This window comes from Lycorma delicatula, chromosome 12 (assembly GCF_047948215.1).
Source record: "Lycorma delicatula isolate Av1 chromosome 12, ASM4794821v1, whole genome shotgun sequence".
Classification (NCBI taxonomy): Eukaryota; Metazoa; Arthropoda; class Insecta; order Hemiptera; family Fulgoridae; genus Lycorma; species Lycorma delicatula.
The window spans coordinates 70286682-70347629 of NC_134466.1; the positions used below are offsets into that span (position 1 = coordinate 70286682).

General features: G+C 31.1%; 2 protein-coding genes across 2 annotated transcripts; one reads left to right on the forward strand and one right to left on the reverse strand.

The window, feature by feature from the left end:
• The first annotated feature begins 17276 nt into the window (after positions 1-17276).
• On the forward strand, positions 17277-43876 carry LOC142333157 (kappaPI-actitoxin-Avd3c-like). The gene is made up of 3 exons (XM_075380102.1): positions 17277-17457; positions 32171-32243; positions 43231-43876. Exons 2-3 carry the CDS (start codon positions 32171-32173, stop codon positions 43398-43400), a joined length of 243 nt encoding a protein of 80 aa, XP_075236217.1. The 5' UTR covers positions 17277-17457; the 3' UTR covers positions 43401-43876.
• A 2435-nt stretch (positions 43877-46311) lies between these two features.
• LOC142333156 (uncharacterized) lies at positions 46312-59268 on the reverse strand. Its single transcript, XM_075380100.1, has 4 exons — positions 59211-59268; positions 55405-56788; positions 48476-48547; positions 46312-46520 (listed from the first exon to the last, which is right to left on the reverse strand). Exons 1-4 carry the CDS (start codon positions 59258-59260, stop codon positions 46407-46409), a joined length of 1620 nt encoding a protein of 539 aa, XP_075236215.1. The 5' UTR covers positions 59261-59268; the 3' UTR covers positions 46312-46406.
• Between the last annotated feature and the right edge of the window lie 1680 nt (positions 59269-60948).

A 60948-nucleotide genomic window follows, 5' to 3' on the forward strand; every position in this document is an offset into this window, starting at 1 on the left:
ATTTGTGAACGATTCCTGTTCAAACGTGTTCAAGATCAACCGGATGTGTAGGTTCAAACGAGTAGGGTGCGCGTAAATAGATGTAATGAACTTTTGGTTTAATCCTATTGGCTGCTGTCTTGGTGCGCTTAAAAATGGCGGTTATGATGCAAAGTTAGATCATATTCTTAAGATATTCTTCAGTCACGCACAAAAACTCGTACTATTAATTTCCCAAAGCTCCGTTAACGCACATACGCGCGATCCCACGCGCGCAAGCATCGCCTCCTTATGCGTGGACTACGACGAGGTTCTCTTTCGCGTGAGCGACGCCTCCTAGTGCAGTGGTTACAACGACAAGGATCATCCTTGAGGTTCGTCTATATTTTATTCACACACACACACACACACACACATATATATATATATATATATATATATATATATGGTAATTTTACATTACGGTAAACAATCAGAAAATTAAAATAGTAAAACGATTTAAATATCTAGGGGAAATAATAACTTTTAATTTAAATCAAAAAGTGACATGGCAAAACAGGACAAATAAAATGATTAAATCCGAAAAATTAACTCGGTCAACATATAACAAAAAATGCCTTTCGGCTAACACAAAATTTAAACATTATAAAACTGTAGTTCAGCCAGAAGTCACCTACGGAAACGAGACCCTTTTCAAAATCACTCAGAAAAACCGAATCGATAAAATTCTGAAAATAGACAGGAGAATTGTCAGAACGTGTATCGATAAAAAACGCCAAAAAGAAGGCCGATGGTGGATTGTGCCGAATGAGGTGGTGTATCGAGAAATAGAGCCTGTTACTGATACTATCCGGAAAAAAAGAATCTCTTTCTTCGGTCATCTCATAAGGACACCGCAAACAAGACCGTCAAGAAATATCATTGAAAAGCTCTGGTTCCAAAAGCTAGAAGTAGGATGGATCAAAGAAATTAGAGAAGATATGAAAGAATTGGGAATTTCCCTGACCGACCTACAGAATAAAACTGAAAAAATTACAAAGTTAAAAGACAAAAACATTAGATTTAAACAAAAGACAGACAAACTACAAAATCAACGAAGATGGTGTTTACAGATGAAGAAAGGAAAGCAAGATCTGAACGGATGAAGAAATACTGGGCAGCTCGGAAAAGTAAAATAACACGCTTTTCTCAGAAAAGATCCAATTAAAATTGACTTAAGTGGTCCCATTTTTGCCGTAAAAGCATAATAATAATAATAATAATAATAATAATAATAATAATATATATATATATATACATACGCACACGCGCGCACACAAATTAAATTTTAAATTAGCTATATTGTTCACCTTCAGTATTTTTAGGTTTTCTATAGTTTTTATATATTATTTTCACTCACACACACATAAACAAATACTAAATAACTATTGTTCTGATCGCCTTCAGTAATTATAGTCCTTCTAAATTTATATTATTATTTTACTATTAATAATATATTTTATTTTCATAGAATATTCACATTTATTTAACTTTCCCGCTCACCTATGACGTCACATTTTACAGACCACTACAACAGCTGATCTTTGAAATACCAATCTTTGAAATAATAAATTATTTAAATAAAATAAATAATTAAAATTTAAACACTAAAAAAAAATCAGGGTAGCAATACCCTGAGGGAAAAGGAAATTTCCAAGATGGCGGACGTCACGTAAACATAATCCTGCAATATTGTTGGTTCATGGTGCCGTGCATTTCCGTACTACTAATAACCTTAACTTCCTCGTACGCGTATAACTATATTGTTTGTCATACAGTTTCTTTTGATTTTCACTTTTTTTATATTCATCATCTGACTGTGAAAATGCCATAGCAAATGCTGTTTTATTTATCCTGCTTATAAGTTCGTAGTATAAAGTTAAATTTATCTCTTACTACACAACCAAACCGTTATAAAAAAGAACGATACAAAAATCATTTGAGGAATGCTTAAACACCTTGGTTACATTCGCGCATATGAATACAATTAAAAACAACTAAGTATGCAGTTCGACGACGCACTTTCATGCTTCTCAAACGGGTCGTCTTTGTCCATCCACGCAATTTCAACTCCGCAATCAATGCATGCTGCAATATGCAACACACCAGTGAAATAAAATTCTGTTTCTACCAAGTTATCAATACTTGAAAGTTTCTCCGGCCATTCTCTGTACGTATCTCTTAATAATACATCGAATCACCACTTTTAAAAAATCTGTAACAATTATAAACCTCTTTGACTTCGAAGTTAATCAAACAGTTACGAAAGAAAATAGTCGCTAAGTCGAAAGCGAAACCGCATTTCCACTCACAAACCGGCAGCGTTTTTTTTTTTTATACTGTTGTACACGGCATTTCTGCAGATCAGATTTTGTAACGGGTGAGATTCTCCGACTTAGTACCGCAAACGGGACAAATATTTCCCAGCACAATTTCTTTGATGCCGTAATTAATTTTATAAATTCGCAATTCGTATTTCAATTATTCTAATTATTTTTTGAACGCTACCATTCACACGCAATATTTTTTAAGGTTGGTTTTTTCAGTTTCGTCAATGAAAAAGTTTACGTCAAAGCAAAATGTTATGTACTCAAGCTGTTGTAAAAACTTTCAAATCTGGAAAATACAAAATATCGAGTAAATACATATTTAATTCCTATAAAACATTTTAATGAAATAGCGTGTTACAATTTGTATTAAAAAAATACTTCTTAAACAAATATTAAACAAGTAGTCGAGTCAGCTGAAATATATATGTCAGCTGAACTATATATATATATATATATATATATATATACTATTTTAATATATAAACTAAACTATATATAAATAAATATATATATATAAAAAATATATATATATGTGTCAGTTCAACTTCGTTGTAGCTGACATATACGACTTTGGAAAAGAAAACAATATTAATTTTATTTTCTAATATATAATTAATAATTAAGCTGTAAACAGTTACATTTCAACTTATAACAACATTAATTATATTTTTCAATATATATAATTACTAATTAACTTGAGAATTAAACAAATTTAATTGTTATTATACTTTTTATTATTATCATGGAAATTCTAAAAGCGTATATTTAATTATTATGAATATTAATACTTAAAGTGCATAAATATTATTAAAAAAAAGTTATTTCACTCGCCTGAATAAAGTATTCTAAAGAAGTGATCGATAGAATCCTAAATAACATAAATATGTGCAGTAGCAATATAAGAAAATCAGAACATGGTATGAATGCGTGAAATTTAGCGGGTATTTAGACAAAACATTTAGGCTTCGACATTGACGCAAATGTATTATCATTCGATAACATAATATAACAAACAAGTAAACAACTTAGTCCAGCGTTTGTCAAACTTCCAGTATTTGCGACCCAATTTCCAATCAATCTTCAATCTTTTCATCGCGCTTCCCGACTCATACAAAATTAATATATTTTGAGTATTTTGACGCTAAAGCTATACTACGACCTTAATTACAATAAGTAAATTCATTGATAATTGGCAACACCGATCCGCTGCATTGACAAAACCAGAATCGATGCCTCTCTATTGCTCTCGTCTTACGTCCACCATACTTTCTTTTTCCTGTTTAGCCTCCGGTAACTACCGTTTAGATGATACTTCAGAGGATGATATGTATGAGTGTGAATGAAGTATAGTCTTGTACATTCTCAGTTCGACCGTACCTGAGATGTGTGGTTAATTGAAACCCGACCGCCAAAGAACACCGGTATCCACGATCTAGTATTCAAATCCGTGTAAAAATAACTGGTTTTACTAGGACTTGAACGCTGTAACTCTCGACTTCCAAATCAGCTGATTTGGGAAGTCGCATTCACCATTAGACCAACCCGGTGGGTTACGTCCACCATACTGGATCTTCTAGAGGCTTCGCGAGAAATTCCAATTTGTCTCGAACATTCTGGAACGTCTGTGCGACCGACTGCGCAAAAGAGTATAAATGCTGCACCTCATTCAATTCCAGCCAGTCTCAGTCGACTTTTTGAGAATCAGGGTTGACTCCAGACTAAGATTTAGTACTCACGTACTCCGGGCTTGTGAGAAGGCGAAGAAAACGAGGAGGCTTATTGCTAGCCTATTCCCGAATACAAGAGGGCTCTCCCAACATAGGAGGCGATTGCTTACTGGTGTGGTCTATTCAGCCCTGCTATATGGCGTTGAGTTGTGGGCGGGCGTTGTTAGATTTGCCAAGTACAGGGGGTAAATTAGAATCCATCCATAGGAGGTGTTGCATCAGAGTAGCGGTCGCCTATAGGACGGTGTCCAGTGAGGCGGTTGAGGTGATTGCTGGATTCCCGCCTGTTGTCTTGATGATAATGCGGCGTAGCAGAACTAGGGAACTGAAAACACTCCCATCACAGTAAAGGAAGCGTTCTCCTGAAAAACTAGAAGAAGAGATCGTACAAACATGGCAGGAGCGGTGGGATCGGGCCACGAAGGGTAGGTGGACCCATCACCTTATTGGGAACATCAGGGCGTGGTGCCGGAGGATCCATAGCACGCTGAGTTTTTAGTTAACGCAATTCCTGGCGGGTCATGGGGGATTCAGGTCTTATTTGTATAGATTCGGGCTCGATCAATCTGAAAATTGTCAGCAGTGCGAGATGGAAGAGACCCCCCCCACCGAACATATTTTCTTTTTGTGCCCGCGATTCGCCATAGAGCGTAGAGAGATGCTCGAAAACCTGAGACGTGAGCACATGTTCTGCCCTGAAGATACCCTACGAATCTTATTAGAAGGTGAGGCACAGTGAAAGACTGTGGTAAGATTCGTGAAGATGGTCATGAGGAAGCTCCAATTATATGAGGAGTCCCGCAGAGGAGAATAGCGCCGGAGGACGCGGGGGCGGAAAGGTCCTTGGCTCAGTGCCTAGGGGCCCTCCATACGTGTGGGGGTTGCGTGGGCGCGATGACGCCGGAGAAACTCTACTCGTGCGTCTGATGGTGGCTACTGGTAAGTGGTGTGATTATTTAAGATTTCTGTCTTGACGGCTGTGTGGGTGTGTAACGCGTGGGTGTTGTGTTTTGCGTGGGTTAGTAGAGTGTCCTGTTTTCTGCAGGTTCTTGTGTGTTGTTGTCGGCGTGTGTATTTGACGTGCTGTATGTGTTGCTTCCAGTAGAGTTGTTTGTGTGGTGTGTGACATTGTTGGATTGTTATGACTGTGTGTATGGGCGGTTCCCCCTTCTTCTGATGAAATGTTTTTACAAGCAGTTCCAGGAAGGGGAAACCCAGGGGTGTAGGTTTAGTCGGTAGTGCGCAGGTATACATACGCCCTGGTTATAACTGGCGGAACCTGTTAGCGAGCCCGACACTGCTTAGGCGCCCGTAAATGGGGTTCCTCCAGCTCTTTAAAAAAAAAAAATATAGTCTCAGTCGAGTCGATCCTTTTATCGCTAACCAATCTACCATGAATGTGTATGTTGTAACTTGGGTGTTAATTGTGATTCACGGTATTAAATATTCACGGCAGTAGATTTAAACAGAATCACGGTTAAATTTTTAACTGGGCATAAACGAGCATTAGACGACAGTGAAGCATCAACAACTGCACAGGCGAGCGTGGTTCCGAAAATAAAATCAAGAAAATATTCTCAACAATACATAAATTTTGGGTTAACAAGTACTGAAGTAAATGAAGAAGAAAGGCCCGTGTGTGTCATTTGCTCAAAAATGTTGGCAGCAGGCAGCATGAAACCTAATAGACGCCTCATAGTGAGTACGTTAACAAACCCCGAGAATTCTTCGAATTAAAATTAAAATCATATGAAAAGCAAACATCATTTAAAAAAAAAACTTTATTGTGAATGAATAAGCTTTACTTGCCTCACAAATTATCATATAAAATATTCAGATGTAAAAAGCCTCACACCATTGGTGAAGAGCTTATTTTTCCAGCTGCAATTGAGATTGTAGAAACTATATGCAAAGATAATTTTGCCAAATAACTGTAGTCCATACTCTACCTAATGATACTATTGCCCATCAAATTGGTGATATAGCTGAAGATGTACAGCATCAGCTTTTTGTGAAGTTACGTGACAAATTGTTTTTAATTCAGCTCGATGAGGCAACAAATAGCAATAAAGATGCTCAAAATTGAGCGGAATATGCACGGATAGTGCTCGTTCAATGTCTGGAAGATTCCAAAATATACAAGCACTTGTGAAACAAAAATCTCTACAGTGTGTCAGATGCATTGCATAATTCACAGAGAAGCTCCGGCTTCCAAAGAAATGAGTCCTGGTCTGAATATTCCGCTAATGACGGTTGTAACCGTAGTAAATTATATAAAAATGAGACCCCTAAAATCTAGAATCTTTTCTGTACTTTGTAAAGAGATGGGTGCAGTACATTCACTGTTACTATTTTATTGTGATACAAGATGGTTATCACATGGAAAATCTTTGCAACGTCTTTATGAATTAAGAAACCAAGGAAAACCGACCAGAAGCCGAGAAGTTTTGAGATTGTTTATTTGTGATGGAATACAGCTACTTGGTTGACATATTCAATTAAATACCTTGAATCCTCAACTCCAAGGAACAAATACACATATGTTGGATATGCGTGATAAAGTTAATGCTTTTTTTAGAAAATTGGAATTGTGGAGCAGAAATTTAAAGCAAAAAAACCTAGAAATGTTTGCAAATGTGGATGAATCTGTTAAAACTTATAAGGCTGAAGAACAATATGTGAAAGTTGTTTTTGTAACCGTTGAAAGTCATTTAGCCATGCCGGCAAAGAATTTTAAAAAGTATTTTCTTTCTGGCGAATCTTGATAGCAAGTTACGAGCAGGTTAGGGATCCATTTCAAAATACTTCCAAATGGCTGTCAACTGCCGAAGAAGAGATCTTCAGAGACTTCACAGCAAATGGCAAAATCGAAAGACAATTTAGTAATAAATCACTCTTTGGATTTTGGGCAGTGGTGGATGATGAGTTTTCTGCACTAAAAACGAGAGCATTTCGTATACTATTACCATTTTCAACATCCTACCTTTGCGAAACCGGATTTTCTGCGGTAGCTTTGAAGACAGAATATCAATCTCAGCTAAACATAAAAAAAAGAACTCAGAGTGTCTATTTCTAATGTTAAACCTACCTTCGAAAAACTTTGCTCTGCAAGACAGGCCCAAGGAAGTCAGTTATGTTGCTATCCTAAGACACCAGCATTCGCATCTTTGTTATGTAACTATACATTAATTTTATTACCACATATAATTTGGCATATGCATTAATCTTGATAAACTTACCAAGCTCATTATAATCTTATCAGTTTACATTGAACTTTCTATTAATTAGATTGAAGTGGTTATGATGGTGTTTGTTGGTAATTATTAAATGCAACACAGTAGACAACATGTTTAATAAAATTATGTGCATATATATTCCAATTTTGTTTTTTATTGTTCAGATCTATACATAAAAAGATAAAAACTACTGTTAATTTAAAATAAAACTTGTTGGTTAAAAAATATATATTATATTATAAACTGATAACAGAATGACTTATCATTCCACAACATGCTAACATGCGAATATATCACTCTTGAATACAAAACAAATAAATGCATGTTAACACTATCACCAAAATTACCAGTAAACGAGATAATCAAGTCGTTTCTGCAATACTTTTAAAACTACATAAGCCTATTCATTAAGTATGTAAATTGATATTATAAATCGATGGAACTGATGTGATGATTGGTGCGTAATAATTAGGCTCTTTAATCTTCCATAAACATCCAAGTATGATAAGAAAAACTGGTTTTAGTGTAAAGCACTGCCCATGTAGCATGGTCTTTTCATTTAGCTCATTGTAACATGATATTTATGTAGTATTTCTTACTAAACTCAGAATAGTCTTAATCGGAATGTGTTTCTTAAATAATATGTGCAGTTACGCCCTCTATGAAAAATTATATGAGTTGCTTTGATTAGAAATTTTAAAATATGTGTAATGTTTGGATATGGTATGATTAAATTACTTTACACCGGTATCATTTACTATCAAGTTATTATACTGATTTTGATCCAGAATTAGTGTGTCCTACTTAAGTTTTCCATTGAAGATTTTAAAATAAAAATCAGCCGTATTTAAATAATTATTGAAAAATTTTCTGTTTGTTTTTTTTTTCAGTTTTGTAGTTAATTTTTGTCATCGTGCCTCAGATTTTGTGTTTCATTAAATTAACTTTATTAATTGGAATAAGAATATTTTCTAGTAAGGCACTGCATCTCTAATAAGAATGTTATGATGACATTTAAAACAAGAGATAAATTACACTCCTTTTTGGGCAGTCTTGTAATAACCACATATTCACAAACTCCATGCATCAATACTCTCAGGTGCTTATTCTTAACACGGTATAAAATAAAAAAATAATCCAATTCTTTTAAGTTTTGAGTCTGTACCAAATTAAGGATTAAAAGTATCTAATTTTCTATTGATTTGATAGAACTTTAAAAAAAGATGTATTTTTTTTACTTATTTTTATTTTTTAATTCACTTTTTAAGTTGATTTTATTTTTCTATAAAATATATTTATTTTAACACTGTTCTTATTGGTTTAATTTCTTTACCATTTTTTGTTCAAAAAAAAAACAAAATTCTATATTTCTAGGCAGTAACATAATTAATTTGACAATAGTTATTGTATAAGTGTAAATTTATTTTTCTATTTTTAAAGGATATTTAAAAATAGACCAAATAAACCACATAATAGACCACATAAAATTACCACATGTTTATGTGGTAATGTTCTTTTAAATATATATTTTATAATTCAATATGATTTAGAATATTATACTTATAATTAAGTGTGCAGTTTTAAAATTTCTATTCATATAAATTCATATTGAAATCATACTTCCAGCTGTTTTGAATACTTACCTTTAATATTTTGTTATATTTATTATTAAAACACTTTTTACCATTTTTATTTCGTTAATCTTTGTTTTGTTTATATTCAATTTAGAACGATGCAGCCTACTTTTATAGAATATTTATGTGTTTTATTCTACATAGAAATGATAGAAAAAATAAAATTATAAATATATATGTGCAAGAATGATGTAGAAGGAAGATGTGCAGTGAATCTTGCAGAAGATGTACAACATAATTGCTGTCAAGTTTTTAAAATTGGTGTATTACATTCTGGAGTTATTTCACAGATTGAATCATTAATATTAATTTCAGTTTATTATTTGTTTAAACTATATTACTTTTATTTTTTTGAAAAAAGTCAAAATAAGTGTACATTTTTGTAGAAAATTTTAATTTATTTAAAAAAAAATTAAGTCAGATTTTGATATAAAATTTTAATGCCTGAGGTGTTTTTATCTTATACAAGTTATGGTTGAAATTTTAAAAAGGTTCTTATAGGTTTTATTTACTAATAAAAAATTTATAAGAATAATATTAAAACTTAATTACATGATTGCTCTTATCTGTTGTATTCCTTCACCGCAGTTTTCATGTTTCATAATCTTTTTAATTCCACATTTAAAAAGTCTATTAAATTCTTCCCAAACTAGTTCTTTTTATTCCTCTTTTAGTCTCCAGTAACTACCTTTCAGATAATACTTCAGAGGATGAATGAGGATGATATGTATGAGTGTAAATGAAGTATAGTCTTGTACATTCTCAGTTCGACCATTCCTGAGATGTGTGGGTAATTGAAACCCAACCACCAAAGAACACCGGTATCCACAGTTTAGTATTTAAATCCGTGTAAAAATAACTAACTTTACTAGGACTTGAACGCTGGAACTCTTGACTTCTAAATCAGCTGATTTGGGAAGATGCGTTCACCACTAGACCAACCCGGTCAGTTTCCCAAACCAGTTCAGTTCAATTTAGTTTCACTATCTCATTGTACTATCATTGAATCCCCCCTAAAAAAATTAAGGGCTATAAAAAGAATGAGACAGAACATACCATTTAAGTTGGTGGAATAAAGACATTATTAAAAACAGCAGTCTTGAGGAGTTTGATTTGAAGAAACAACCTGAATCTTAATGTAGACTTCATCCGCAGTAAATATTCAGCACTGAATATTTTCATAATCCTATCTAACAAATAGAAAAGTGAAACATCTTTGTTCTTTTTAATGTTTAATGAATCTTAAGATAAATAGTAAAGTATTTTTCACGGTATTAATTTCAATGTGGTACATAATTTTATTTTTTTACAAAATTAATGTATTTAATTATGTATTATGCCTAGAGTTCTTCTTTGCTATTTATAATAAATTTTTGATTCTTAAAAGATCGTCCTACTAGTTTACTAAAAATTAAATTTTAAGAATTTTACAAGTGCAATATATTTTTTTTTAACCTCTGGGACCACTGTTAGGTTAGGTTAGACTACTGTCAGGCATTGCTTCAGAGGATGAGAAGAATGACAATTCTTGAAGCGTGTGAAAATGCCATGTCTGACCGGGATTTGAACCCGGAACCTTTGGATGAAAGGCCAAGATGCTATCACTCACACCACTGAGGCCGGCACACAATATAACTTTACTAATGACTTTAAATAACACTGATAAAAAAGATAAATAAAAAACATATATATAATTTACATTTCCTTATTTACTTTCCTTTATCCTTTCTTCATACACTTATTAACTTTGTAGATTTAATATGGCACTAACAATTTTTTTTTAAATTCTTCATTTTGCATTCTACAGTGATCTGATCAACTTTACCTGTGGATTCTATTTTATCATGAATATGGGGATGTAACTAACTAGATGTCTAGAAATTGGTGCTGATGTTCTCAGAGTTTGTTTTTTGGAACTCCACTGCATCTAGCTTTTATCAGCGATTTAAAATTATACAAATAAATTTAGGACAGTTGACATAACATACTTTCTGAATTATGTTAGTTGATGATGCCAGCATCAACAAAAAATTCTTTAAAACTAGTGTTCAAATTTTTTTCTATAACAAAAGCAATAAATGAATGGTTTATTAAAATAAACTGATAGTTAATTATGAGAAAACTAATACAATTTAAGTTGTATGACATTTAACATTTATTCAAAAATAGTATGTATGTTCAAATCCTTTATTAAACAAGAGGTAGGTGCCCTATGGATCATTAACTAGCAGTTTTAACAGTATCATTTATTTGCTAAACAATTTATCAGTTTGGTGAAATTAATTGTTCTTAAAAATGATTGTTTTATTTTTATTCATAGTCATATCATATACTATTCATGTAGCCTTGTCTCCGAAAGATGAATATTTTTAATTCTCAGAAAAGGACATGTAGTGCAATGTAGAATTATTATGTATGATAATGATTGTAGAACTAAATTAATTATATTTATGATCTTACAATTAGTTTAACTAGTCAAGCATCAAAAATCTTAACTAGAATTCTATACAGAAGAATTGAGAGGAGAGTGGAGGAAGTGTTAGGAGAAGACCAGTTTGGTTTCAGGAAATGTATAAGGACAAAGGAAGCAATTTTAGGCCTCAGATTAATAGTAGAAGGAAGATTAAAGAAAAACAAACCAACATACTTGACATTTATAGACCTAGAAAAGGCATTCGATAACGTAGACTGGAATAAAATGTTCAGCATTTAAAAAAAATTAGGTTTCAAATACAAAGATAGAAGAACAATTGTAACATTTACAGGAACCAAACAGCAACAGTAATAACTGAAGAACATAAGAAAGAAGCCGTAATAAGAAAGGGAGTCCGACAAGGATGTTCCCTATCTCCGTTACTTTTTAATCTTTACATGGAACTAGCAGTTAATGATGTTAAAGAACAATTTAGATTCGGAGTAACAGTACAAGGTGAAAAGATAAAGATGCTACGATTTGCTGATGATATAGTAATTCTAGCCGAGAGTAAAAAGGATTTAGAAGAAACAATGAACGGCATAGATGAAGTCCTATGCAAGAACTATCGCATGAAAATAAACAAGAACAAAACAAAAGTAATAAAATATAGTAGAAATAACAAAGATGGACCACTGAATGTGAAAATAGGAGGAGAAAAGATTATGGAGGTAGAAGAATTTTGTTATTTGGGAAGTAGAATTACTAAAGATGGACGAAGCAGGAGTGATATAAAATGCCGAATAGCACAAGCTAAACGAGCCTTCAGTAAGAAATATAATTTGTTTACATCAAAAATTAATTTAAATGTCAGGAAAAGATTTTTGAAAGTGTATGTTTGGAGTGTCGCTTTATATGGAAGTGAAACTTGGACAATTGGAGTATCTGAGAAGAAAAGATAGAAGCTTTTGAAATGCGGTGCTATAGGAGAATGTTAAAAATCAGACGGGTGGATAAAGCGACAAATGAAGAGGTATTGCGACAAATAGATGAAGAAAGAAGCATTTGGAAAAATATAGTTAAAAGAGACAGACTTATAGGCCACATACTAAGGCATCCTGGAATAGTCGCTTTAATATTGGAAGGACAAGTAGAAGGGAAAAATTGTGTAGGCAGGCCACATTTGGAATATGTAAAACAAATTGTTGGGGATGTAGGATGTAGAGGGTATACTGAAATGAAACGACTAGCACTAGATAGGGAATCTTGGAGAGCTGCATCAAACCAGTCAAATGACTGAAGACAAAAAAAAAAATAATAAATGATCTTAACTCTATCATGTATTATTTTAAAATGTACACAAACATATACATTTCATATACTTTTGTTAAAAAAAAAAAAAAAAATTTAATTTATCCTTTCTCAAAATATCATTCTTGTGAAATATAACCACCTTGCTACTAAACAAACAGTACTTACTGATCAATAGGCAATAAAATGTTATAATATTTCCTCTGGCTTTGAATCCAACTACTAAATGAACTTATAGTAAAAATAAAATATATTGCTTGTAAATAATATTTATTCTTTTGAAAAATTTCACCGGTATACAAAATTTTATCTATTTTTTGTTCCAAAAAAGAAAATGGATGATCTAAGCATTTTTAGCGCGAATTCAAATATGGTTTCAGAATTAGTCTATCACTTAAACATTTTTAGATAACTATTTTAATTTTACAACATAAGTATTTAAAATGCATCTTTAGTATAATAAAATCTAACTTAAAAAGTCATAACGATTGATTTTCTACAATATTTTACATCATAAAAATCTCGCATTAGGATCCAACAATGGTCAACTTGCACACTTCGACCCCACTTGCCCTGGTACTGCTTTTCCATATCCGAAATATCCTAATGAAACCATTCACCATTTTCATTGCAGACTGCTCCTAGATTTGGCGGGAAGAAATCAAAGTGCAAGTCCAAGAAGTGAATCTTCAGTGACATGTTGCATCCCATGGTTTTATAGGATTTCCGTGTTGGAATCCTTACATTACCGGGAGTGTTTCGTATATATATGTTCAACTAAATTTAAAAAATTTGAAAAAAATTATACTATATATAAAATTGTCACCGTACCGTCTTTAATTATCCTATATTAAGGAGCAATGTTTGTCAGAAATGTGTGTTTTCGGCAGTCGTGTTTTTTTAATTTTCATTATTTATCTCTTGTTTTATAATTTATTCTAAATTATAACAAATTTGAGTTCATTTTTTAATTAGTGTTTTCGTATTATTACAATATTACCTAGTGCACAGTTCGTCTGTCACAAAATTTCCTTATAAATGTTCTAATTTCACGTCCATAAAACGCCGTTTATCCTTTTGTAAGTTTTCCTCGTAACAAAGCGAAAGACTTTTCAAACGAAAGATAACATTGTTCGTATAGACGATTTAAAAGTACCGTATTTATTCGAGTACCCCCCGCACTTTTTTTCTTGGAATTGTAGAGAAAAAATAAGGGTGCGGGGCTTACTTGAAACATAGCCTTTAGTCAGGATAATTTATGTAAAGTAAACGTTTTCTTAGAAGTACCTAAATTCAATCGCATAAATATAGTTACATTAGGCTTTCGTTTATCAATACCGGATGCCGCTTATACAGAATACATCCTTAGTTATTAACATCTTGTTCATACTATCGATAGGAACGAAGTTACGGTATTTTTATAAAACCGATTCATTCTGTATAGGCTGCAACCGGTTCTAATGACGCTACAGTTACAGTATCAGTCACCCATCGTCGTCTTGTCTATTCGCCATAGTCATTGTACTGTTTGTATATGTGGACGGTTACGTGCATTTTATCTGTTTAGTTTATCTTGTAAAGTTTAATACGGTGATTTATTTTAATTACGGCATTAAAATAAGTACAAAAGGACAGCGTCTACGATCTTTTACGGTAAATGAAAAACTGCGCGTTATAGAAAAGGCTGAAAAAATTGGAAATCTGGCGGCAGGAAGAAAATTGACGTAGATGAAAGCTGCATTCGAGACCGGCGTAAGAAGAAACAACTTCTGGTGAAAGGCACCGGTAATAAAAGGGCTTTTCGTGGCTTAAAACCAAAATACACAGACGTAGAAAAAAAAATTGCATGACTTTGTTATGGAAAAAATGAAATGCGGTTATGCTGTCACGACAGAAATGTGTCCATCATATGCTCGTGAAATCGCTAAATCATTGAACAAAGTTGATTTTAAAGCAAGCCGTGGATGGATAACACGATTTTTTGCACGAAATGATTTGTCAATAAGACGAAAGACGACCGTTTCTCAACGACTTCCAGACGCTTATGAACAAAAAATATTACATTTTCACAAATACATAATAAATCTTAGAAAAGATGGAGGTTATTTTCCTTCTCAAATAGGAAACGCTGATCAAACCCCCGTATATTTTGAAATGACATTTGACAAAACCGTAAACAAAAAATGTGAAAAAAGTGTTAAAATTCGCACCGGTGGTAATGAAAAACAAATGTGTAGTGTTATGCTTTGCGTTACTTCTGATGGATCAAAATTACCTCCGTACATTGTGTTTAAAAGAAAAACTCTTCCTACCGTACAAGTAAATGGAGTTATTATCAGAGCACAGGAATCAGGTTGGATGGACGAAACCCTAATTTTAGATTGGATATGGCAAAAGTGATCAGGAGATTTACTTAATAAAAAAAATATCGGTATGCTGGTAATGGATAGTTATCGGGGGCATACAACTGATGAAGTGAAAGACATTTTAAAAAAGGGTATGACAGACCATAATTCCATGCGGATTGACATCTCTATTGCAACCACTAGATGTCTGCATTAATAAACCGTTCAAATCTGCATTAAAACAAGTGTACAGTAAATGGATGGCTGATGAAAATTTCTTTCTCACGCCTACAGGAAGAATCAAACGCCCAGATTTTAACCAGATTTGTTTAGATAAAAGATGCTTGGGAAAGAATTTCCACGGAATTAGTAAGGAAAAGTTTTTAAAAAATGCGGATTATCTAATGAATTGATGGTAGTGAAGCGATCACCTTTGGCAGAGCGACGTGGAGACTACCGGTAACTCTTCTACAGACATTAACAGTGACAGTGATTAATTAAAAATAAAATCCCGTATTAAAAAGTGTATTGAAATGATCCTTTTCAGCATGATACTTTCTTTTCGTTTTACTGGCCTACTGATTCTAGTACTTACGGTAATTAATTATTAATGTAATATTAATATTGTAATTTAAATGAACGAATTAAATGCTGTACTTAGTGAATATTTTCCTATTTACGTATTTTTTTATCATATCTGTTGCACTTTAAAATACCGTTATATACTCGATTTTTTTTTTTAGATTTTCGGTCCGGAAAATCGTGGTGCGGCGCTTATTCGTCGGCGGGGGGTACTCGAATAAATACGGTAAGTTTTTCGTTTTCAAAGTACTGATAACTATAATAGCCTATATAACGTTACTCGTACATAATTTAATATCATTCAAAGCATTTTTACCGGAAAGTTCAAAAAAATTAGTTGTAAAACATAAACCCACCGGGTTGGTCTAGTGGTGAACGCGTCTTCCCAAATCAGCTGATTTGGAAGTCGAGAGTTCCTGCGTTCAAGTCCTAGTAAAGCCAGCTATTTTTACATGGACTTGAATACTAGATCGTGGATACCGGTGTTCTTTGGTGGTTGGGTTTCAATTAACCACACATCTCAGGTATGGTCGAACTGAGAATGTACAAGACCTACACTTCATTCATACTCATACATATCATCCTCATTCGTCCTCTGAAGTATTATCTAACGGTAGTTACCGGAGGCTAAACAGGAAAAAAAAAAAAAGTTGTAAAACATAGAGTTAAAAAGAAAATGCAGCGACGTATTTGATTACACGCGTATATAAATCTACACGTCATTAAACATAGAACGTAAAATAACACTATTCCAGAAAGTTTTCGCCTAATCTCAACAGTAGCCTCTTCGGATACTACGTTTTTTGTTTTAATGAAGTCCCAGGTTTCTCGTACTTTATTTTTTTACAAGCGATTTTTATCGTACGGGCTGCATTTTGTTTTATTAACATTAAAAACTTAAATAAAAATAAAGTTAATGAGATTAAAATAAACTCTATTTAAAAAATAAAGAAACTGATTTCAAAAAAAAAGTTCTAAATGTAAAAAAAAAATAACTTTCTCAATTCTTCTTTAAATTTCAACTTTTGAAGTTGATACAAAATTTATGCGATAGTAAATTCACGGTAGATGTTTTCAATTTGACGCTGTAATGCAAAAGTCGAAATTTACGTATAAAATGAGAAGACAATCATTCTTTTTATACTTTTGCGCGTTTTGAAGCTTGTTTATTTATGTATCTTTGTTATCTTCTTTGATTTAATAAGAACTTACAATATCGTTAACCTATTTATTAATATATTTAAAAACGAAAAGACTGAATAGTTTTTATTAGCAAATGTCACGTTTTACTTTTATTTTTAGCTATAGTAAGCTAATTAGTCTTCAAAAGACAGGAAAGTATAATGCATGTCAGCGATGCGTGTAAAATAAAGTTATAAAAAAAAACTCAGATGCACGTTTTTTTAAGTCTCTAAAATCACTCGATTGTTTCTTTTATTCTGTACGTATATTTTATGTATGTAAATAGAATATAAAAGAAGTTTAATATAAATAAAAAGCGGTACAAAATTGTTGTTGTACTGTAATGTATAATAAACCGTGAAGAAAACAGCAGAATTCCCTTAGACGATAAAACCACGTCCAAGGTTAGAATTGAAATCAAACGAAGGACTATAACGACGCGTGAATTACACGAAGCAGACGAAAATCGCGCGATTTAACGTCAACCGTAAAAAATCTTGTCAACTATCGACTCGAGTAGCGCGCTCTCTGTTAAGATTAGTACTCTAATGTACTATAAAAGATTCGTTGAATGAATTACAACACACTGTTTACTGCTGTAAAACCGAACGAATCTGACACCTCTTCGTTCATTGTTTTTAGTGTTTTCATATTCAATAACGACTATTTAAACTGAAAGGTAAGAAGTAGCATTTTTAAAATAACAAATTAATTTTATTTTAATGCATTTAATTTATTTTTAAATTAGATTATTTATTTTATTCTTGTTATAATAAAATTAAAAATATAACTAGATACTTTTATCCGGATGAAGTTTTATATTTTATAGTAATTTCTACTTATTTATTCATTTTCTTTTCTTTTTTTTGTTCTATTCAGACAAGTTTATATGAAATTAGCCTACCGATTGAAAAAAAAAACGAGATTCTCAATCTTATAAACCTTCTTTTAAATTTATACTCAAAAAGTAATAGTTTCTCTGTTATTTCAAGCATTACACTTTATCGATTCCTTTTGAATCCTATTATAAGTTATACAATTTAATAGAAAGATTCTTTTTAAGAGAAAATTATAAATTACTTTTTTTTATGTTTACCATTCGATCTTGAATGGTTATAGTGTAATATCATTTTCTAGACTGATATTCTAACATTCAAAAATATTTACGCGCGAAAATCCAAAACCCAAAAAAAATTTAACTAGAAAATTTATTTTTAAAATCATATTCCCGTGTCCCAAAGACCTTAGGTAAGTTCGATAGAATTCTCTTTATCAAGACTAGTTCTTGTTCGTATAAACGTCTTTTTTCAAACAGATTTTCGTATAAGGCCAAAAGATACTTTAATAAAATATAATACATTTAAAATTTTTTTTAAATTTTTTTTTTTTTGAATTAATTAAATATAAAATAATTAAAAAAATAAAAACCGATTTCAAAAAATGATACAAATATTACAAATAATTATATTTTTATTTTTATTAACTAAACTAAAATGTAAAAATATATAAATATAAAACTATTTACAAGTAACTATTTTTGAAGTCGGTGCTAACCAACACAAGTTAAATAAAAATTTATGATCTATAAAAAAACAAATCCTACTTCAAACAATGCAAAATTGGTAATACAAATTTTACTACAATCAACTAAAAATATAATATAAGAATAAAATGAGACTTACAAAAATATGATATGCAAATACTTAATACATGCTTAGTATATATGCCTAAGCGAACTCAAGATGAGGTACGATCGTGAGACGCTCTCTCTTATTCTCTTGAAATCCCGTATTACATGTGGGAATCCCCGTTTAGCTGCTCTGTTGAAATACTAGCTTTAGATAACTTTATGTGTAATTTGTGTTGGCTGGCACCGACTTCAAAAAGTGTTTAATTTGTTTTAAATACTTTTACATTAGTTAATAAATAAAAATATAATTATGTGTAACTTTTTAGTACTGTTATTTGTTGAAGTCGGTTTTTATTTTTATTTTTTATAAATTACTAGCCGCTAGCCCGGCTTCGCCGGACCTCCCAACCAGGGAGTTCGGACGTCTTCTAAACCCCATTTCCCGTTGCTCAGTTGTTTCAGTCGAGCGGGATTTATCTGTGCGTATTCGGTCGCTTTCTAAACGTATTTCCCGTCGCTCAGTTGTTTCAGTCGAACGGGATCGGGCTGTGTGTATTCGGTCGCTTTCCAATCTTGACTGTCTTTCATCTTCAGTCTCTGCCGCACGAACAGTTTTCATCATACGTGCTTTTTTTTGTATTCTCCCGATGGAAGAATGTCTTTTAGGCGCAGTATGATGTTTTGAAAAAAAATCACAGAATTTAAAAGATTGCAGTTAAATATTTTACACTCTTTAAATTAGTAACACACACACACACACACACACATGATAAACAAAAGCAGCTGTTTATTTATGTTTTTAAACAGCCGTAAAAAATTGTAAATGAATGAATCGTAAAAATTACGTATGCATGTGCGCTAAATCGATTGAAACTTAGGAATAACCGTACGTTAAAACCTCAGCCCTTTTCAAAATTAATCGATTCAAAAAAATGTTAGCTAAAAATAAAATATTTCTTGAAAATCAAAGTCATTTTGAAAATTAAATAAGCTTTAAGGAAGAAATAAAGTGTTTTAAATTTTGTTTTTAAAGTTACCGTTATGTCGGAGGTCCAAAAAAATTAGCCTATGTTCACCGCAGGGCTTCAAAGTGTAGGCGTACAAAATTTTAGAGAAATCTGTCCGGTAAATCTCGAGTTAAGCTGGAACAGACAGACAAACAAACATTGATTTTTATATATATAGATTTTATAAAACCTCCTCATTTTGTGTTGTACAAGCGGTCAGTGGCTGAGGCCGTTTGGTTTTTTTTTTGGTATTTTTCCTAAAATTATCATTGGATTTGGTTAAATTTATAAGGGAAAAATCTGAAAGTATACTCTTTCGATTAAAAAAAAAATATCAAAATCGTTTTGCTAACGTCGGAGATATTGCGTAACATACATTAAAACAAAAATTGCTGATCTGATAACTTCCGTTTTTTTAAGTCGGTTAAAAAAATTAGTGTTAAATTTTAAAAAAAAATTATATAAATAATACGAGTATTTTTAGAACTTTTAAATTTCGATTTTTGCGAATTAACTTTCAAATTAAAGGCTAATAGAATGTTGATAATTGTTTTTAATTTGATATCTACTTCAAAATGCAAAACATAAAAACAATTGGAAAAATATAATTATTTTTTTGATATTAATAGTATTCTTTTGAATCGGTTTTATTAAAAATATTTTGAAGACTTTTATTTTAAGTTAATATCGTGAAATATGAATAGATTTTTAATTTTACTGAATCTTGTTTCAAAAATGAGGTATTTCGGAGGAATTTAGTCGCCTAATAATTTAAAAAATTAATTTTCTTAACTTTATACTAAAAAAGGTTTAACTTAGGTTTAACCTTTCAATTTTTATTAAATTATTCTAAAGAACAATTTAGATTCGGAGTAACAGTACAAGGGGAAAAGATAAAGATGATACGATTTGCTGATGATATACTAATTCTAGTCGAGAGTAAAAAGGATTTAGAAGAAACAATGAACGGCATGGATGAAGTCCTACGCAAGAACTATCGCGTGAAAATTAACAAGAACAAAACAAAAGTAATGAAATGTAGTAGAAATAACAAAGATGGACCGCTGAATGTGAAAATAGGAGGAGAAAAGATTATGGAGGTAGAAGAATTTTGTTATTTGGGAAGTAGAATTACTAAAGATGGACGAAGCAGGGGCGATATAAAATGCCGAATAGCACAAGCTAAACGAGCCTTCAGTAAGAAATATAATTTGTTTACATCAAAAATTAATTTAAACGTCAGTAAAAGATTTTTGAAAGTGTATGTTTGGAGCGTAGCTTTACATGGAAGTGAAACTTGGACGATCGGAGTACCTGAGAAGAAAATATTAGAAGCTTTTGAAATGCGGTGCTATAGGAGAATGTTAAAAATCAGACGGGTGGATAAAGTGATAAATGAAAAGGTATTGGGACAAATAGATGAAGAAAGAAGCATTTGGAAAAATATAGTTAAAAGAAGAGACAGACTTATAGGCCACATACTAAGGCTTCCTGGAATAGTCGCTTTAATATTGGAAGGACAGGTAGAAGGGAAAAATTGTGTAGGCAGGCCACGTTTGGAATATGTAAACAAATTGTTAGGGATGTAGGCTGTAGATGGTATACTGAAATGAAACGACTAGCACTAGATAGGGAATCTTGGAGAGCTGCATCAAACCAGTCAAATGACTGAAGACAAAAAAAAAAATCTAATTTTGGTGTAAAATGGACTCGGATCAATCTCTCTTGAATTTTTTGTCTTTTTTCATTTTTATTTTTAATTTCACAAATTAATATTATGCAGGGCCCCAGTTAGTCCTGTATTCTGTCGTCTCCTCCCATAGGTACAACCGCGCTTCGAGGATATTGACGAACGCAATAGAACGTAACCGTTTCTGCCTTCCTGTTTTGATTTTATAATTAACAATCTTTTTCCTCGAAAAGTCTTTTCTTTCCTTTTTAAACATAATCATAATAAATATAACATGCGATAATACTTGTAAATAATGAAATTTTACAGTTGCGATAGAAAAACTTATATTGCTCTCTACAATGTTTTTTTTTTTTTACTTTTAACTTGTTTCGATATTGTATATAGGGGAAAATAGCAACGAGTAAAAAAGTTTTAAATGATGTTTCCTATCAAAAACTGGCAAGAAAAACAAAACCAGTTGGACGCCGTATTATAAAAAGGAAGCCAATGAAAAATTTACTTTAATGTTTTTTTTTCTTTTTCCTGTTTAGCTTCCGGTAATTACTTTTCTGATAATATTTCAGAGGATGAATGAGGTATGAGTGTAAATAAAGTGCAGTCTTGTACAGTCTCAGTTCGACCATTCCTGAGATGTGTGGTTAATTGAAACCCAACCACCAAAAAACACCGGTATCCACGATCTAGTATTCAAATCCGTAAAAATCATTCAATATACTTAAGATTGAAAACTTTTACGAAAGTTTTTAATTCATAAAAACTGTTAAATAATAGTTTTCACGAAGGAAAATAGTTTTAATAAAGCATCTTTCGGTGCTTTAAGGATATAGGTGTATCGATATCCATGTAAAAGTTTCTTTTTTAATGTTTAACTATGAGGTTTTTGTAAAAATACATTAAACTTGAATCGTATTCATCGAAATTTTCAGTCCGGTATTTATTTCCCTTTTTACTTTCGTTACGTAACTTAGGTCATGTATTTAAAATTTTTTATCGACAGAAAAGATCCTAACATAAACGAATAGCAATAATTTTTAAATGTAAAAACTGTACAAAGTATACTAACACATATACTATCCCGGATGTTTTTTTTTTGTCTTCAGTCATTTGACTGGTTTGCATCTCTCCAAGATTCCCTATCTAGTGCTAGTCGTTTCATTTCAGTATACTTCCTACATCCTACATCCTTAACAATTTCTATTACACATTCCAAACGTTGCACAATGTTTTCCTTCTACCTGTCCTCCAATATTAAAAGCCACTATTCCAGGATGCCTTAATATGTGGCCTATAAGTCTGTCTCTTCTGTTAACTATATTTTTCCAAATGCTTCTTTCTTCATCCATTTGCCGGAATTTATTTCATTTGTCACTTTATCTACCCAAATAACAAAATTCTTCTACCTCCGTAATCTTTTCTCCTCCTATTTTCACATTCAGCGGTTCATCTTTGTTATTTCTACTACATTTCATTACTTTTCTTTTGTTCTTGTTTATTTTCATGCGATAGTTCTTACGTAGGACTTTATCTATGCCGTTCATTGTTTCTTCTAAATCCTTTAGAATTACTATATCATCAGCAAATCGTAGCATCTTTATCTTTTCACCTTGTACTGTCACTCCGGATCTAAATTGTTCTTTAACATCATTAACTGCTAGTTCTATGTAAAGATTAAAAAGTAACGGAGATAGGGAACATCCTTGTCGGACTCCCTTTCTTATTACGGCTTCTTTCTTATGTTCTTCAGTTATTACTGTTGCTGTTTGGTTCCTGTAAATGTTACAATTGTTCTTCTATCTTTGTATTTGAAACCTAATTTTTTTTAAATGCTGAACATTTTATTCCAGTCTACGTTATCGAATGCCTTTTCTAGGTCTATAAACGCCAAGTATGTCGGTTTGTTTTTCTTTAATCTTCCTTCTATTATTAATCTGAGGCCTAAAATTGCTTCCCTTGTCCCTAAACTTTTCCTGAAACCAAATTGGTATTCTCCTAACACTTCTTCCACTCTCCTCTCAATTCTTCTGTATAGAATTCTAGTTAAGATTTTTGATGCATGACTAGTTAAACTAATTGTTCTGTATTGTTCACATTTATCTGCCCCTTTCTTCTTTGGTATCCCGGATGAGCGATAGAATATCAGAGGTGGGAGTAAAATATTTGTACTGTTACAAACACTAGGAATATCTACGGTAATAGTTATATAATTCGACATAAAAGAAAGCGGTTTAAATTTCTTTACATCTTGTAGTCGAGCGGCTTATTCTTACATGGTATATTACTGATCGTGTATAGGTGTAAAACTTCATTTAGCGGATGTATTTTACCCTTCTATTATATCCTAAAAAGTAATTATATATGAGTTTTGTTTTATTAGCCTTAATCGAAACAAAAACGTCGAAATTTTATATTCCGTTAATTTACGAAAATCTAATTAATTATTACCACACGTATTTTGCGGTAGACCTTATCATAGGAAAAAGTCTAGAAAGATATTTTATTAGATTGTTTTAAAGGAAAATTATGGTTTTCTTAAAGGAAACTGGAATTTTTAGGGAAATAGATTTCTGTATCGTTATTTATAGATTATTATCGATGAGTTTGATAGTTTCCGTTAAAAATTTTTGTGTGGTTTTTTAATGCTTTCTAATAGATGTTATATATTTTTATGTCGTGTTTGTTATACTTAATCTGATAAGGACACTACAAGACTTCCTTGTACGCCTATTAAATTAAATAATTTTTTGCTGCATTTCATTTAAACTTATTTGATTTGAAAGTGAGATACGATCCTCCAATTCTTTAATAAAGTGGACAGTTACACGATTGCTAAAATATTAGTTTTTATTAACATCAAATATTTATACAATTATTAATTCGAACATCTTACATGAAATATGAGGATAGAGTAAAAGTCCCTTTATTACTCTTTAAATAAATGTAAATCTTATATCTATTAAAATCCTTTGTTGTTTTTTAATGCTATCTAATTGAAGTTATATATTTGTATGCCGTGTTTGTTATACTTAAAAAATCTGATGAGAACACCACATGTCTTACTTGTACGTCTATTTAATTAAAAATACAATTTTTTTTAAAATGAAAAGTACATGAAATTTTATTTCGTTAATAACTTCTTAACAAAAGTAATGAAATGTAGTACAAAAGACAAAGATGGACCACTGAATGTGAAAATAGGAGGAGAAAAGATAATGGAGGTAAAAGAATTTTGTTATTTGGGAAGTAGAATTACTAAAGATGGACGAAGCAGGAGGGATATAAAATGCAGAATAGCACAAGCGAAACGAACCTTCGGTAAGAAATATAATTTTTTTACATCAAAAATTAATTTAAATGTCAGGAACAGATTTTTGAAAGTATATGTTTGGAGCGTAGCTTTATATGGAAGTGAAACTTGGACGATCGGAGTATCAGAGAAGAAAAGATTTGAAGCTTTTGAAATACGGTGCTATAAGAGAATGTTAAAAATCAGATGGGTGGATAAAGTGGCAAATGAAGAGGTATTGCGGCAAATAGATGAAGAAAGAAGCGTTTGGAAAAATATAGTTAAAAGAAGAGACAGACTTATAGGCCACATACTAAGACATACTGGAATAGTCGCTTTAATATTGGAAGGACAGGTAGAAGGGAAAAATTGTGTAGGCAGGCCACGTTTGGAATATGTAAAACAAATTGTTAGGGATGTAGGATGTAGAGGGTATACTGAAATGAAACGACTAGCACTAGATAGGGAATCTTGGAGAGCTGCATCAAATCAGTCAAATGACTGAACACAAAAAAAAAAAAATAACTTCTGATATTTTTTCATATTATTTTTTTTATTGTTATTATTGAATTATTATTTACAGTAAAAATGTTTTTACAATCAGAGGTTAATAATTATTAATAAATCAATGTATTTCAATTAAAAAACAAAAGTTTAAAAAAAAGGGACAAGATGTCTGATTCGAACCGATTTGCCGTCCCCTTGTAAGACCAAATATTTTATTAATTAAGATTTCATTTTGCTATAACTCTGGAACCCATGAAAATAATCACTTATGATACATCGTTGAAAAGATCTCAATGAGAGCTTATTACTGCAGTTAAGAAAAACTCCAAAATCCAAATTTCTTTTGGATTCTGGGTTTTTTGGACACTTTTGGTTCAGTCGATTGCAATCAAAATGCGAGGACACAACTAGATGTTATAACAGTCCTAAATCCAAAATTTCAATATCCTACACATAATTATTTTTGAGTTATGTGATATACATTCGTACATACAGTGACGTCACGCTGGAACTAGTCAAAATGGATTCAGGGATGGTCAAAATGGATTTTAAATTTGAAAAACCGTATTTTTTCGCGATCACAATACTTCCTTTACTTCGTACAAGGAAGTAAAAGCAATTACTTAAATAAAATAATTTTTAAAGTAAATAAACTGACTTTTAAAGGAAAAATCATTGAATAATATTAAGGTCGATTTATAAAATTCCGATCTTGTGCGGAATAAATTCTTTCTGTCAAATTTCTTATCCGCGAACTACAACAAACGACAGCTAAAAACTATTTGGCGGTCTTTCCTGATTTTAAAAAAGGTATACGATTTTGAAATGGACGATCCCTTTTTGAATTATTAAAAGATTTCGGCACGGATGATAAAACCAGAAATATACATACAAAAATACTAATGAATAAAACAAATCTAAAGTTTAATTTTCAGGCGAAATTTCTAATCCTTTCCATATAAAAACACGAGTAAGAAAGGGTTTACAGACTTTCATCGATGCGTTGCAATTGTGTCTTACAAAAAATTATCCCCGAGTTGAAAAATAGATGCGAAGAACAAACCAGTACTCCGTTAAAAGTCGTTACAAAAATATGATACACGGTTATCGGCAGTCTCTCTTTAGCAAAAGATTAGATTATTTTCTCGGACGATCTCAAAAAAGCAACAGTTAAAATAAGCATATTACAAAAATATCAGAAAGAACACGGCAACTAGTATCTTTTTAAAAAGCAAGATGTATGATAATTATCATAAATGCTTTGACTTTTTTTAAAACCAGGTATGGAAAATGATAAAAAATAAGACGGTTTAAATATCTCTGAGAAAGTATAGAATAAAAGGGCCAAGAATAAGTAGTCTTAAAAGTCGAGCGAACAAAGTAGAATTGGCCTTTCGTTTAACACAAAACAAATAAAAAATCAAAAAATCGATAAAAATAAATAAATGCAAATAAAGGGGTTTAAATACGGTGATGTCCACAAGAGTTGTGCGCTGCAGAGTGTATGACAGCGATCAACGATGCCTTTTATAAGAAATCCAAAAGATTAAAAAAAAATTTCTAAGGAAAATATTTGATCCTATAAAAAGCGAATATCCCAACCCCGTAGGGGTAAGATACCCCTACGGGGTTGCAACGCAACCCCGTAGGGGTATCTTACGCAACGTAGAAATTCAGACCTACACCCAATTAAGTCGATCAATTTAGGTCATCTAACAACCGGAACGCAACCTCATTCCGATCCGCGCAGGAGCCGGAGACAAACCTCGCACCCCTACCCGGTCCCATCATGGTGTCTCGCGTGGCATTACCAAGTCACGATCACGACCGTCACCGGCGGAGGGAAGCCACGCCCCCCCCCTTCGCGCGGGTTATCATACTCAGGCGGCGCGGCCACCGCCACCAACGGAAGCCCCAATCACAAACAACACCAATATAACCCAGGCACGATGCCGATGCGCCTACCTCCAACAAATCCAATGCCTAAACGGAACCGTAGCCATCCGGGATCCTACCACGATCGAGTACCTCGATTCAACTCCCCCTGCAGACCTACACACCGCAAAAACGCGAAGAAACCTAGCCACTTAATATATATATATGAAGCTAGGAATTCGGGAATTACTTAAGAAAAAACTAAAAAGATAAAAGAGTCGTTGCAATCGCTCATAACATAGCAAAAGTATCTCACATTAAGTCTTGTGATTTTTAGTCTCCAGTGAAATTTCTAGTTTTATACGTTCGAGAAATTGTTTGTTTGTGATTTTGGAATCCATGGGATTCTCAATAGTTTTCGCCAGCACAGCAACTCGAACGCATAGATTTTCCGCCGTTCTGATTTACTGAGAGTCCAGCTCTGACAACCGTATATAGTGATTGGAAAAATTATCGCCTGCACGAGTCTGCATTTTGTGTCCGATCCAGCATCTCTACTTTTCCAAATCTTCTGCATACTAGGTATCGCGATTTGTCCAAGTGCGATACGGCGTATAATTTCAGGTGCCGGATTATGCATCGCGGTTGATGTGGGAAATAAGGAAAATGAAATCTTGAACACATTCAATTTCGTTGCCATTGATTTTTATCTTGACATTGCCAAGATAAATATATAAATATAAACATATGTTTAAACATTGCCATTTAAACATATATATATATATATTTAAAATTTGAAAACAAAATTATACTACATAGAAATACTATATACAAAACCGTCAACTGCATGTTCTTTAATTATCCTATATAAAAGATCAATTTTTTTGGCAGTGTTTTTTAATTTTTAATATTTATCTCTCCGCCTTTCATCCGTAGGTCCCGGGTTCGAATCCCGGTCAGGCATGGCATTTTCACACACGCTACAAATCATTCATCTCATCATCTGACGCAATATCTAACGGTAGTCCCGGAGGTTAAACAAAAAAAAAAAAAATATTTATCTCTTGTTCATTTCTTCTTTAAATCGGGGTTGATTTTAAAAAATCGAAATATTTAAAAAAGGATTGTTATTATTTATTATCTATTTATTTTAAATACAAACCTACAGAAAAAAATTCAGGTGTACGCCAGAAATGAAAATGTAACAAACATACGTTGTGATAAAAATAAGAAAAGGTGTACCAAATGCAAGCATATCATATCTGAATTTGCTCCAAGTTATTTTTAAAAAAATTTCTAAAAGATTTTCTTGAGTTTTCACGTGAAAAATACTTTGAATACAAGAATCAGGTTAAATTATCAAATCCAGTATTAAAAAACCGATACGAAAAATGGTGACAACACAGTTGCACGATAATTCTGCAACTGTGGGTTTTTTCTGATGCACGGCTTAAACACACAAAAACACACAACTAAATTTAAAATATTTATCGTTTCATTTAAACATAATATTTTTTCGTTTATTAAATTCAGTGATTCTAACTAAAGAGCGCGAGCAAACAGTATTTAATTCGCGCGGGTGTGGCGATACTATCGGCGACGGTCGGCACTAACTAAACTAATGTTAGAACAAATTTCGCTTTAGAGTACATAGATCGGAGTAGCTAAACCCACCGGGTTGATCTAGTGGTGAACGTCTTCGCAAAATCAGCCGATTTGGAAGTCGAGAGTTCCAGCGTTCAAGTCCTAATAAAGTCAGTTATTTTTACACGTATTTCAATACTAGATCGTGGATCCCGGTGTTCTTTGGTGGTTGGGTTTCAATTAACCACACATCTCCGGAACGGTCGAACTGAGAGTGTACAAGACTACACTTCATTTACTCATAGATATCATCCTCTGATATTATCTAAACGGTAATTACCGGAGGCTAAACAGGAAAAAGAAAGACCGGTATAGTCACGAGGCTTAACGCACGAGGTACCGAGTCGACCGGGCGTTCGAGTTCAAGACCCCGCCGGACCGAGTTACTTTTTTTACAATTTAAATAGTATTCATTTATTTAATTCTATCGCTTACCTGTGACGTTACAACATAACACACGAGCATAACAATAGCATTTTTTGGAGTGGGGTGCAATTTTTCAAAACTCTTCTTGAAAATAACCGTTAACAAATGTGCCTAAAAAAAATATGACCTTAATTAGGCGAAATCTCGAAGTACTGAGAGTGACCTTGCTCTACAGCCTCACCCCCTTGACCTTTTAAGTTAAAAATTTAATGGCATTAAGGCTCCATATATAGAAGTAATCTGATCAAATATAAAAGCAAGTCTGGTCCAGTAATTCTCAAGATGCGTGATTTAGAGGCTAATACCGAAAACTCAGACGTACATAAGAACATGAAGATTCGGAAAATTTACATCCGGATTTTGGGTTCCTCAGCCGACATCGAAACGTAAAGGTCCTATGAATATCGCATATGCCCGAATTGTACCGATTGCAATACCTTCCTATATAGAGCTATAGCGCTATCTAGACGGGAAAGTAAAAATAAGAATTCAAATTGAATTGAGAATTCTTATTCTTTTTAGTCGACTGTTAAAAGTAGTAAATATTATTTAAGATCGTGAATTAAAAACAATGAGAAATCTCCTACTAATGGATACTTAATGTGCAACACGATACGTAACTTCCTGGTGTGACTCAATTTACAGATATTTAACTTGTAATTCCCCTAAGTAATATTATTGTATGTAACCTTGATAAATTCATTTGTTACTTTGAATAACCTACTGAAATCTGTTATTTATTTTTTATTCACCAGTAACCTTTTATTTACAAGCAACTACATAAATAATTAATTACTGTGATTAGTAATTCTATGAACAATTAATCCTCGCTCTTTTTTACAAAATATAACAAATTTATTTATTAAAAGGAAATTAAGATAAAAGTTCTAAATTAAAATTCAAACACCTACCAGAGATAACTGAAATCATCGTCTGAAAAAGAAACAGTTTGGTCAAGAATCAATAAAATATAACTAACCTATCGATTAATTATGAACACCTGCGCTAAGAAATCGATATCAACGAACTAAGCTAACCAAAGACTTAAACTATAGTCGTTCGTTCGGAGTAGCTGAATGTTTACAAGAAACGTTTAATCGATAAACTAAAACAAAAAATCGAAGAATACTGGATATCATGGAATAAAAGGTTAAACATTTATTTGACTTGACGACGCAATATTTAGTTAGTTGCATTTGTAAATTATTTGCTGCAAAAAACTAACTAGTTGATCACCGGTCCACAACACCTGTAACCTTCCTCGTATTATTTCAATTATACTTTACATTCGGATGTTTTAACTATTATTTTTTTAACTTTCACGGCGTTCGGTGCTTTATAATTTACTTCTACAACTTCTTTACGACATCGCTATTAATTAATTTTATCCATCGGCAGTGAACGCAGTAGATTTTGTTGCGGTTTGACTATCGTAAACTACGCGATATATCGGCCGACCGGTGTAACATTTGTCGACTCTATCGACAGCAGTCCTTTTTTTTTTTGTCTTCAGTCATTTGACTGGTTTGATGCAGCTCTCCAAGATTCCCTATCTAGTGCTAGTCGTTTCATTTCAGTATACCCTTTACATCCTACATCCCTAACAATTTGTTTTACATATTCCAAACGTGGCCTGCCTACACAATTTTTCCCTTCTACCTGTCCTTCCAATATTAAAGCGACTATTCCAGGATGCCTTAGTATGTGGCCTATAAGTCTGTCTCTTCTTTTAACTATATTTTTCCAAATGCTTCTTTCTTCATCTATTTGCCGCAATACCTCTTCATTTGTCACTTTATCCACCCATCTGCTTTTTAACATTCTCCTATAGCACCGCATTTCAAAAGCTTCTAATCTTTTCTTCTCAGATACTCCGATCGTCCAAGTTTCACTTCCATATAAAGCGACGCTCCAAACATATACTTTCAAAAAACTTTTCCTGACGTTTAAATTAATTTTTGATGTAAACAAATTATATTTCTGGCTGAAAGCTCGTTTTGCCTGTGCTATTCGGTATTTTATATCGCTCCTGCTTCGTCCATCTTTAATAATTCTACTTCCCAAATAACAAAATTCTTCACCTCCGTAATCTTTTCTCTTCCTCTTTTTATATTCAGTGGTCCATTACCGTTATTTCTACTACATTTCATTACTTTCGTTTTGTTCTTGTTTATTTTCATGCGGTAGTTCTTGCGTAGGACTTCATCCGTGCCGTTCATTGTTCCTTCTAAATCCTTTTTACTCTCGGCTAGAATTACTATATCAGCAAATCGTAGCATCTTTATCTTTTCACCTTGTACTGTCACTCCGGATCTAAATTGTTCTTTGACATCATTAACAGCTAGTTCTATGTAAAGATAAAAAAGTAACGGGGATAGGGAACATCCTTGTCGGACTCCCTTTCTTATTACGGCTTTTTTCTTATGTTCTCAATTATTACTGTTGCTGTTTGGTTCCTGTAAATGTTAGCAATCGTTCTACTATCTCTGTAATTGAACCCTAAGTTTTTAAAAAGCTGAACATTTTATTCCCGTCTACGTTATCGAATGCCTTTTCTAGGCCTATAAATGCCAAGTATGTTGGTTTGTATTTCTTTAATCTTCCTTCTATTATTAATCTGAGCCCTAAAATTGCTTCCCTTGTCCCTATACTTTTCCTGAAACCAGGTGCTTGATTAGCGACTATCAACTGTCTACTCAAATCGTCCCCTTCTCCTTACTGTCGAATGTTGTCCGACTTTTTGGGACGACAGTAGCAAACTTTCATAAATACAGCGTATAAATTCAGCAGCTTCTTATCTTTTAGAACGTGCGAATAATGCAATTTAAACTCGATTTGGCAGTGTATACTATATACGAGCACCGGTTAGATGGTATTTCAAGAACTCAGTTTAGAATTAAATTCTGCACGTTTAAGTAAGCTTGCGTTCTTCAGTTACTTTATTTATTACTACTTGGGATAGATTTTTATAGCCTACATATTCTGCCGCATCGTGAGATTTAAACCGAAATTCCTCCAAAACAGTGAAAAAAAAAAAACAAAACAGACGGAAAGTTAAAAAGTCAAGCTCCTTTCTTGCCGTTAGAGAAGGAGAAGGGAGTATTTATTGCTTTTAATGTCATTTCAACCTTTACTGTAATAAATATTTAAAATTTACAATATAACGCAATAAATTTGTCATTATTGTAACAGCCAGTTTATGACCGACATCTTTATAACGCGAGCCTATCTCCTGCAACCGCATATGAATCGCTCGTATATGAAAATATATCGTAAATTATTTGTCAGATTTTATTTCATTAAATAGTTTTGTTATTATTTTTACAGATGTTCAAAAAAGGAATTCCGTTCATATTCTGTGTTCTCATATTAATTACTGAATTTTATTCGAACGTTGAAAGTAAGTTAATTTTATATTTTTAAGTAAAATACATTTTTTTTACGATTGTTTATTTTTAAGATTTTAGATGTTGAAAATCAAGAAATAAATATTGTTTTGTATTTTAACTTAAGTCCTTAATTATAGTATAACGCATAAGGGTGATACGAGGTACAAGTCGTTTGTAAAACCGACAGTTAAGGTAAGATGTATGCCGTGCCAGTCTTAAGAAAACTGAGGAGCAAAGAGGTTTCTCAAATTCCTTTTACACTAATCCAAAGATATTGTCGCATATCGGCTTTGAAAATCCGTCGAAATTCAGGTAATATTTGGCCCTTAAAATGATGCCATCAGTTTAATCGTCGTAGGGAGTGGTTGTATAATGAACATTGTATTATTCTCAGAGTCATCGACTTTGACCGGTACCCCACGTGCTTTACATGTCACAACCGTAAGAAAGATAATCTCAAGTAATTTAAAATAAAAGATTAATATTATTGAAACAATGCGTTATCTAAAATTCCGCAAGAGAAATTTACCTATTTTATGATGTCACTTTTTACTAGGTATACTTTCTATAAATAAGCAGACTTAATTCTAGATTATGTAGGTATAGATTAAACTGGTTTATAGCTAATCTGAGAACAGTGAAAAAAAATATATATATATATATATATGAATATTAACTTAAATGTAATATATTTAAGTTTATTTTCCTCTTGATTGGAAATTAAATACAATAAAAAAACATTTTACTTAAAAATATTACCTTTATTAATTTCTTAGGTTATATAAAGAAATAATTATTTAAGATAAGAAAAGTCTGGTACGAGTAGGGAATCTATTACACCAGGAATGGGGATAAAATATTGTTTTCTAGGATGGGTAGACCGGTTAATTTCTTAGTATATAAGAGAATTTTGTATGAATATGTATTGTCACCTGAGGAAACTTAGAGAATTCTAAGTGAATCGTTGTGTATTTTATAGGTTTGTATAATTGATTGGCTAACCCGATAAATAAATTTATTAATCAATTTTTTACCCAAAATAATTAACAATTTAATCGCACAAACACGGTTAGGAGTTTTTAACAGCAAGATGTGTTTGCGTGATTATTTCAGAGAAAGACATAAAAAACTATTTAGTGAAAATAAAATTTATTTAAATTTCGTGTATTTTTTTTTTATTTAAACAGAAATTTTTACAATCGATACCTGAAAAAACAAATATATAAAATTCTAATATCAACATTCCATCGATTTTATTATAAACTTTTTTTAATGAAAAATAAGGAAAAGTAATCTTGCCTAAGAATTATTGGAATTAGTTTTATTTTTAATATTTTTACATAGAACTAATCATTCAGATTACTGAAGAAATTAAATTTAATAAAGAAACATATACAGAAACAAAAAAAAAAAATTAAGTATTACATTTAAAGAATATACAAATATTAACCGTAAAATCAGTAAATATACCTTTAATTATTGGCATAAAAAGCATTAGCCGTTTTAGTAAAACAATGAAGTTATAAGTTGAGTTTTCAAATAACTTTAATAAAAATAAAAAAAAATGTCCGTTTTAATACAATATAACGTAAGAAGACCGGCGTAATGGACCTGAGTAACGGAATGCTGCCAATTAAGAAAAAAATAGTAGAAAATATAATAATAGGAGGAATCCAGAAAGGGGCTAAAAGAAATCCTTTTAGTAAAAGTAACAAATCCGTTTAACAATCGTCCTTTGTAATACTGCTCGCTGGTATATAAAGATATACCATAAATACTAGCAGACCCGGCAATCTTCGCTATTGCTAGATTTGAGTATATATATATATATATATATATATATATATATATATATTAAATGAATACAATTGAAAGTTTGTTAAAACATTAAAAAAATGAACACTATAGAACATTACAAAATTTAACCTTTCACTTAATCTCTTTTTTCCAATTTCCCTTCTTCTCTTTCAACTCTTTTCTCCTTTTACCTTTTCCCTTCTCTTTTTTCCTATTTCCCTGTTATTTTTTTCTTTTCCCCATTTCCCCTCTTTCCTTTTAAATCGGACCAATAGCGTAAATCGGTCTAGTAGTTTTTTTAGTCTATAGCGGACACACATATGAACATTGCCTTTTATATCTATAGAAAAAGAAAGTCAGTTTATTTCTTTCTTTGTTTCGTAAAATATCTCGACACAGACGCTACCTAGCGGGTATAGTATTTGCAAAAATTTCTCTTTTCGCATAACTAATATGTATTCTGAATATGAGCCAGACGAAGATCGGTCCATAGATACAATTTTTCCAAATATTTCAACCCCAGTGCCACCTATATCTTTATAGATCCCGTTTATTATATCTTTATAGATGTTCCGTAAGAAGAGTTACCGGACCAGGGTAGGAATTTGATGGGAATATGTGAGGGTGGACGATCGTTCTCACGCTCAACTGGGGTCTGGTCCTCCAGGTAAACAAATAGGTAAATACTTCGGGGAAGATCAGTTGACGGTCGGTCTGCGAGGAGAGTTCTTTGAGATAATGCTATGATAGAGGAGTTATTATGCGAGTTTGAAGCGAGAGTATTCTCCAAGGAAGTCACTGAAGGAGCAAATTTCTAGTGAATTAAGTTCGACGCGATTAAGGTGACGTCACAAGTAATTCCAGTACACGAAAACAAGAAACGGTTCGACGAGTTACTGTAAGACTATAAGTGTAAGAGATAATGTACTAAATTTCATTCATAAATTGTTAGGGTAGTTTTATTTGTGAACAGCAAAGGTATTTGTAGGGAAAGAACTTTATACTTGTCTTATCTATTGTACTACTGTTGTTAATACAAGGCTAGCGGTTAAAAGTGTTAAGACTAGCGATCATGCTAATGTCTTTCGTCACTGGAACTGAATTCTGTTTTTCAGTATTTAACTACCTGTAAATAAATCCTGACGATTACTTTAAATTATGTTTTGTATGTAATCACTATTTGTTATTATTATTGTGGTTGTGATTACTATGATTATTATTTGTTCATTATTGTGAGTCGGTTATTACTGTCGTTTATTATTCTAATTGTCATTGTTATTATTGATTTTTCTTGTTTTACTTATGTTTTTATACCAATAAATTGTAATTATATAAACATTTTCAATGGTCAATCTCTCAATATCCTGATCGAGACGCGAACACGCGGCAATAGTAATGCCAAAGTATACGAGTATGAACTAAAATATATGATGTACTGAAGACCGCATTCAAACGTTGCAAGTACACCATTTTTTCACGAGTAATGAATATTTTATACCTAGAATGGAAGAAGTACAGCGTGAACAACATAAAACCGAGCCCATAATGAAACCGCTACCCAACACTATTTATGAAAGACTCTCGCACAACTAGTGGATGTATATGTTAATATCGATTGATGCTGCCGTTTGTCAGGTGGTTACTTGTCAGTGAAGTGTACATTTGTTGCAGTGTAGTATTGTGAGTGCAGTTGTGTTTGTGTAAAATGCCTTATTCAATCCAGGAGAAGGTAGCTATAGTTGAGGCCTATATTCGTTCTGGATCGTCTGAAGAATCGCGCCAAGTATTCGCAGAAAAATTTCTGAATGCCTGTTTCCCAGCGAAGAGTAGCATACACGATTTAATTAAAAAATGGTGTACGACAGGTTCGGTTTCAAATGCAAAATGAAATAGGCAACCTTTCTTTAGAGCTCCATAGACCATTGTCGATATCGAAAGGAGAATTACTGCCGGTCCAAAAAAAATCACTACGCAAGTTTTCACAACAATATAGTGTTAAATGCACATTTTGTCGTAAAATTCTTCATAAATTAAAATTAAAACCGTACCGCGTTACAACTGTACAACAACTGAAGGAGACAGACAAACCGAAACGACTTGATTATTGCAACCTGCTTCTCAAAAACATTGATGGTGGATAGGAAGACCCGACGTCTTATTTCATGCCAGACGAGGCACGGTTTCATTTTATCCGGCCATGTTAATTCGCATAACACCCCGTATTGTACGACGAGTATTTCACGAGATATTCGAGCATCCACTTCACGAAGAGAAATTTTATGTTTGGTGTACCATTTTCGGTAATCGTTTAGTGCGGGACCAATATGTTTTTGACCGGACTGTCAATACACAAGTTTCGAAAAATTCTATGCGCAATTAACCGATAATTGAAAAGAACACAGCTTCTTTCAACAAGACGGAGCAACGTGTCATACATAAAACGTTTCACTGAATCGCGTTCATGCAACTCTCACAAACGAACGAGCTGTCAGCAGAGGACGATGGCCTTCACGTTCTCCAGAGTTGCGATATTTTCCTTTGGGAATATTTAGAGAGAGTATGCATTTAATCCCCACAATATTGATGAACTGAAGGTGAACATTCAATGAGAAATCAACGCAATCGGCAACAATATTTTGCCTCAGATGACTCTCAATATGATCAGTCGAGCAGAAAGTACATCGATGCCCAGGATGGTCGTTTTGAACATCTTTTGTTAACAATAAGGTAAATACTAGTAAATGCAACATTTAAATTACGTTTTACGTTCTTCTTATTTAATTTATCCATATCAATCATAAAATAAAATTTCATTCCAACATAGCTTACCGATTCTGCAGCGGTTACCGTTATTGGTTCGGTTTTACGTTGCTAACGCTGTACAATAGAACTATAAACAAAATGTTATTTTAGATGAAATAAAAGTAAGAAAAATGACTCCAAAACTATTTACAAAAAATTAAAAAGTATATCTATATTTCGATTGTTATACGAGTATAATCATTACCGGTTAACAGTGGATAATTATCAAAGATAAATATGAATTAAAAAGAACTTAAATCTATATATATAAAAATGAATATTGTCTGTCCGTATGTCTTTTATACCTTCCTAAACCGTTCATCCGATTGCGATGAAACTTTGGTAAGTTATTGTGCGCACGCCCGCAAAGTTTTCTGAATTAGTTTGGACCCGCTAGGTGGCGTTGGGGGTCGAGATATTTTGAAAAATTGTATTATCATCCGATTTGGCTCATGTTCAGAATATGTGTTACTTACATGAAAAGAAATTTCATGTAAGTAACATGAAATTATTGGGAGAAACAATACTGAGATCTGAATTTAAGAGAGCATTAAAAGATTTAAATGGCAGAAATGCTCCTGGAATAGACGGAATACCTGTAGAATTATTGCGCAGTGCAGGTGAGGAAGCGATTGATAGATTATACAAACCGGTGTGTAATATTTATCAAAAAGGAGAATTTCCGTCAGACTTCAAAAAAAGTGTTATAGTTATGATACCAAAGAAAGCAGGGGCAGATAAATGTGAAGAACCAGACCCGCTAGGTGGCGCTGGAGTTCAGATATTTGAAAAATTGTATTTATGGACCGATGTACCTCATATTCAGAATACATATTAGTTATGCGAAAAGAGAAATTTTTGTAAAAACTATACCCGCTAAGTGGCGCCGGTGTCGAGATATTTACGAAACAAAGAAAGAAATAAACAGACTTTCTTTTTCTATAGATATAAAAGGCAATGTTCATATGTGTCCGCTATAGACTAAAAAACTACTAGACCGATTTACGCTACTGGTCCGATTTAAAAGGAAAGAGGGGAAATGGGGAAAAGAAAAAAGAACAGGGAAATAGGGGAAAAGAGATAAAGTGAAAGGTTAAATTTCATGAAGTTCCGTAATGTTAATCTTTTTAATGTTTTACCAAACGTTCAATTGTATTCATTTAATATATATATATATATGTATGTATATATATATACTCAAATCTAGCAATAGCCGGAAACATTGTCGGGTCTGCTAGTATTAAAATAAAAATAATAATTATAATACTTATGAACCGTTACAAAAACATTAAAATAAAACTAATGAACAAATAAACTATTAACCACAAAATGATAAATATATCTTTCTTTAGACAGCCCAAGTCAAAAATAAAAGTTAATTGAAATAATCTAAATCCACACCTCTTATAGAAGATAAGATAAAAGTTTATCTTAAGAAATATATGTAGCATTAACACTCAATTATCAAAGAAGTATCTCCTACGTTAAAATTTTGATGAAATAAATGTTTAATATTCTTATAATAGGTTGTACGATGTTGATTATCGTCATTCTTAAATATTCGATTTTGTCTGTCATTATTAATAAAGAAAGTTTCCCGACTATCTAATAGCTGTTTACTACAGACTTTGATTCTAATAAACGTATTTTAAACAAATATCTAACCATGTCAAACGTTGATTTCTGTGGCCTACTTCTTTATTTTAGTTTACCCAAAATTATTGTCGCGTGTTCGCGGCTCGACCAGGATACTGAGAGACTAACAAACAAATACAAATGTTTATATAAATATTATTCGATACTCTAAGAACATAGGAAATAAAATAAATAAATAATAATGACAATAATAATTAATTACATACAAAATACTATTTCAAGGACAGGATTTATTCAACGATAGTTAAACCAGAATAGAGTCCCGTCGATAAAAGACATTCCAATGACCGCTAATATCAATACGTAATTTACACAAATCTACATTTCATTCAATTCATTCTCTACGCGTACCTTTGGTGTTGACAAATAAAACTACCTTACAATTTACGAATGATTTTAATACTGTCACTTTTACTTATCATCTGCCGATAACTCACCGAACAAGTTCCTGCGTTCACCAACTGTCCACACTGGAATGCTTGTGACGTACCCCTTACTCGTTGTTACTATACGCTGACTGATAACGGCGTCTCACAATCGCGTCGAACACACCTCGCTTCGTACAGACTCTTTTCCCTGGCGCGAAACTATACCCTGACCTGCACAACTGCCTCATTTCTTAACTGTTGTAGCGTGAGAATTATCCCTTACATTTTCCCATAAATGTCTATTCCGGTCCAGGTTAACCCTTGGTGTACCATTGATAGTATTACAAAAGATGTTAAACGGACCTGTTAGCCTGAGAAAAGGATCTTTCTTAGTATCCTTCTGGATTCCTTACATTAATATTTTCTCATTCTTTCTTGTTAATCGGAAGGAATACGTTATCCAGGTCTGTTTTACTGACCCTCACGGTATGAGAGGGAGGGACGCGGCGGTTTGCCGGCTGCGCGCAAGGCGTAGCCGGAAACCTAGAGTAGAGACGGGAAGGGTAGCCTCTCAGCGGAGGGGTGCAGTGGTCGTCCAGAAGGGAGGGCTACTGCATCTTGATGAAACTGAGAGGACCCCGATGGGACGCCACGAAGAAGAAGGCAAGTCAGGGGAGGGGGGCAATCGACTGCCACGACACTCCGACATTCCTGCGCATAGCAGGGGTTGTACATACCATATGGCTTAGATCCGGCCCCTGCACGATAGGAGGGGAGGTTTTCTAGCAGGTGAGAGCCCCGCACTGCCGTCAGTGCAGGCTTGATGGCGACTGGCAGAGCTTTTTCCTCCCCCTACAGAAAAAAAAATATATATATACTTCATAAGTACGGTTTATTTGTCAATTACTATTGTTTATTCCTTTGTTTTTTTATTTATTTATTTTTTCATTTAGTTTTTATAGAAGCTTTTTTTAAATAAATTTAAAGAACTTGATCAACCTAAGTACAGAACAATAAATAAAAAAATAATTAGGATGACACTTACCTTATTTTATCATATATATAAAAACGTTTTCGCAAATTTCTTGCATCAGTTATAATACATTTTTTTTTTTAAAATTGTTCACATCAAATTACATATTACACATAAACATTATCAAGAATAATTTTTTTTTTCTTTTTTATAACATACAATAAAAACTGTCAATTTTTTTTTTTTAAATATAAACTGTAAAAATTAATAATCTAAAAAAAATTGAAATTAAAATTAAATAGATTTTAACATTTAAAATCAAAAATTACAGATATAGAAATACGACATCGATTGATAAAAATATTAAAATTAAATAATAAATAAATTGGTTAAAATAGAAGAAAAAATGTACATGTTGTCTGGTTAGCCATGTTACATTACTGTACAGATTTGAAATAGATTGACTTGTACATTAACAATGTCTTTTACTGCGGCTTTTATAACAGTGTCATCCTCATACTCTGTTAGTAGGTTCAAGATCAAGTTAAAGTAGATCAAGTAAGTTATAGTAGATCAAGTTAAATCTACTTTTATATTTATATATATAAAATCTCTCAAAAATGTATAAACCCCTATTACTTGCATTTATATTATATTTTTTGATTTATAATATTTCCAAAATTGTTTGAATATCGAATATTTATTATTAATGAGATAGTCAGAAACATTAGAGAAACCGTTTTACATATTTGTAATATCTAAAATGTTCAAAACTAGTTTTCAAAGATCAATAGTTTTTCCTGTACAAATATGGCACAGTCATTACATTTTATTTTATAAATTCCACCCAAATTGTATAAACCATGTGAATCAGTATGTTTACTGTTTTGTTAAATGTTTTATTATATAGTTATTTGTCAGGTACGCAGGCTTAAATTTATTTTTATCATAAACCTTTGTTATATTTTCAACAATATTATCAGTAAATATATATATATATATATATATATATATATATATTTTTTTTTTAAATATTCACTATCTATTTGTTGGGTGTCATTTATTGGTATTAAACATGTATTATTGTTAATTTTTTATATATGTTTTTGTGTATGTTATCAACTAAAAATTCACTACAACCATTATATATAGATATTTGTTTAAATAGATATATGTATGAATTTTGTGTGACCACGGATGATGAATATCTATCTATTGTGGTTTTATTGGTTGTGGGTTTCCTATATACTGAAATAATAAATGATTATTTTCATTATTAATTTCGATAATAACAATAATATCGATACTAAAATCTTAGATGTTATATTTTATTATGATATATTATTTTATTTTTATATTATTTATATCAATTTATAACCCGTTATTGTATGTGTTGAATTTGTTCAAAATTATTAGATGTTCATTATATATAATGGGATTATAGACCACAAAAATATCAAATTATCCGGTCCATAATAAGACATCATGGGTATGAGTAATGGCGTAAATAATTCTATTTTCAAACTTCTGTAGATAAATGTCAGACATGATGGCCGACAAAGGAAAACCCATCGGAAAGGTATTTTCCTGAATATAATACTTGTCATCAAATTTCAAACAATTTTGATGGCATACGTTTAACTATAATATTGTTGTAATAGAAACAATAATATTATCAATAAATAAAAGGTCTCCATGATTATCTCCAACTGTTAAGTCTTTTACGAGGGTAAGTCAATTATTATCTGCAATGTAGTTATAAATTTTATTGAAATAAAAATAGGAAACTTACATGAACATCATTTTTCAACATAGTCTCCTTGTATTTCAACACACTTGGTCCATCGTTGCACAAGCTTCCTCATGCCTTCATAAAAGCAGGTTTTCGGTTGAGCTGCGAGCCAGGAGTGCACCGCTTCTTTCACCGTTTTGTCCAAGGTAAATCGACGGCCCCTTAATGTCTCTTTGAGTGGATTAAACAAGTGGTAGTCAGCAAGATCAGGACTATACGGAGGATGAGCTAGTACTTCAAAGTTGAGTTTCTGAAGCGTTTCAGCAGTGTGGACAGCAGTATGTGGACGGGCATTGTCGTGTAACAACACAACACCTTTCGACAGCACTCCTCGGCGTTTGCTTCGAATTGCAGGCTTCAGCTTGGCAATAAGCATCTCACTGTAATGCGCACTGTTTATTGTTGTGCCCCTTTCCTCATAATGTTCCAGTACTGGGCCTTGTGAGTCCCAAAAAACCGTAAGCATCAGTTTTCCTGCGAACGGTTGGGTCTTGAACTTTTTTTTGCAAGGTGAATTTGGATGTTTCCATTCCATACTCTGCCGTTTACTCTCCGGCTCATAATGATGGATCCATGTTTCTTCACCGGTGATGATTCTGTCTAAGAAGATGTCCCGTTTGTTACCATAGCGATCCAAATATTTTTAGCAGACATCTAAGCGCGTTTATTTATGTAAACGGTGTTAGTTGTTTTGGGACCCACATTGCACAGACTTTATGAAACCCAAGTCTGTTGTGAATGATTTCGTAGGCAAAACCGTAACTAATTTGCAGTCGATGTGCCACTTCATCGATAGTTACTCGTCTGTCTAAGAAAACCATGTCACGTGCATGCTCAATGTTTTCTTCATTTGTGGCGGTAAACAGTTGTCCAGCTCCTTTGTTGTGCGTAACACTTGTGCGACCGTTTTTGAATTTTTCAATCCGTTCATAGACACTCCATTGCAGCAACACACTATTCCTGTATTCAACCGAAAGTCTTCAATGAATGTCGGCCCCTGATACACCTTCCGACCACAAAAAACAGATCACTGAAAATTGCTCTTCTTTGGTGCAAACAGAAAGCGGAGCAGCCATGGTTAACGGCAGGGCAGCGATAATGGAACTAACCTAGCAGCATCAAACCTGCACAGACATAACAACAGTTAAACCACGCATGCGTCATCTACGCAACACGACAGTACTACCAACATAAACAAAAATATAACTGAATTACAGATAATAATTGACTCACTCTCGTAATTTATTTACAAACGCGAATTGATTTTTTATATTATATTTTTAATCTAAATATACTTTTTAAATAGTAATTGATTTTTAACATTCAAATTTAGATTTTAAGTAATTTTGTGAAAAATTATGCTACAAAATGCAATACGCGCTTAGTTTCAACTTCACTGTTCACCTGATTATAGAGTAAAATAAATAAATTTACTCATAAAATAATTTCACAAAGGACAAGAAATGCACTATTAAAAGGATCATTAGGATCGATACAGAATTTTAAGTGATCATATAAAGAAACCTTGAACATTGTGATTAATGTAAATGAAAAAAGCCTTAATTAACACATTTTATTTACTTCAATTTTTTGACTTTCTTATTTTTTAGCTTTGCAGTATCGTTGCAAACTTCCAATGGATCAAGGTATTTGTAAAGCAGCAATACCTCGTTGGTATTTTAATGGTAGAAGATGTAGACAGTTTATTTATGGAGGATGTCGAGGGAATGAAAATCGATTTGTATCTAAAGCGGAATGTCTACAACAATGCATTTATTAATTAAAACATGTATTTCTATTTTTTAAAACAAAAAAGTATTAACATAAATATTTGTAATAATTAAAAAATAAACCATTTTTTTAGTATTAAAATAAATTGAAAAAAAAAATTGTGGATAAGGAATGCATGAAGAAATTCCCATATTAAGGATCCTATAATTTTATAATTAAAAACTAACAACACTTAATATAGAGAAAAAAATATGATGTAGGCAAGGCTCACATATTAAATATAACATTATTCAAAATAATACGACAGGTGTTCAGATTTATACTTCAAGATAAATCAACCTATTATTGGTAATATGTAGAATACTGAATGTTTTCTGTTATTGAAAAATTTACATAAAAGATCTGGCTGAAAAATATAAGGCACTGATACAAAAAAGATCACTCTGGTTCTCAGATTAATCTAAGAACGCAGGCCTATGTGTAATAAATCCCACTACATGATGTAGGTAGATATATATATATAAATAAAGCATTTGATTTGATAATGAAGAATTCAATAATGTTAAAAATTCTAAAAAAATTTGAAATTAAATGCATGGAAAGAAAAATTATTATAATCTGTACAATAATCAGATAGTAGTTATAACAAAGAAGATTATAAATAAAGGTTAAATAGTTAAAAAAAAATAAGAGACGCATTGTAGTCTGTCCTCATTCAAGATTCAAGAGATGGCTGAAATGTTATACACAATCTCTCATAACTCTAAACTAAACTAATATGGCATAAAAGTACATTTTATTTGGTTCAACAAGTTACATTTATTTTCTACTTAGTCACCGGACATTATAGCAAGACATTTATCCCATTCCTGCAATCAAGAATACTATTCACAACATTCCTTTCTTTGTTTATTCTTTTCTGTGAATTTGTGTGGCACTCACAGCAAATTTTACAGCAGCCCGATCACCCGATAATGTGTTCTACTTATTCTTTGATGTATGCAATGTGACAGTCGTTTTGAAATAATTTATCCGCATCCTTTTGATGCTTTTCATCAGGCACAGAAATCGGTCGATGACTGGTTCAAATTTCAATATTTGCTTTACCGGCTTCTGATGCAGAAAATATATCTCCCACCAACTTGACAACAGTTTCATCAACATAAATGGTTTTTAGATGACGACAATGATGAATGTTACTAGTGTTCACTCTTTTCGCTATTAAAAATTCAATCGTTGAATTTTGTTTTAGACCGCTGATACAGCAGGCATACTAGACTGTGTAACAAATGTGATTGATGGAAAATGAGAGGGCCTGGGTCAATGAGTTTTGGAATGAAACTACAAAGTGGCAGTACCTGTTGCTTTGTGCAACATTTTGTTTTCCCATTCGTTCCAGTGTGCATTACATTTCTGCCGCCCCTTGTAACTTATTTATAGAAGAAGCAGTACAGAAATTAGAAGAAAAATTTGAGAGCACAGTAACCATCCAAGGAAAAATAATGATATAAGATTCAGGGTGGACACTCTTTTGACAGAATGGAACATGTTAAATATACTGAATGCTATGGAATTATTGATTAAAGAAAACTTAATTTGAGAACAAATAATTGTAAAAAAAATGATATAAAATGTAATAGAAAGTTGGCTAATAAGGAATAGATATTAAGATAGGCGATTATAATGTAACAGAATTTGTGGAATTTTTTTATATAGGTAATAAAACTACATACACATTTTTTTTACTTGTAGCATTTTTAAAAAAATGCTAGAATCAAATATGATCAAAGAGTTAGGAGGATATCCTTAAAAATATTTATGCAGAATATATCATTTAATGGTAGTGAAAATAGACAACAAAAAAGAAATGATTAGAAGCCTTTGAAATGTAGTACAGTATAAAAGAATGTTGTAAATTATGTGGATGAGTAAAGTTTAAATGACGGAACTTAAAACTGATAGTTGAGAACAGAAATTTAGATATCCAGGTTTAACTGAGTTGGTCATAACAGTTTGTACAGAGATAAAAGCTGTACAGGAATACATATAACAGGTAACCAAGAGTATAAGCAACCTAGTTGCTATACTTTTAAGAATTAACATAGAATAGAAATGAATGAAAATAGCATGAAACCAGTCAAAAGAGTAATGAAAAACTTAAACCAGGCAACAACAACATTTTGACATTTTTTTAACATGTTTTGAACCACATTATAATACAAAGGATCCACTTAGTAAAAAATAAAAATATATTCACACAAGTCCTTGTTTCAGTTTTTCATGTTCTATGTTTCTATTTTAATTTAGAAAAAATTATTTTGACAATTGTTTCTGAACAAAATTTCCTTAGAAAAGATCATTCAAGAAAACCTTGTTTATCTCGTACAGAAGAATAATCAGTTAAAACAAATAATAATAATAATTAGATTACAAAATAAATGGGAAATATGAAATCCATCCTAAATCTAACTTTACCCTTTTTAATAAATTTAAAGGGAAAATGTAACTACGTTTTCATCAAATATTGTAGTTATCTGCCCTAAATTTCACACACAAATTCAAAGATACGCAGAGATTAATATAACTTTAATCCTGTTTGATCCTCTTTGAAGTTCTTTAAAGGAAATTCGTGTAAAGTTAAAGTAAATATTACTTTGAGTTTTATTGGAATATATATTCCTGATAAATTAATTATTCATTTGAACTAGAATAAGATACACTATTTTTAATGGTTTACTTATATTGATTTTCACTCTCTTAGGATTGACTAAGGAAAATACCACTTCTCAACATTGAGTTACAGTGTAACAAGAATATTCTTGTAGTTTTCAAGTTTCCAGTTTTTCCAGCCAAGCCTACAGTGATTTCTAATCAAAACAATTTCAAAAAATCTTAGATTAGAATAGATGAACTGGGTTAATAAAAAAATTAAAAAAAGTAATTATAAATATGACAAATTTAAAAAAAGACTTTTACTTTAAAAAATATGTACATAAAAGAAACATTAACAAATCAAGCTGTTAAAAAACATAAATTTACTACAGTAAATAACATGTTATTTAAATGATGAACATTTAATTGATTGACCATCTTTGCAGCAATGCTCTTTACCAGATGAGAGATTTGTATTTATCCATACATCTCGACAATTTTTAACCCACAGATATGCCTACAAAAAATAAAATAAGATTATAATTCATAATATATATATATATATTTGTGTGTGTGTATGTGTGTGATAAAATAATGTCTTATTTTCAAAATAGTTGACTACTTCCTAAAGGCCTTTCAGACCTAATTATTAGCTCCTTCTTCAGTATAATAACTAGTTCGCTTGTTAATGGCATTTATCCTTTAAAGGTTATCAAACTCCCTTTGTAAATATTGAACAATACATTCTTCTTATGTTGTGTTTGTTGATTTTTTTTTGTGTATATAAATTTCATTTATTCAATGAAATTTTGTAAATCACATCATTAAAAATGAATATAATTTGTTCTAAAATATGTGTATTATATATATATTTTTTCTGAAAATTCAAATATTTCATACTGACCACTGTGCCAAATAACCTTAAACAACAAAAACAACCACCAAACACAGGAACAGAACTTAGAAAAAATATATATATATTAATTTAGTAAACTAATTATTTTTTTCTGTCCATACCTTCCTCTGTACTAGTTAAAACCAAAAGCATAAACAAAATTCAGCACAATCCACCAAAGTACAGAATCAATGAGCTATTATCTTATCTTAATATTTTTATTTTTATAAATCAAGAGCACTTTCAAGGAATTTCCTCATCATCAGTTGATTAAAATTGAAATTTGACTACACATTAAAAACATAAATACAATATTTAACATAATATTAATCACACATGACAGAATGTACATAGTCAAATAATTAATTAAGATAATTAAATATTTAATTTTAAATCATTAAAATTTTTTAAAATTTTAATGATTTAGTTAATGATAATAGTTTGTGGCCAGCCACTAAATACAGCAATGTATCTAATATGATATAACCTTTACCTAATATTAATAAAAGCGCTGCTACCTACAGCAGCTTTGATAAAAAGTATAATTATCAAATTCGTTTGCAGATTGATTAAGCTGAATTTTAGTCTATATATTTATATATATGATATTTTTCTAAATTGTCCAATTTTTTATTATTATCATATTCTTTTGTGACTTCAATTATTTACAAATTAGTTTTTAAATCAATAATAGAATGTTTATTCATTATTGGATGGTCGGCAACATTAGAAAACCCCAATTATATATAATTATATATATATAAACAAAATGAACAATGCATATTTAATAAACCTTTTGATAATATTCTTAAACTTTTTAAGAACACTCAGATACTGACAAAAACTGAGAAAGGAATGTAGCTCTAAAGTCTTTGAAATTTAAATATCTTGAAACAAACACATTTAATGAACTTTAAACTGTTACCACATTTCATCATGCTGTTAAATAAACCTCGAATATAAATAAGAAATTTACCGTTATAATGCTAACTACATCTTGGATTTCTTGTTGATATATTTTTGTAATGTACACTTATTAACAATACCAATAATGTAAGATTAAAACTATTACAGTAAAAACCATAAAAATTGAGAATTCGTTCAACTTGAATTTAAAAATGATTATTGATTATTATTTAATTGATCAGATTAGTTCATTTAATAGCAAGGAATCTTACACCAAAAATTTATAAAAATCCAAAAAATGCATTTGTCTGTAATCGCATTGCAAACAAACAAAATATAAAAGGTCACAATGAAACAGGACTACATTTTGCTTGTTCAGCTGAGGAATAAATAAGCAAAGCAAATGTATTTAAAATATTTCAATACTTTAAATATTTTAATTAATGAAGTGCTGCATGCCTGGCATATTGAATGTTTAAAAGAAAAATTATTCGTTACAGCGTTTTGTAAAAATTAAGAAGAGAAATTCACGCATGTTAAAAGTAAATATAACTTCTATTACATAATAAAATAATCTTAAAGTGAAGCGATAAATACACATAATAAATAATGTAGTCTTTAAATGAAATTTCAAAATATAAGAAAAATACTGTTTAATTAAAATAATTTACCTTTTCCCTTTTTATATCTCTGTCAATAGAACCACAAATGATAACTCCACTGTTAGGAAGATGTCTTACTAGCTGTAAAAAATATAAATATATTAAATAGAAAAAAGAATTATAAACAAAATTATGCTGTATTAATCTTAAATTTCTGCTACAAATGTATTATACTAAGAGACCTATTACAATCTATAGAAGGTTACTGACATTTAAGAAAATGGTACGAGATTACCTAGTCAAATGTCAGGAATAGGACAATAAGATCCACTGAGAAACTTCATTTTCCAACAGGTAAGTTATTAATTTTAAGGAGCAATGAGTAAATAGGCTTGGATAAATCATATTGTAAGAGCTATAGGAAGTTGCATGTTGCATCAAAATAATTTTCAGTGTGCATTCAGTTGCAAAAAGCCCACCCGGAAGGTTATTAAAAATGTTGATAGGCTATTGCCCAGTTCTTTCTTTTATATTGCTTTTTATAGGTTTTTCTGTAAATTATAAAGATGGTAACAACTGTAAACATTTATTAATTATACAAGTAGAAAATCAGTTGTTAACTACCTATAAATTACAAATGGAACAAAAAGGTTTACTACAGTTCAATTCTTTAAATAAATTAGGCTCAGCCGACTTGATACAAAGTTGGTGGAATCAAATAAAATAACTTACTATAAAACAGTAATCAAAATTAACTAACCTAAGAAATAGTCATTTTTTAACTGAAAATAAATCATGCAATTTGCTTAACAGCACATATCTATTTTTAAACAAATTGAGGGTCTGTTAATAAACATAACTATTAATTACAAACACAGAAATTTGCTTCTTCATGAATTCTTTTTTAAATTACCATTAATTTTTTTCAAAGAACTGGAGTTTATTAGTGTACGGTGTATACAGTAACACTACTTAAAGAATCTTCAGTTAGAATTTACGTACTGAGAACTAACTTGCACAATGTAACTAATTTTTTTAAACATAAATGAATCAAGCAATGTGAATTTTTGCTGTTTAAATTTTTAAATAAATTGAGCGTCTATTAATATGACATCTATTAGTAGTTGTAATACAATATATAACATTATTACAAGATATAATCCAATATTTGTTTTACAGTCACACAACTGACAGCGCAATGAACAAAAATTTATAATGCAGCAAAAGTTATACTAAATCATGGAGATTAATTCATATTACACCTAACTGTATTTAAATCATGCTGTTTATGTGAACATGCAGATTTATCACAGATGGCTGTCAAAGGAAGATTTTAATACATTAAAATAATGTTCTTTTTTCATGAATCAAGAAGTATGTTATATAAAAATGCACAAATTTTCATACTGTTCGTCTCTGTTAAAATTTTATGAAAAACATAATATGAGAACTCAAAATTGGAGAGGAAATATAATCAACTTGCATCTGTGTACAATATAAAATATTAATGCTATCATAGAGGTGTTCCGAAGTAGTCCCAGTAAATCAACAAGAAATGCTGCCCAAAACAAGTAATATCCAGATAGTCAGTGCAACACATTTTGAAAAGCAAATTGAAATTGTATTGATACAAAATAACAATGTTGCCTAAACTTAAAAGCTAAAAAAATAAATCAAAAAATGCAATTTGGTAAATGGACTGTAAATCAAAAGGTTATGTTTTTTTCTGATGTGGCACATTTTTACTTGACTAACATAGTCATAATTTATTATAGGGTATTATGGGCTGACATCTCAAATTTTGGATTTATAGAATCAATGTTTTTTGAGTACACTGCGTACAGTGAATGCTTGGTATTTAAGCTTGTTGCAAATTTGTTTTGCCTCAGGTTCTTGCAAGTTTGCCCACTGCAAGTTCAGTTATTCATACAAGATGAAGCACCCAACTGAACATTATATCTAATTTTATGCACAAAACCTTTTATCTCAAACTGATCTGATTGTGTTTTCATATGGACAAAACTAGCCCCTCTGATTACCTTCTTTCAAAATTTCTAAAGGAAAAAATTTTCCAAAAAGTCACAACCAGTAAGCTAGCAACAAGAAAATTGATGATACGTGCTGTGGTGTGATAAACATGATTTGAGTTAAAGTTGCTAGACTTAATGTTGGTTGTATTAAAAAATATGATTCAGTAAATCTAACTAAATCTCCAGTAATTTGTTATAGTTTTGAATATTTTTTTTTATTGTGATTGAAATAAATACTAAATAACAAAAACAAATATTTTATCATTTTGTGTGCCTCCCATTAGTTAGAATATCTTGAGCAGGTTTCACCAACTTTATATGTGTTTAACAAACCCTTAATTAATATTTTAGAAAATGAATAATGATACATTTTTTAATGCTAAATTTAATTAATAATTACCATCCAACATAGTTAACAAATTTTTAAGTGGTCCCACACATTTGATAGACATGTTTTTCTGAATTACGATACTTGGAATTTGATGAAACTATTACAGATAAATATCTTTTTTAACATCAGCCAACTAATGGATGCTGCAGCAGCAAATAGTTAAAATAAAAACTTTCATATCTATACAATAGTCATGCATGTCACTAATTTATATGTCCGTATATATAAAATTTAACTTAACTTTGTTTTTTAACCAATGAATTTAAACACATTGATATAGTTAGAAATGATAATAAACTTATCAACAGAGAGCTTTTATGGAATTTATCCACTTCTTAAACTATAAATTAAAGCATATGAGGTCTGTTCAGAAAATAACCAAACATTTTTAATTACGCACCAACAGAGATATTTAGTGACATGCGATTGGCACCATTGTGTTCTGCATAACCTCTGAAACCACATGTTCTTGGATTGTTGATATCTCATTTAGTTTTTGTGTTATTGTTATTTGAGTGCAATGTGTTTAAGCATTAGTAGCGATTTTTGTAATGTGGAATTTTTTGATGATTAAACTTTTGTCTCGATGTCATAGCCATAAACCCAACTTTTGTATCCCATTATGATCCTTTGCATGAATATTTCATCATCATCAGCTTATTCAAGAAGTTGCCAACAAACATCCACTCGATGTTGTTTCTTCTGTTCAGTCTTCAAACTAGAAACAAACTTTACTCCAACTTGATGCACGTTCAATTTTTCAGTCAAAATGTCATGGCATTATCAAACCGAGATGCTAACCTCATCTGCAAGATCTCTGACAGTCAATCGGCGATTTGTACGCACCAGATCGTTGATTTTCTGAATATGGATGTCATCAGTTGAAGTCGAAGGCCTTCCTGGTCGAGCGTCATCTTCAATTGACTGACGACCACTTTTAAATCATGAAAACCATTAGTAACATTGCGTACAACCCACAGCATCATCTCCATAAACTTGTTTCAAAAGTTGAAACGTTTCTGTGAAATGTTTCCTCAGTTTTACGCAAAATTTTACATTGTATAGTTGCTCTCGAAAATTGCTACGAACACTTGAACACATTGCACTCAAATAACAATAACATGAAAACTAAATGAGATATCAACAATCCAAGAACATATGATTACAGAGAAGATTAAACGGAACAATGCTGCCAATCACACACTACTAAATATTTTCATGTAATTAAAATTACACATGTAATTAAGGCGTGTAATTAAACATTTTCAGTTATTTTCTGAACAGACCTCATACACAAATTATTAAAATAAAATTCACACAAATAATTCATAACAATTAACAATAAATAATATTGTCAACATTTTAAAACTTCTTTCATCTACTTATTTTAACATATATTATTGCTAATATTAACATATTCATGTAGTTTTTTTTTGAGATGACAGTGATCGACTGCTTTCCTCATTTTGCCCTATGATGATGGAAATTTGTAGCAGATGAAAAATGTCAGTGCAGGTGAGGAAGCGATTGATAGATTATACAAACTGGTGTGTAATATTTATAAAAAAGGGAAAGTTCTGTCAGACTTCAAAAAGAGTGTTACAGTCATGATACCAAAGAAAGCAGGAGCAGATAAATGTGAAGAATACAGAACAATTAGTTTAATTAGCCGTGCATCAAAAATCTTAACTAGAATTCTGTACAGAAGAATAGAGAGGAGAGTGGAAGAAGTGTTAGAAGATCAATTTGGTTTCAGAAAAAGTGTAGGGACAAGGGAAGCAATTTTAGGCCTCAGATTACTAGTAGAAGGAAGATTAAAGAAAAACAAACCGACATACTTGGCATTTATAGATCTAGAAAAGGTAATCGATAACATAGACTGGAATAAAATGTTCAGCATTTAAAAAAAATTATCATTCAAATACAGAGGTAGAAGAACAATTGCTAACATTTACAGGAACCAACGAGCAACAGTAATAATTGAGAACATAAGAAAGAAGCCGTAATAAGAAGGGAGTCCGACAAGGATGTTGTTCCCTATCCCCATTTAAAAAAAATTAACGTTCAAATACAGAGGTAGAAGAACAATTGCTAACATTTACAGGAACCAAACAGCAACAGTAATAATTGAAGAACATAAGAAAGAAGCCGTAATAAGAAAGGGAGTCCGACAAGGATGTTCCCTATCCCCGTTACTTTTTAGTCTTTACACAGAACTAGCAGTTAATGATGTTAAAGAACAATTTAGATCCGGAGTAACAGTACAAGGTGAGAAGATAAAGATGCTACGATTTGCTGATGATATAGTTATTCTAGCCGAGAGTAAAAAAGATTTAGAAGAAACAATGAACGATATGGATGAAGTCCTATGCAAGAACTACTGTAAGAAAATAAACAAGAACAAAACAAAAGTAATGAAATGTAGTAGAAATAATGAAGATGGACCACTGAATGTGAAAATAGGAAAAGAAAAGATTACGGAGTGAATTAAATAAAACAGCTCTATAAGTAAGCTTTTGTCTTTTCTCACAGTATCTTGGTGATGAATATATATTTATTGTATAAAAATACATATATATATATATATATATATATATATATATAAATAATAGAGTTATGTAACATGTTTAAAATAATTATTTTTGTTATGTGAAAAATTTAGCGTGAAATTGGATTATAATAAACAATCACTATAAAATTGTGTTTTTAGGTCAACAAAAATAAAATAAATGGTACAGAAAAATAGTATTTTAGAATAATTCTATAAAAATGAAAATGTTTATACTCTAGCAGATACAGTTAAAAAATATCGTTATATAATACAGGAAATAAATATTTTATTTAGATCAGTAACTCATAATGAACACCCAGCAAAAACTACAAAACTGATGAAAATTTACATTCACTGAAAAAGGATTTTTTGAAATGAGTTTAAAGAATTACAATGGTATAACATTGAATTTTACTATTTTTGGAATTTCTCAATAACAAATGATGATATTAACTTGATTTTTGGTATGTAATCTTCATATGAATAACTAAAAACCACTTTTGAGATTTTCTGAAATTCTAACCTCGGAAGTGTTGAATAAAGGTAAAAATATTTTGTACAATGATTGTAAATTTTCCCCTTCTGACTATACTGATTGAGATATTCACTCGATATCTAAAATCCATTTTTGGATTTTTTGGAATTTCAATTTAACAGCTGCTGCCACTGTTACTGTGTACACCCTGGGACATGACTGACTACTTAGCTCCAGTTACTTGACTAAAAAACATAAAATAAAACAAATTTAAAAAAACGAGAAATGAAGTATGGTCACCTCCTAATGGTGTTTGTTGGGTAATGCTGAGAAAGGTAAAATAATTTTTACCTGTACAAGAGACAGGCCACTGTAAATTTTTGAGATGTAGACAGACTATTTTTAAATCCGCATTCATCAGATGACTCAAAGTTTTGGTCCTGTACTGACCACAATCTTGATCTGAAGAAATTACAATACACTGATAGTTTTTATAAATTAAACAGATTTTAAATTTTATTTATCTTATTCATTTCACATGCATAAGTTTAATGAAAACAGGGAACTGAGCAAAGTGAGTTAATATACAAAAATAATAAATAAATGAAATAAAATTTTATTAAATATGTGAGGTACTAGATAAACAGAAAGAGTACAAAAAAATAATAATAAAGAATTGAAAGGTATTAATAGCGGTTGTTTGAGCACTTAAAACAAAGATGCATTAAATGTAGTAATTTTCAGAAAATATTATTATTTAAAAGCAAGATTAAAATTGATTCTATTAAAGAAAATTTGTAAATCTCATTTTGATAAACAGGCAGGAACATAGTTTCAATAGAATGGTAATTTATTAAAAAAAAGCAACAAAAGTAAAATAAGACACTTTCCTCTTAACATCAAAGTAATGAATGTGCTGGTTTTACATGAAAATTATTGTATTGTCTGGTTTTATAGAGGGGTGGGTTGGGACTAAGTAGCAATTTACCTTTTTTTTAAACAAAGGTTGCACATTTGTTCATGTAAGATTTTTAATTTATTAAATATTGTTATAAATAACTGATATTTATGGATGCAAAACAATGATCGTAGCTCATTCATATATCTTAAAACTTGTTCTCACTTTTAGAAGGAGTCTCAAAAGATGATATTATATTTTGTATAATAAATATTTACATAATTAGATTGTATAATAATTATTTAATACTGATGACAAGCTCATCATTCTAATAACGTGCTTTACAGACAAGACAGTATGATTTTATAGCGGATAAAATCAATTTAATCGTCCCATAAGAATTTATCATCTAAAAAGTTTGCAAAAAATCTTATTCTATAGACAAAGAAAATACTACTTTTATCACCTACAGTAACACTGTGTGTCATTCAATTATTAGTGTTGCATACGCAATAAAAGAATAACATTTTTTATTTATATTTAAAGTTGGGGATTTACTAAACATCCAATGCAAAATTTGAAGCAAAAAAGACAACCGATTTAATTATACAGATAAAAAAATAATAATTAATTAAAAACCAAAGAATACTTACTGCATCAAGACATTTATTTGTGCAATGACTTTTTCCAGTCGGGGTGCAAGCAAATGTTTGTTCAAGTTGCTGAGTAACAACCGGCTCACCATTTGGTTGTGCAGAACTTCCTCTTGTAAACTGTCCACTAAGAAATACACCACAAGTGCACGGAACCGGCTCCTGAACAGCATTAGGAGCTGTATCCTGTGGTATTGCTAATGGCATTATTAATGAATCATTTGATGTTGCAACGGATTCCCTATTAACATCACCATTACGTACAGCTGAAGGTACAATCATAGCAGCCGATCCAAGAGATGACTGTGATATTATTTCTACAGATGGTGCTGCAGCAACCGATTGATTTTCAGATAACTGAGATGTAGCAGATTGTGATGCAACCGGAGAAGCTTGTGAAACCTTTTTCGAATATCTAAGAGAAGCAGGTAAAACTGCCTTATTATTTTCCTTTGTTTTTAAAATGGCTCTTTTACTATTATTTATAAACTGATTTTCAGAAGTATCGATTCCGGGAACAGCATACACAGGATTGTTTGGTAATTTAAGTAAAACAACAGATTCTGGAAATTTTGTTGAATTTATTGATTTCAACGGTAACTCTGAATTACCAGAAGACATATTAATATTATTTAGAGAAGAAACATTATCTTTATTGGGTACTTCCGGTGAAGATTCTTGTATGGCTGATGAGGCAGATTGCTTTTCTGTAGCAGAATTAGACATATTAATAAAATCTAATGGATTTTTTTTTAAAGGTGCCAAATTATCACCAGATCCTGCGACAGATAAACCTAGAATTTCCTTTTTATCATTATCAAACGTCATATGGTTCACATCCGGTTTTTGATTTACAGTTACTTTGAATTCAGAATTAAAAGATGGTATTGATGAGGCAGATGTTTCATGTGAATAATTGCTGTTAAATGATGATATTTCATGTTTTTCACGCGATTTTATTGAAATTAAATTGTCAGTCAACTTATGTTCTTTATCAAATGGTACAACAGATTCCAAAGAAATATCACGTGCAGTTTGAGAATTATTATGCAGTAAATTAACATCAACAGATTTTTTGAGCAGTATTTCTGATGAAGAGGTTGCAAAAGTTATCGTTTCTGGTATATCAACTAAGGGGACATATGAAATTTTAGATTTATTAATATCTGTTGCAGCAGAATTTTTTGGAAATTTAATATTCTGCCACACTGCTAATGGTTTAAACACAGTAGGCTGCATCAATGTTACATATAGATCAGCATCATGTGAAATATCAGATGTGTTTTTATCAGTTCCGGATTTTTTACCTACTTCAGATTCAAATACTGATTTAGATGGAATCCCTTCAAACACAGGAGAAGTAGATTTGGTTGTTTCAGCATGACTGAAAAAAATAAACAAAATCTATTCTAAAATTTAAATACTGACGATATAGTTTAAAATAAATATTTCAAGTAAGAAACTATTTCTGTTTAAGTTTTCACATTAAGATTAAGAAAATGCCAAATTAATATAACCCACTTTATTTATGTTTGAAACTGTTGTAAACAATCCATTTCAAATGAAGGTCGGGTGAGAAAAACCATTCCTACTGCTGACTGACTGACTATTATAAATGAATTGTCTGACTTGTGATATTGCTAAGGATTAGTAGTAATAAGAAAAATAAAAGTTTTGAAATGTGAGTAGGGAGGAAGGTGTAAAGAATAAATTGAATAGACAAAAAAACTAATATACCTGGCCTCTTTGATGGGATAGTATCATTTCTAACTTTCATCTGGAAGGTTCTGAACTCAAATTTTCGACAGGCTTAGCATTTTTCACATGCTTTAAAATTATTTTATCATTCAAGAAAAAAGAGGTGGGGTACTGTAATGAGAAATAAGCTAATGGTTACCAGGGGGAGAATAAAATAATAATAATGATGATGTTAAACTATCCAAAAAGTGAGAATTATACGCAAGAGGGAGAAGAAAATACAACTGGATAGAGTTCATAAATCAAGGAAGACAACAAAAAAGAAAAATCAGTTATATCAAATTAGACAAAGCACAGAACTTTGGCTTACAAGAAAAAACCTCATTATTCTTCTCTTTATTTTTAACAAATTAATTAATGATCTACAAGATCCAATAATTTTTGGTTAATTAGTTTTTAAACGATACTAATTTTAAAAAAATTCAATTTTTTTCATTTTTAATTGCTTTAACCATTTTTAATCATTTTTCTGAATAGCTATTTTTTTTTTTTAATTTATTTAGAACCAACATACACTTGTAAAATTGTTATTTCATATATTTACTATTTTTATAAATTAATATGCACTATTTATTCTTAAAAAAATATATTTAAATCACTCTTTTAAGTTGTATATTTTCTGATGCCAATCTCATTAAGGTTTTACTATAGCTTCACTTCATCTTAACAGGCAAAACTTAAAGTTTCTTTTTTATTAGCAAAATAGCACACTAACTTATATTCCTGACATGATCTACAAAATGTCTAATTACATAACATCAGAACAAAAATTATTTGTTTATAAGACAATAAAAATTAAACAAAATAATAGTAATTCAAATATATGATGATAGTAAATAAATAACATCGGCAAAAAATATAACAATAACAATTATAAAGTACACATTATTATTATTTATATGTAGTAACAAAAGATTAAGAAAATTCAGATATATTTAATTATACACTATATTATTTATTATTTTATATAATATATTATTATTATTATATTATTTATTTATTTAAAAACTCATCATCAATGTAAAAATATAAAATTTAAAATCTTCTTAATTTTAAACATATTAGTTGGAAGATCTTTAAAATATTATTTAAAAATTACTTGTGAAACATAAGACATTTTCTCATAAACCAAAGTAGTGCTGCACTGTACTTTGACTTATATTGACTTTTACTTTAGAAAGTGAATTTCTTTTTTGGGAAAAATTACTTTTTTCTTTTTGCAAATGTTGAACATCAAATAAATCTTATTCTGATTGTAATATAAAAATAAATTATACATACAGATCACACCAATATACGATGCGATATAGGCCTGCATATGGACCTTTTGGGTTTCTGTGGTAATCCCAGTGTTTTCATAAATTATGTATATTTTTATAAATAGCCTAAATAAATATATAAAACTATAACATAAAAAATAGATAAGCTTAAAAATCCATTTTAAAATACAAACATTTAAAAATTCATTTAAATAAAAACCATTTAAAAATTCATCAACAGAAAATTTTTATTTATATTTTAGATAAGTTGGCGATAAAATTTTTCAAATGTTTTGGCAATTAGTTAAAAATGGCAACATAAACATAATAAGTTCCTTTTTTGTAAGCTCAAGTATTGTGTTCAAATTATACAACAGTTTGATACTGTTTGGTTTGGTAAAGATGGATATTGTTATTTTTTAATCATAAGTGACCATTGTTTTAAATAAAGAATAAAGATAAGACTACAAGATCGTAGATTCATAAATAAAAACAAGGATAGTTTAACAAGTTTAATTTTATAAATATAAAATTTATACAATTCATACTTGTGGGCTTAAGATAATGATCTAACAGCCTTTTTTTTTGTATCAACTCATTCTGATCTTTTTAATTCATATATAAATAAACAAATGAAAATTGTAGATATTAATTTACTAACAACTGATATTATAATTCATATTGAAGGTCCAAAACAATGATTTAACAGTTTATTTTTGTATCCTGAAAAGTAAACTAAACAAAACTATAAAATTCTTAGTATTTACATAAATAAAGAATAACTCTTACCAATATGTAATTAAGGAACTTAGAAACATGATTATCTGACAGCAATTCATTTTTTTAGACCTAAAACAAATTATTACCAGTTACATTTACTTAAAAATTAAAAAAAAAATGTATTAATAAATTCATCCAAATAATTATTTTCACATTTCATAATCTTAAAATATTTCTTTTAAAATCTGCTGTATAGTTAATTATTGCTACAAAATAAATAACGAAGGAACTATTAATTATATTACTTCCTAATTTATTACATAATATGTAGAGCAATTTATATGCGACTTTCATTTTAAAATTCTTAAAAATAATTTCCACCACACACACTTCTCCATCCTTCAAAGAAATCCTGTCATGTTTGATCAAGGATCTGAGCACATTCATCGTCCCATTCCCTTAGGAAGACATCATTGGCTGTTCTTCGCCCGGGAGAACAAGATCATGACTGTAGGGAGGATACTCTTAACAGTCTTTATTCCAGTGCTGGCCAAATACTCGAGCAAACTTTAGAGAAGTATGGTGGAATGTTATCGTGAAGAAACCAAATTCTTGAATTTGTTTTCTCGGTACCACCTAAATATTATTGTACGATGAGGACAATTCTCTCCAAGCACAGGAGTCATTTCCTCTAAACAGTTAACCCGTGTTCTTCTTGATAATTTTTAGCAGGTATTTCCCAGTATACCGCTTTCCTGTAACTGTCTTATGAATTTCCAGCACACTACAAAATACCTTTCACATTAAAAATATGGCCACCGTTTTCTTCTTTACTGATCTCGATTTTCGAACAGCCACTGGTGTTTCGTCATCTTCAAACACCAACACTTTGTTCTGGTCATGACATCATAATAATACAACCAAGTTTTGTCACCGGTAATGATGCTGTTCGCATAGGAAAATATCCAATTTTCAGCATTTCACGTCACTGTGAAACACAATGTGATTGTCGGTCAAGTTATCCCACACCCAAAGAGAACAAAGTTTTGTAAATTGAAGGTGATCTTGAAGAATAGCACAAACTACAGGTGCATTAATGTTCAAGGACATCTCTGTTTGGTGGTAGGTCACACACCCATTGTCCCAAGCATTTTTTGTATAACTTTTTTTGTTCAGCAATGTTTGCCTCAGTCATAAACGAAGATGGTTGACCTGATCTTGAAGCACCCTCAAGACCAAAGTTTATGTTTCAAACTCTCGTTACCACCTAAATATTGTTTTACAAGGACAATCTTCTCCAAACACACCAGTCATTTCATTTAAACACTTAACCAGCAAGAAAAATTACCCGGAGTTTAGGTGAAATTAAAATTTTTGTATTCTCAATTATGTTACCGAAAGAGTCAAAACAGATGTGGCCTTGAGACAGTCTATGCTGAATATGTGTTTCTAAAAATGAAGTTAGCATCAAGTTTATACCCAGTTAATATTGATTAACCATCTCGATTTTCTCATTTTCACCAACAGTCAATTTTAAACAGCTTACCTCCATTTCTAAATACTATAACTTTTTTAAGTTTCATCATATAATATTTTTTCAAGTTATCTTTCGCTTCTTGCACATGGATTTATCAGTGGTCAAAGCACAATATAGTGTTAGCATATGTCAACATTTTTATATCCAACCCCTCAATTACAATTCAATTTTTTCATATGATTAAATAAATGATTTATGAAGAAACTAAATAAATATAAATTTAATTACTGCTCTGTTTAACACCCGCATCAGTTTGTAACACTCTTAGAT

Bases quoted from the DNA above. Each gene is read 5' to 3' on its own strand.
- LOC142333157 (XM_075380102.1), top strand. From the start codon at position 32,171: ATGTTCAAAAAAGGAATTCCGTTCATATTCTGTGTTCTCATATTAATT. The intron at 32,244-43,230 runs GTAAGTTAATTT...CTTATTTTTTAG, and splicing joins ATTTTATTCGAACGTTGAAA to CTTTGCAGTATCGTTGCAAA.
- LOC142333156 (XM_075380100.1), bottom strand. From the start codon at position 59,260: ATGAATTGCTGTCAGATAATCATGTTTCTAAGTTCCTTAATTACATAT. The intron at 48,548-55,404 runs GTAAGTATTCTT...TATTTTTTACAG, and splicing joins CAAATAAATGTCTTGATGCA to CTAGTAAGACATCTTCCTAA. The intron at 46,521-48,475 runs GTAAATTATTTT...TATTTTTTGTAG, and splicing joins GAGATATAAAAAGGGAAAAG to GCATATCTGTGGGTTAAAAA.